This window comes from Lutjanus erythropterus, chromosome 14 (assembly GCF_056507025.1).
Source record: "Lutjanus erythropterus isolate fLutEry1 chromosome 14, fLutEry1.hap2, whole genome shotgun sequence".
In the NCBI taxonomy this organism is placed as follows: domain Eukaryota; kingdom Metazoa; phylum Chordata; class Actinopteri; order Lutjaniformes; family Lutjanidae; genus Lutjanus; species Lutjanus erythropterus.
This window is the reverse complement of record NC_139330.1, coordinates 249,811-321,899: the sequence shown is the minus strand read 5'-3', so window position 1 is coordinate 321,899 and position 72,089 is coordinate 249,811. Positions and strand designations below refer to the sequence as shown.

Sequence of the window (72,089 nt, the reverse complement as noted above, 5' to 3'; positions counted from 1 at the left end):
ACTAAAAGAAAGGCTGCAGATGACTGAGGACACGCCTCCAAATGTCTCCTCACAAAGAGTCGATGTAAATGACTGAAGAAATGATTATTGATTATTGATCAGGAGTAGAGCTTGAAACGGGCTGCACTGTATTTATTTATTTATTTAGATATTTATTTACCAACAGTTTATTGAATGACATGTTGAAGTCACCTTTCATTGGATCACACTGCCTCTGTCTCCATCCAGTGGCTGAACTCAGGTACTTCTGAGTGCAGAGAACGTTTCGGTTCTTTTATCTTCCATTTATCTGCCCGTACAGACTGACACTCTTCAATATTCATCAATATTCACTGTCTTTATTCAAATTTCAATATTTCTTTGTGGGTTCATGTTTTTTAACATGGCTTGATGGAAATAAATAAATCTTTTGCAGTCAGACTCCTAGAAACAGCCAACATGAACAGGACAAAACCTGAGAATGTCTTCATAAACTGCATCATAAATGTGTGTTTTCATCAGATTTACAGTCACAGTTGTTGTCCAGGAGAAGAAATTCAGGTGGAACTTCATTTGACTGTAATGGTGACAGAAATTCATGTTCTTTAGTTTCTTAACTTTCAAAAGTGAGCAGAAGTTTGAATATGACTGACCCCCATCATCACCCGTCGGACCAGTTTTCACATAACTCTGTCTGGTCTTGAATAAAAATGTAATCATGAACTTTTATAATCTGACTTTTGAAGATCTCTGGATTATGTCAGATCAGAAACTTTGATCAGCTGATTGTTCTGATTGTTTTCAGATTACAGATAAACATGTTGGTGTTAAAAGACAAGTAGAACCTGCAGATCCTTCTGATGCCATGTTTGTCAGCTGGACGGATGGTTTGAGGTTCTGAAGAAGGAAGGAAAAGTCTGTCTTTAAAACTCACTCATCATTAATCCCAACCTCTATTTAACAACATGCACAGACACAATATAAAGGCAGTAATAATGATAATAATGATAATAATAATAATAATAATAATAATAATAATAATAATAATAATATGTATACTCTGTTCCATGTATTCCATCTAATTACTAGAATGTTTTATTTTTTGCTGCTGCAAGATCAGAAAAATGATTTGCCATTTCTTAAATGTCATTTACTTTGAAGAGGTTAATAAACTGTTAATAACAGTTTAATAAGTTAATAAGCTGTCAGTGTGAAGCCCAGAGATCCTGACCAGGATTTTATCTGCATGTGGGCGTTCAGTCATATATCATGTGATGAACATCTATTGTCATCTGACTGCAGGTATATATTTATAACATTATATAACATTATATAACATTATATAACATTTATAACATTTATAACATTATATAACTTTGCTCAGGACAAAGTCTAAATGTAAAGCAGTTAATGTTTATCTTTGGAGCAGAGACTCTAAGTGACGTAGTTGGACGTGACTGTCTTCAATATATATGAGTCACTCTTCCTGTTTTGTTTTTTTTTATCGTGCAGCACAGTGTGCAGGCAGGTGGACGCACAGACGCAAGACTTGTCAGTCTTGACTTGGACCACTCAGACAGTAGAATCAAGTCCCAAATTCCCAAGTCAAGTTCCAAGTCAGGACTCACAAGTCCCAAGACTGATAAGTCCCAAGTCAAGTCCATAGTAAAGACTGACAAGTCTCGAGTCAAGTCCCAAGTTAAGACTCTTAAATCCCAACCAAATGATGTTTGGAGCTCAGTAACGTAACGTTGGTTCTTCGTGGTTCTCTGCTGTCGTCTGATTGGTTCTAACAAAGCGGTTCTGCTGAATTCAGTGTCGACTTGCTGAGATGTGAAGAGTGTTAACATCAGCTGATTCAGGAATCAAACTCATTCACGATTCACACTTTAAATAACAGAGTTTTTCATCTTTGGACTTGGGGACGTTATCAAGTATTTTCAAGTCAAAACGCTCAAGTCCAAGTCACGAGTCGAGTGTGTGGACCAACACACATTCAAACACTCTGAGCCTCTGAATGGAACAGAAACAGATCATTTCAACACAAACACAAACGCTTCAGAGGAAATACAACATTTAATTTTATTAGCAAGCACTTGAAGTTAAAAAAAAGAAGAAGAAAAACAACCAATCACAGAGCAGCTCTGTTTGTTTTGCAGCTGGGCAGGAAGTGTGTGTTCTGAATGTTTAGTTTAGTAACCGTCTCCCTCTGTTTCCAGTCTTTGTGCTAAGCTAGGCTAAACACAGACGAACCTGGACAGCAGAGGTCACATTCAGTGGGTGTCCTGGTGTGTGCAGGTGTGTGTTCAGGTGTGTGCAGGTGTGTGTCCAGGTGTGTCCTGGTGTGTGCATGCGTGTGCAGGTGTGTGTTCAGGTGTGTCCTGGTGTGTGCAGGTGTGTGCAGGTGTGTGTTCAGGTGTGTCCTGGTGTATGTTCAGGTGTGTGCAGGTGTGTGCAGGTGTGTGTACAGGTGTGTCCTGGTGTGTGCAGGTGTGTGTTCAGGTGTGTGCAGGTGTGTGTTCAGGTGTGTCCTGGTGTGTGCAGGTGTGTGTTCAGGTGTGTGCAGGTGTGTGTTCAGGTGTGTCCTGGTGTGTGCAGGTGTGTGTTCAGGTGTGTGCAGGTGTGTGTTCAGGTGTGTCCTGGTGTGTGCAGGTGTGTGCAGGTGTGTGCAGGTGTGTGTTCAGGTGTGTGCAGGTGTGTGTTCAGGTGTGTCCTGGTGTGTGCAGGTGTATGTTCAGTGGGTGTCCTGGTGTGTGCAGGTGTATGTTCAGGTGTGTGCAGGTGTGTGCAGGTGTGTGTTCAGGTGTGTCCTGGTGTGTGCATGTGTGTGCAGGTGTGTGTTCAGGTGTACGTTCAGGTGTGTTCAGGTGTGTGTTCAGGTGTACGTTCAGGTGTGTCCTGGTGTGTGCAGGTGTGTGCAGGTGTGTGTTCAGGTGTGTCCTGGTGTGTGCAGGTGTGTGTTCAGGTGTGTGCAGGTGTGTGTTCAGGTGTGTCCTGGTGTATTCAGGTGTGTGCAGGTGTGTGTTCAGGTGTGTCCTGGTGTGTGCAGGTGTGTGCAGGTGTGTGTTCAGGTGTCAATCAGGTGTGTCCTGGTATGTGCAGGTGTGTGCAGGTGTGTGCTCAGGTGTACGTTCAGGTGTGTTCAGGTGTACGTTCAGGTGTGTCCAGGTGTGTGTGCAGAGTGAATCTATACATGTCTGATGATGGTTGCAGCCCTTTAGCCCAGTGTTTATATTTATTTAGATATAAAGCTGCCAAGAATGAGATCCAGACGGAGCTCTCGTTTCCCAAACTGAGTTCAGAGTCTCTCCAGACCGACCAATCACGTTCAAAAACACACAGGGTTTAGTTTTAGCCTCCTCCTCACCAACTCTATAAATTTTAATCTAGATTTCATCAGTAACACTTTAGTCTCATTTTAAGAAATGTGTGTGATCTTTTACAGCCGTCGCCATCTTTGTTCTGTTAATGCTTCTTATTAGAAGTGCAGTGCATTCAAGTCCCGAGTCAAGTCCCGAGTCAAGTCTCGAGTCAAGTCCCAGACCAAGACTGACAAGTCAAGTTGCAAGTTATGACTGTAAAGTCCCAAGTCAAGTCCCAAGTAAAGAAAGACAAATTACAAGTAAAGACAGTCTCAGGTCCAGTCTCTCGTTAAGATTGACAAATCCCAAGTTTAACCCCAACTCAGTCTGTGTCTGTTAGATTACTGTCAGTTGTTTCTGTTAGCTTAGCATCAGTCTGATTTATGTTAGCTTAGCAACAGTCTGTGTCTGGTCATTATCGTCATTCTGGTTCTGTTAGCTTAGCATCAGTCTGGTTCTGTTAGCTCAGCATCAGTCTGGTTCTTTAGTTTAGCATCAATCTGGTTCTGTTAGCTTAGCATCAGTCTGGTTTTGTTAGCTTAGCGTCAGTCTGGTTCTGTTAGTTTAGCGTCAGTCTGGTTCTGTTAGCTTAGCGTCAGTCTGGTTCTGTTAGTTTAGCATCAGTCTGGTTCTGTTAGCTTAGCATCAGTCTGGTTTTGGTAAATGTGAGCTCAGTCAGTGTGAGAGAGACGGAGCATTTAACCTGTCAGAGCTCCGCCCTGTAAACATTAAGCCTCTCTCAGACCCTGATCAAACTGATCAGCTGATCAGTTCAGTTTGATCAGGATCTGATGGTGATTGTGGACAGACATGGTGCTTCAGGAACACCTGCAGAATGTCCTCTGATTGGCTGGCAGCCCTGATGACGAGTCAGACAGCAGGAAGTGATGAAGCTCAGACGTTCTCAGAGAAACAAACTGTCCCAGTAGAACCTGAAAAGTAAACATCTGTGGGAAGGTTCTGGTGACTGTTCTGCAGGTGTTCTCTGAGCCGGTCTGACTGTGACGCATGTTATCAATCAGCTGCGTGTTTGAGATAAAAATCTGCACAGAAACACAGAAACAAATAAAACCACAGAAGAAGAAAAATAATTCAACAGTTTTATCAGAAACGTCTCAACAGTTTGTCAAAAAAAGTTCCATCCAGTCTTTGAGTTCTGTAAGTGGAACCCATCAGTCCAGAACCACAGATCCAGAGTGAGCGCACAGTTTAAAGTTCTCTTCAGTGTGATTTTTCTGGTTCCAGTCTGTGATTTTCTATGGAGGATCATTTCTGCCAGTAAAAGAAATAAATATCGCCATGGTAACTCAGAATTATGACTCTTTTATTTTTTTCTTTTATCGGCAGAAATTTTCCAGCTCTGGTCGTGTCTGCAACGAAAAGTAAAATTTCTTTTTTTTTTTTCAAAAAGCAGAAAAGAAAAGCAACAAATCCTGAGAAGTAAATGAAAATTGATCAATTATTAAAATAACTGATTTTCCTTTGAAGCTCTGAATTGGTTCAGTTCATGGAAAATATTTAAGACAATTTTGTGTGTCGTCTAATGCACACCTGTAGACAGGTGACATCATGTGACAGAAAAGGTCGTAGTTCTACAGCACTAAAGTTTATATTTTGATAAACCAAATAATTCAATTAATTTAATTGAATTTTAATTGAATTTAAGTTACTTAATAAAGAAAAACAGACGATACTGAGGAAAATCACACTGACTGTCCTTTAAAAGAACAAACAGCTGCAGCGTCTTTGTTTCTGCGTCTCATCGTCTTTAAATTTCCTCACAGAGATCCTGCCATCTGATTGGTTAAAAGTCCTTCAACGCTCCAGAATCAGCTGACCAACTGTCGGCCGGTCGAGGTCGATTCAGACGAATCACGTCTTGAACGGACCGTCTTCCTTCAGCTCGTGGTCCGTGGGAGCGACCTGCCGAGGAAACGCTCTCCTGAGACCTGGAACACATTCCCGGTGTCTGATGGGTAATTTCCCTCCCTGACGTCGACGAGGCTACCAGTGGTGGTTCTTGGAGAGGTAGGCGATGAGCGCCACGGCCACGCCAACATAGATACCTGTCCCGATGGTGATGGACAGCACAGCCAGGAAGAGAGCCCGCCTCGAGCTGGAGCTCGCCAGGTGGAAGTCTCCTTTAGACACCGCCTTATTGGTCTAAAATGGAGGGGAGGAGAGGGGGAGGGGGGGAGGGGAGGGAGGAGGAGCAGAAGAATTTAGCCACTTTACTGTTTAATTTATAGAGTTAAAAAAAAAAAAAAAGAGTTGAGGAAACTGAAAAAATTTAGAGCAACCAGCTGCAAAGCAGAGCAACTTTGTTGTGTCAACGCAGACTAATAAGTTGAGTTTTGTCTGAAGTTTGTCTCACTTTATGATTCAGATTTACGTCTCTACTTTAGTTCACTCAAAGTGTTGATTATTTGGTTTCATGGTTCTTCATGTGTGGTTTAGTTTTAGATTTGAAACTGTTCTTCAGTCCAAACGTGTGCAGCTGCAGTCAGTCGACCCTCACTGAGATGTTTTAGAGTGAAATGTTCCTTTCTCTAATGTTTTCTGACAGAATATTGATGTATTAGACGAGAACATGCAGGTCACCGTAAAACTAGAAAAGAGCCAAACAAAACAGACATAAACAACAAAAACAAGAACAAACGGTTACAAGACAGATGAAGTTAGAACATAAAAGACATTAAAATGAGAATTTCTCATTCAAACATGAAACATATTTAAGATTTTTCTCCTCATGTTCAATTATGGTCACTTCTGGCTGAAATAAACCAAGATGGCGGCCAACATGACGCCAAACTCCAAGCTTCAAGACGTTCATCTACAAACCAACAGGTGACGTCATGGTGGGAAAATAGAAACACGCTGTTATTCAATAGAACGTTAACATCGATTAACAAATCAATCATCAAAGTGGCCCTGAAGAACCAGATGATCTGGATGAGAACAAACAGGATGATTTGATCCTGATAAGCGTCTGAACTCCGATGACGACTCGTGTTTGATGGAACAGGAACACAGCGGCAGAAGAAACGAGATTATGAAGCTGCAGAGGAAGAACATCAGTCACTGGACTCTTTAATCAGTTTGTAATGAAGCTGATGTGATCAGGAAACAAAACATCCTGTTTAGTTTGAGACCTCAGGCTGCTGCAGGCAGGAACCGATGCTGCTGATCTGTTCCTCTGTTCTGCTGCTGCTGCTGTACAGAACCCATCACAAACTCTGTGTACAGGACGCGTCACGATAAAGAACGATAACTACATTCATTGAAAGGATTCTGGAGACGGATGATTTGAGTCTCAGGTTGTCAAATACCGACGCCTCCGAGGCAAAAAGACGCAACGATCAACAACGGATTCACGAACTGCATCTTTAAAGTGAACTTTCTGCTTTTTTGAAAAATATTATCCAAGCAAAGCAAATATTTACATGCTGCACAACAGCGAGTTTTTGACAGATCACCAACACAGATCGTCATTTCCACTCCTGTAAAATCATCCTGAATGTCTCACAGACACAACTGAAGGATCTTCTTCTGTTTCTGGTCTTTTTTGACCAGAAACACTTAAGTTTTTTTTTCTCCAAAAGTCAGAATCACGGTTTGAATCAGTGTTCCTCACACTGAGGAAAAGACATTTATGACGCGGACGTAGAATGAGGACCTGATGAAAACTGTGACTTACTGGCTGGAAATAATGTCAAGGCGTTTTCTTAAAAAAAAGGCCTGAAAACCCCTGATTCAGATTAATTATCGAGCTTTTTTTTACTTGTCGAAACCAAACTTTGTGTGTATAATGATGTCAAATTATAAAAAATGCAGTTGTAAAATAGGAATAAATTTAATTGGCATTTGACATGAAAGAAAAATAAATTCTGGATCAACTGGACGGACTGCTGGATGAACATGTTTTCAGCATATTGTCGACGTGGCTGACCCGGAGTCAGTTCTGTAAATGTCTGCAGGATTGTGTCACTGATTGTTGTTAGAGAATCTTCCAGTTTTACGTCTCATCAAACTAAGACCTTGACGTTGTTGGGAGGTCTGAACTAAACTCTGGACAGACACACTGTCTCTCTTCTAGACAGTAGCGTCTGTTCCTTTTGGGGAAAACAAGAGGTTGTCCCTGATAGTGTTGCTATGGCAGCTAAAGTCAGACGTGTTTGTCCTCTGTCTCTGAATGGAGCAGATGTAACTGTAATCAGGGACTGAATATCACTGAGAGCAGAGGAGCTGAGCTCTCAGACCTGGTTCATTCATACCTCCCTTGTTTTGGATTTGCAGACCAACAGACTGATTCTGTCCATGTGTTGGTCTGACTTTATTTGGACACAGATTGTTTATGGTATTATCTATGAATGTTTGAAGGCCGTCCCCAGAGGACAGAAACTCCAGGATTGAAGGGAGCATCAGGACAAAGTGTGTACTGGTTATAATTTTAGTCTCCTTGGCCAAGTTTCATTAAAGCAGTTTTAGCGTCAGACATCTTGGACTCCTGTGGACATTCGTCTTACGATGTTTACAACAACAACTGTACGATCTGACAGCGACTGTTGGATTTATGACACAGACAACAATCACCTCCACTGGACTTCAATAAACTCTGTCGTCCAACGAGCATCACACTCTCGTCAAAGTTCAGCTTGTCTGTGATTGGCTGGTGACTGTGAATAATGCTGTCTGTGACATCACTCTGTGTTGACAGTAAGAGTCTCTTAATGAGCTGAATTAACTGTATAAACATGATTAACGAGCTCTGATCACCACTTCACTTCCAGTAAGATTTAATTACACTCTCAGACCAATCAGATGTCACACCGGTGATGTCAACCAAACAGAGCCAGCGAGGGCAGGGCCTCTTGTGATTGGTCAATGAGGACAATGAGGCACTTCCACACTTCCTACTGAACAAAGAACCATGTCCTGGTAGGTCTGAGCACAGTGTGTGTGTGTGTGTGTGTGTGTGTGTGTGTGTGTGTGTGTGTGTGTGTGTGTGTGTGTGTGTGTGTGTATGTGTGTGTGTGGAGCCAGAGAGTTATGTAAAGAGCTCAGACACAGAGAGAGAGAGAGAGAGAGAGAGAGAGAGAGAGAGAGAGATAGAGAGAGAGTCTGTGTGTGTGTGTGTGTGTGTGTGTGTGTGTGTGTTGGGGCTGCGCCCTAAAACACCCAATCAGATTATCCACACCAGCTTAACAAAAACAGATTGTTTCAGTCTGCCACAGTTTTCTGTTGAGAATAACAGTAAAACATCTTTACAATCAAGTATCATCAAAGTTAAATATCTTTACAGTTCAGTATCATTAAAGTTAAATATCTTTACAGTTCAGTATCATTAAAGTTAAATATCTTTACAGTTCAGTATCATTAAAGTTAAATATCTTTACAGTTCAGTATCTTGACAGTAATCTGTAGCTGTGACACTCAATCTTTATTAGTAAATCTGGTATCAATCTTTTTCTTTTCCCTGTTTATTCGACTACTTTTTCTAATGTTTTTATGTTACTGTTCATCATTTTTATTTTTTTTGTTCATAATAATAATAATTATAATGATAATAATAATAACATTTATTGAACAGAAAAACATTTATCATTTCAGTGTTTGTTGTATTTTTATCCTGCAGCAGAATCAGAATCTTTTTCTCATTTCCTCTGAATGTTTCTCTTTGTTTTCTGAGTAGAAACAGATTCTGATGTGTCTGTTTACAGTAAACTGAGCTGAACTCTGTCATCATCCAATCTGAGCACTGAGCCTTCTTTATCTTTACAGTTTGAACTCGTCATTATCGGCGGCTATTGACCTCTGACCTCCAAGCAGACAGAAAGGGGAGGGATGATAGCCATGTTTACCTGTTTGTGGTGAACTATTCCTTTAACGTGACTCACCTCCTCTCTGGTTTTATCAGCTCTCCCTCCTCCTCCTCCTCCTGCTGCAGAGCTTTCTGTTGTTCTGTGATGGATTTCAGTGTGGGAAGCGTTGCCACTGGCAACCAGCCCTGTTTCTTTTGGAGCTGTAGGTGTGGAGTTGTCATGGTAACAGCATCCACAACACATGCACAGATCGGGTACCACCTCATTACAACCATAGTCTTTACTGAATACTCCTCAGCCTGATTATTTATCAACACTCCAAACTATCAAATTATTCATCACTATCAATACTGCCACTGATTAATTATCTGTTAATTGACCTGATCAGTTAATCGTTTCAAATACACTCACACTGAAAACACAGAGAAATGAATATTAGGATTCTGATGTTTTATTGAAATTTAGAATAAACTGAAGCAGATGCTGACTGACAGACAGACAGACAGACAGACAGAGAGACAGACAGACAGACTGACAGACAGACAGAGAGACAGACAGACAGACAGACAGACTGAGAGACAGAGAGACAGACAGACAGACTGAGAGACAGACAGAGAGACTGACAGACAGACAGAGAGACAGACAGACAGACAGACAGACAGACAGACAGACAGAGAGACTGACAGACAGACAGAGAGACTGACAGACAGACAGAGAGACAGACAGACAGACTGACAGACAGACAGAGAGACAGACAGACAGACAGACAGACTGAGAGACAGAGAGACAGACAGACAGACAGACAGACTGAGAGACAGAGAGACTGACTGACAGACAGACAGACTGACTGACAGACAGACAGAGAGACAGACAGACAGACAGACACACACACACACACACACTCACACACACACACTACATAAGCTAGTACTACTGGTCATCTAATCTAACTACTGTCAGTATTACTGCTGCTGGTTCTGGTTCTGGTTCTGGTTCTGGTTCTATTAATGATATTCAAACTACCTGCAGTATTTGAGGCTGATGACACAGATGCTACAGCCGTAAGGTTCTCCTAACAGCTTTTTCTGTCCATGGAACATGTGGGATTCTTTGACTGCAGAACTCAAACTGGATCCTGATTTAGATCAATTTAAACTCAGACTGAAACAGTTTTTGAAGAGGAGTCACTTCTGTAGACATGAATAATCTGCTGCTGCTTCTTCTGTGGTGTTATGTGTTGTAGTTTGTGTCTTGCATTGTTCTGTCTGTATTTCCTTGTTGTTTGTCTTTTGTTCTGTCTCTTGTGTATTTGTTGCTGAGTCTTAAAGGTCCAGCTGAAGACGGGAACTGCAAATTAGCTTAACCTAGAAATGTTGTTGATTTATGCTCCAAACTTGTCAAATGCCAAATAAACAATAAGTCAAATAAACCAGACGTCAATGATAAATCAATATATGTCAGCCATTAGATCTGCTCTGTGTCCCAGCTCAGGTGTGTCCAGTGGGCGTGTCCTCACCTCATGCGACAGGTAGAAGGCGGCGATGCCAAGCGGCCAGAAGCAGCAGAGCATGGAGAAGACACTGAGGCCCAGGTGATCTCTGGGAGGCATCAACAGGAAGGCGTCCTCGCTCTCTGATTCGCTGGAGTAATCGCTCTGCTCACACACAGGAAGATAAAAGGAAACAATTACCTGAAAGGTAAGGAAAAGTTTCAATAAAATAAAAACATGGAGAGAAATAGTAAATCAAAATTACAAGCAGCATTAGATGAGAATTTTATAAAAGTTCATGTGACGTCCAGAGACAAAAACATCAGCTTCAACACAGACACAGAGACTCTTATTGTGAAAATCTTCAGTGTCACCTGATAAAGAATGATGTTCAGGTAGCTGTGCTGTGATAAACTGTGTGTACAGACTGACTGGTGGTCAGTGTGAGAGCAGGTTTTACCCTCTGTCAGTAACCCCCCACCCCCCCCCACCCCCCCCCCACCCTCCACGGTATTACAGGGACACAGTAGATTAAAACTGGACTTTACTGAGACAAAATCACAGCATTTCAGCTAATCGTCTCTAAAACGATTGGCTGTTAGACGGCCAAGTATGTCATTCAGAGAGCTGCAGCTCGCTAATCTCACAGCTGATGGATGGATGAGAGACAGACAGAGAGACAGACAGAGACAGACAGAGAGACAGATAGACAGAGACAGACAGAGAGACAGATAGACAGAGACAGACAGAGACACAGATAGACAGAGACAGACAGAGACACAGATAGACAGATAGACAGATAGACAGAGACAGACAGATAGACAGATAGACAGAGAGACAGACAGAGAGACAGACAGAGACAGACAGAGAGACAGAGACACAGACAGACTGAGAGACAGACAGACAGAGACATGGACTGATGGATGGATGGATGATGGATGATGGACGATGGATGGATGATGGATGATAGATGGATGGATGGATGGATGGATGGATGGATGGATGATGGATGGATGATGGATGATGGATGGATGATGATGGATGATGGATGGATGATGTATGATGGATAGATGATGGATGGATGATGTATGATGGATGGATGATGGATGGATGGATGGATGATGGATGGATGATGGATGGATGATGGATGGATGATGTATGATGGATAGATGATGGATGGATGGATGTATGATGGATAGATGATGGATGGATGGATGGATGATGGATGGATGATGGATAGATGATGGATGGATGGATGGATGATGGATGGATGATGGATGATGGATGGATGATGGATGATGGATGGATGGATGGATGATGGATGGATGATGGATGGATGATGGATGGATGATGTATGATGGATGGATGATGTATGATGGATGGATGATGGATGGATGATGGATGATGGATGGATGATGTATGATGGATGGATGATGGATGTATGATGGATGGATGATGGATGATGGATGATGGATGGATGATGGATGGATGATGGATGATGGATGGATGATGGATGATGTATGATGGATGGATGATGGATGTATGATGGATGGATGATGGATGATGGATGATGTATGATGGATGGATGATGGATGTATGATGGATGGATGATGGATGATGGATGATGGATGGACGATGGATGGATGATGGATGGATGATGGATGTCAGAGCACTCAGTCAGATTATTGAATATGCTTCCTCTGACAGAGGGTCAAAATAAACCGACCTCACAGACAGACACGCTGTCAGGACGAGTCCACAACATGGACATCAGACGGTTTCTACACTGGAAGAACAAACAAGTTGAGAAAACTTTCGATCAACAGATGTTTTAATTTTGAGGCCAACTCAAATTCTTAGGTTTTGAAAAACTTTAACTTTTCTTCTGTAGATAAACTTAAAGCTTTGAATTTTTTAAACTCAAAACATTTATATATTGAGTAAATTCACTGAAGTGAAAATAAATGTCCCAATTTTAATATTTTCAATTTAAACTATTTACCTTTTCAGACACTAAAAAGAACAAATCAGGTTCACAGCTCACTGTGATCAATCTCTGACATTTGTTTTTAGTTTCTAAAACTCAAAGATTCAAGTTTATCAAAGGGAAAAAAGTAAATTATCTCAACTACAGATTTTAGGACAGCAAAGCTTTTTAAAGAAAACTAGTTTGTGGTCTGTAGAGTTTGAGTTGTGCTCAGAACTCAATAATCTGTTGTGGTGTGTTGTCTTGAAATTCTCAGTCATCTCAAATTTCTTTTTATTTTTTACAGTGTACTACTGCCAAAACACGATCAATCGACCAATTAACAGAGAAAATAAGGAAAATAATCATTAATCCCCGTCCTGTAGAGAATAGTCCAAAATGAGCTCCACTATAACAGTATGTTTATATAATCAATTAAAATCAATCAATCAATTGATCTGCTGATGACACTCTGATCTACATTAAAAAATCAAACATGATAATCTATAAGCTGATGACACTGTGCTGTACAACATTAATCAATAATCTATAAAGTCGTCACCTCAAGCTCCTGGAACTCGTCGTCGTCGTCGATGTCGTACGACAGCGTGTGAATCTTTGCGTCCTCTCCAGAAAAGTCCAGAAACTTCCTGTCAGCAAACAGCAGCGCCTCCTTCGTGGAGGAGGAGGCTGCAGCAGCCGAGGAGGAGGAGGAGGAGGAGGCGTCTGGACCGAGACCCTCGATGAAGGTGGTCTCACAGCAGTCCCCTCCCCCAGCCTCCCCCCACGCCCGCAGGATGCTCTCTGGACACAGCAGGACGCCAGGCGGCGGCCTGAGGCGGGGGTCCGACACTGCCTGGTGGGGGAGGAGAGCGCTGGGGTTCAGGAGCTGAGGAGGACCTCCTCCTCCTCCTGTGGTGGTCCTCTCCTGCTGAGGGGGGGTGTTCACCACCACATGACCCTGATACTGAGGGGCTGAGTACACCAACAGTAGCGCCTCCCGAGGCTCCACCCCCAACCTGTGGGTGTTGATGAGACCATTTTGTCTGCAGGCATCCCCTCCTCCTCCTGCTCCTCCTCCTGCTCCTCCTCCTGCTCCTCCTGCTCCTCCTGCTCCTCCTCCTCCTCCTCTTCCTGCTCCTCCTCCTCCTCCTCCTCCTCCTCCTCCTGCTCCTCCTGCTCCTCCTCCTCCTCCTCCTGCTCCTCCTGCTCCTCCTCCTCCTCCTCCTCCTCCTCCTCCTCCTCTTGGCGAGGCTTTCCCCAGTCTGGAGGAGGTTTCAGCCTCTTCTCCTCGACTCTCTTCCTCTGCTCCCTCCATCTGTCCTCAGCGCTCCGATGGTCGCTGCTCCTCCTCCTCCTCCTCCTCAGAGGCGTCTCTCAGAGAGGTCAGAGGTCAGACATCGCAGGCTGAACTCTCCTGAGGAACAAACACAGTCCAGAACATGTGGATCGCCCCCTGGTGTCTGGCTGCAGTACAGATCCTAAACCCTGTTCCCCAAAGGTGCTTTCTGTCATTTCAGGTCGTTCTCGTCACGCTGATGTTCGGTCAGCGGCTGTTAATTTTTCTTATTGATTTGGTTTTAATTAGTTACTTGATGATATAAAAAGGCAATTTCAGGTAATGACTGAGTGGGCGAGGCGTCTGTGGCTCCACCCCCGATCACCACTGCACAGTCTCCTCTGACTCCAAATGATGTCACCAGAACAAAATGGCGGCGCTTAGAGATATTTTAGACTCATTTTTGTACAGCGGGAGGAAGAGGAGACGCAGCGGCAGCCATCTTTATTTACAGTCTGTGGTAAACATAAATAATCTAAGTATATCAATGAAGTGCTGGTGTCCCACATGGGTCTGTTCATGGTACGTTTTTATTCCCCATATACACTTTTATGCAGATGAGCGTGATATGTGATAATTCACAAGTCATGAAAGTAGCTGGTAATTATCATTTCACATATCTTAACTTTCTAGCCACAAATTTACCCCAAATTTCATGTTAAATATGTGAAAACTAGCAATCACTACCACATATGCATGAACACCACACTTGCAGATTATCACACACTTACCATGAAATTTGTGCTTAAATTGTTGGTAATTTTAAATATGTTCCTGGGTAATTTCCAGCTGTTTACTATGAACTGATGGACTGTTATCAGCATCATACTGCACACTGGAACCTTCTGACCCTGTGTTAGTTGATTTTCGGAGGATAAAATCGGGGTTAACTCTGCTTCAGAACTGGACCAGCAGGTTTTTACCTCGGTGGTGCGTTCAGGGACACTGAACAGAACCTGGAAGTCAACACTTTTATTTATCAGAGGTATCAGATGAGTTTGGTTGGTTGATGCATTCAAAGGCTTCTGTTCAACAGCTGAATCTCAAATCTCAGAGTGTCCTTGAACACACCGATAGGAACACACAAACACACACACACACACACACACTTATAGACAAACACAACATGTGTTTGCAAACATGTGCGAGATAATTTACCTGCTGAGCAGCATCCTGATTCGATCAGACGCTTCAGTGAATGTGTGTGTGTGTGTGTGTGTGTGTGCGTGTGTGTGTGTGTGTGTGCGTGCGTGCGCGTGTGTGTGTGCGTGTGTGTGTGCGTGCGTGCGTGCGTGCGTGTGTGTGTGTGTGTGTGTGTGTGTTCTCAGGTCGTCTCTGCTCCTGTTTTAATTTGTCCATAAAACATAAAACTGTGCGAACTGAAGCAGCAGCTTTTTAATCTGATTATTGTCATTAAATCTAATTTTTCAGATAATTCAGTTATAATCTAAATGATTTAAACTGGATGAAATCATTTTGTGTCAGACAGTGAAATTAAAGCAGTCACACAAATATTCCAGATTTGATTCCTTAGATTAGAGTCTATTTTTAATCCTGTCTCTGTTTGTCTTTTATCTGAGGAAACAGACCTGTTGAAGCTAAAAGAAGATTATCAGACGTTCACCCCTCGTCTGGACCACAAACATCCCGTCAGCATCACGCTCACATGACGACAGCGTTCACGCCACACTCAAACGTCTGTCTGTACAGGCAAACATGTGGACATGTCTCCATATGTCAAGTAACCTGTCCTAAACATTCAGCTAACCTTCTGAAAACGTTCTGGTCATTTAACCAAAACACTTGTTTAGCTCAAGGCAAAGTTATGATTTTAACTTCAAGGGAACATTAAGGGGAAACGTTCACCTAACTTTCCTGGAACATTCTGATAACCTTCTAATAACCTAACGGTAACATTTTACTTCAGAAAAACCTGCTGTTCTACCATCTGTGGAAGGTTAAGAGAAACTCTTCAAGTAACCTTCTTAGAACATTCTGGGAACACAACATTACTTTTACATCAGTAAAACATTCAGGTGGAGTTCCAGTAACCTGTCCTGAACATTCAGCTAACCTCATGACAACGCTCTGGTCATGGGAGTATATTGCTATTATTATTATTATTTTTATTATTATCATTATTATTATTATCATTATTATTATTATTATTTTGGATGTTATTGTGCAGTGGTATATTTACATTATGTTTATATAATAATTATATGATTTATGATATATTTCATTAGTATTAAATGTTTAACTCGACCTTCACTGTATCAAAATAAAATAAAATAAATAAACCCATTCACATGAATAATAAAGCTACTGAGCTTTAAAGCCGCCCCCACACACACGGATGCGCGCGTGCACACACACACACGCACACGCACACACACACACACACACACACACACAGCCCGTACATTTCCAGTCTGTATGTGTTAAATCTCATCATGTGAATACCGACAGTGTCACCGGCTCTGACGTCACCCCGGTGAGGCTGAACATGTCACACGCGCGCGCACACACACACACACACACACACACACACACACTCACCTCCCAAGGTGAGACATGAGACCCTCCGTACATCCATCCGCTCGATAACATCCAGGCTTCACAACGACCCCTCCTCCGTCCCGTAGCCGCCCTCCTCGCGCCCAGAACCGGCTGCAGAGCCGACAGAGTCCCGGTGAAACGGACCGGAGCTCTGAGAGGAGAAGCAGCCGAGAAAGGAGCGAGGCGGGCGGGCAGGCAGGTGTCCGTCTGCTCGGAGGATGGTTCTCCTGCAGAGAGGAGATGAAGAGGAGGAGGAGGAGGAGGAGGAGAGAGGCATGTGCGCTGAATACAGAGGAGGTGTGTGTGTGTGTGTGTGTGTGTGTGTGTGTGTACATGTTGAATAGCAGCAGAGATTTCCTCCCCATGGTCCTAAAGCCCCTTATAGCCTCGTAAATCACCTCCAGCTAACACATAACGTTCCCATAACGTTCCCATAACGTTCCTTACAGGTTTCTAGTCTGTGATCCTCCCATAATGTTCTAGGAACATTTTGTAAATATCTTTGTGCGACCTAACATTCCCAAAACATTCTTATAACTACAAGAAGTAACGTTTTGGGGGATTTGATTTTAACATTTGTAGAATCCAAACATTCTAGAAACGATCCCTGAATGGTCCGTTCCTTAGAACATCGTGGGAACATCACCAGAACAGGAGTTTTGTCAGTTTAAACATTAAACTAACCTTCACAGAATGTTCCAGAGCTTTAACCTCAGATGTGTCCCAGATGTTTGTCCTCTCATCAGCTCATCTGTCTGTCAGCTGCAGGTACGTTCTGCTGTTCTCCACACACTGTGTGTGTGTGTGTGTGTGTGTGTGTGTGTGTGTGTGTGTGTGTGTGTGTGTGTGTGTGTGTTCTGCACGAGCTGTTTACAGAGTTACTATGGAAACAGACGACCATCACTGGATCACTGTGATACTGAAGAACAAAAACAAAACATGATGATGATGATGATGATGAGATGATGATGATGAGATGATGATGATGATGATGATGAGATGATGATGATGAGATGATGATGATGAGATGATGATGATGAGATGATGATGATGATGATGATGATGATGATGAGATGATGATGATGATGAGATGATGATGATGATGATGATGATGAGATGATGATGATGATGATGATGATGATGAGATGATGATGATGATGATGATGATGATGATGAGATGATGATGATGATGATGATGATGATGAGATGATGATGAGATGATGGTGATGATGATGATGATGATGAGATGATGATGATGATGATGATGATGATGAGATGGATGATGATGAGATGATGATGGTGATGATGAGATGATGGTGATGATGATGATGATGATGATGATGATGATGATGATGAGATGATGGTGATGATGATGATGATGATGATGATGATGATGATGAGATGATGGTGATGATGATGATGATGATGATGATGATGATGAGGATGAGGATGATGATGATGATGAGATGGATGATGATGAGATGATGATGATGATGATGGTGATGATGATGAGATGATGATGAGATGATGATGATGATGATGATGATGATGATGATGAGATGATGATGATGATGAGATGATGATGATGATGATGAGATGATGATGATGATGATGATGAGATGATGATGATGATGATGAGATGATGATGATGATGATGATGATGAGATGATGATGATGATGATGATGATGATGATGATGATGATGATGATGATGAGATGATGATGATGATGATGATGATGAGATGATGATGAGATGATGATGAGATGATGATGATGATGATGACATGATGATGATGATGATGATGATGATGATGATGATGATGATGAAGACGATGATGATGATGATGATGATGATGGTGATGATGATGATGATGATGATGATAAATCCTGACTGATATCAGGTTTAATCCTAAAAACTTGATCCAACATCTTTAATCGTTAAAGAACCTGACGACATTTCAAAGAACTTTAGTTTAATTAACGTAGAAATATGTTTCATAATTAATAACCTGTCAATACTGAATCACTTTGATTTGATTTGTGGAAACAACAAATTGATAATGAACCAGAGATGATAACAAATAATCAATGATCGATTAATCAGTTGTTAAGAATTGGATTGATCTTCTGTCACATAAACATGTGAAACATGAAGCTCTTTATATGTTCCACAGGCTACACTCTTAGAAATAAGGGTTCCAAAAGGGTTCCTCCTGAAGGGCTGTGGTTCTACCCAAAACTATTTATTTCTGAGGAACCCTTTTGGAAGGAAGTGTTTGTCAAGGGTTCTTTGTGAGACTAACGGTTCCATTAAGAACCTTTTTCATCCAAAGAACCTTTCTTTAGAAGAAAGATTTCTTTGAGGATTGTTGAAATCCTCGAAGAACTCTTTCAAGGGTTCTCTGTACCATAATATAAAAGGTTCCTAGTAGAACCCCCTGCTTTGATTATTGTTAGCACCCTTAGAAAGTTAGAAAGGATAGAACTCCCAGAGAGGGGTCTAGGTGGAACCATTGCACCATAAAAGGGTTCTCTGTAGAACCTCTCACAGGGGGTTCTAGGTGAAACCTTTCACAGATGGTTCTAGATATAACCCTTTATGTTGGGTTCTAGGTAGAACTGTTTGAAAAGGTTCCAAGTGGTTCTAAGTTCTAACAGGAACCAAAAATGGTTCTATGTGGACAAGCTGAAGAACCGTACATGGTTCTAGTTGCTTTATTTCTAAGGGTGTATGTAATGCTGTTAGAGAACGTGGAACATGTTGCTGTGGAAATAAAACTTTGATTGAGGGATTGTTTGATACATTTTAACATATTCAAGATTGTGTGAGGACAATTAATCAATTAATTGATCGTTAATTGATTGATACCAATACCAATGATTGATTAAGGACAGAGCTGACGGTTCTCAGCCCTGAACTGAACATCAGACTTAATGTCTCCATCAAGATCATAAATCAGCTGATCCCTTTCTGTCCCTCATGATGTTTTCTTGTTCTGTTCCTGTCTGAGTTGAAGCAGAGAACCTCATCTGCTCTGAATGTTCCATCATGTTGTTCTGCAGGTGTTCTGCTGTTTGTAGATGAGACGTCAGCGCCTCCTGCTGCTCAGCAGGGATCATGACAACAAGAATCACATCAAACCAGACACAACCACAGAGAAAAAACTAAAGAAAGATTCAGATGATTTAGGGGAGACCGGGGGTAACTGTAACACAGTCAGTTCATCCAATCAGAATCAAGCTGGAGTGATGACACTGACTCTGCACATGCTCAGTAGGGTTCTGTCTCTGCCTGTGGAACAGCAGCAGGATCATTTCACTTCCACACAAGTTTTTAAGTGATAAAAGATTCTAAAGTCTGAAGTGACATTTTAGGATGTTCAGTATTTTTCTTCTGCAGTTTAAAGTTTAGACGACTGAGACTTTAAATTTATAAAAAGTTTATCTGTTAAAAATGAACATGAACAAACTGCTAATCCAGGTGTTGGAACATTTTTAATGTTGAAACACTTCAATATTTTTCAAATAGTTTTATCTTGGTAGATATGCAGTAGATATAGGAACATTTTTTTTTAACAGATGACCAAAATAATTACATTTTTATTATTTGTCCTCCATTTGGAGACCAAACTTTATATTTTCATATGTTAGAATCAGAATATTTTGATTATTTTTAGATAAAAATACTGAAAAGTCTCCTAAAGGTCCTTGTTAATCTACATGATGTTCTATGCGGTGTACTTTGAATTTAATTTGAAGAAAATGTAAGTTAATTTAATATACATGAATGTAGATTTTTGTAGTAGCTCCTTGTTTTATAGCATTTAAATATGACTTAAACAAATTCTTTTAATCTTAAAAAAAAAAAGTTGAATAGAAGTGCCTTAAGATTGTAATTTTCTTGTGTTATATGATGATTAATCCCCCTGGGGTCTATTTAATTTAATTAATTAAAATATTTCTCTTCTTTTCTTTACATATGTAGGTATTTGATATTTCTGTCATGTTTTGATTTATGCTGTTTGAATTTATTGTCAGGCTTTATTTCAAATGAGACTGATGTTTATTATTTGAAGAAGGGGAATAAAGGTTTTAAAAAGGCTTCAAAAAGTTATTTGGTTTCAATGTCTGAATTACAGAAAATACAAATATTAAAGTCTAAACTGTCTGCAAAGATAAATAAAATAAAATAAAATTAAATTAAATTAAATTAAATTAATCTTCCTCTTGTGTTAGCTTTCTGTTACTATCTCTTATGTTAACGGGTCGGTTTTGACCCGTGTCTTAAATCAGCCATAAAATACCCTAAAAACAAATATTTATCATCCAGTTTGTTTCGTATCTCTTGGTTACCTTGTTAGGCTTCCTTATCCATGAAAAGATTTTTTGTTCCAAAAATAGAACTTAATACAAAATGAAAAGGAGAACTAATGTCCATCTATCCACTTTCTGTAAACGCTTATTCCTGAAGGGTCGTGGGGGGCGGAGTCTATCCCAGCTGACACTGGGCGAGAGGCGGGGTTCACCCTGGACAACACGCCAGTTCATCACAGGACTGACACACAGAGACAGACGACCACTGACACTCACACCTACAGACAATTTAGAGTCACCAGTTAACCTGCATGCATGTCTTTGGGAGACAGCTGGAGAACCCGGAGAGAACCCACGCAGACACGGGGAGAACATCCAAACTCTGCACAGAAAGGCCCTGATCCAACCAGCTGGGGGATCAAACTCAGGACCTTCTTGCTGTTCTTGCTTCTTGCCTGACCTTCAGTTCTAACTACTGACCACCATTCCGCCCCGCAGAACTAGTAGTAATACAAAATGTAGATTTGCAAAGTCAAACAAACAACAACCAATCAAGCAAATCAAACCAACAGAAATCAAGTACTAGTTCCATAAAAACTCTATGTGCAAGAACATGCATGTGTACTTGTGTATTTTAGATGCATGTGTGGCAAAAAGTGACACTAGTGTGTTCTTTGCAGAGATATTTTTTGCAGGTGAAGCACAATGTGTCTGTCTTTCTGTCCTTACAGTAAATCTTCTCACTGTTGCATGCTGTAAACTGGAGAACACATTCATGCATTTAAAATAAAAAACGGGTCGGTGCCAACCCTAACACTAGAGGAAGGTTAAATATATACTGTTACTACCAATACTACTACTCCTACTACTACTACTACTACTACTACTAATAATAATAATAATAATAATAATAATAATAATAATAATAATAATAATAATAATTTGTAAATGTTGTTCCGGTTGTCCCCGGTCTCCCCTACACCACCAGCAGGAGCCGCTGCGCTCAGCGGACGACGCTCCGCGGTCCTCCAATAAACGCAGCGGAGAAGAAGAAGAAGAGCGACTAGTATCCGTCGAAGAAGAAGTGTTCCGATGCTGTCACAGTGCGCAAATGCGCATCCAAGAGTCCGGAGCTTCGCTGGAGAAAACCAACGTCAGCAGGCTGGGAAACGACACGTTAGGACGGAAGAGAAAACAGCGCGTGAGGGGGAAGACAGACACTAGGGGGAAGGTCTGTGACACAGCAGGTAAGAGCCACTCACCTGGGTGTTCACGCCGGGGGGTGGACAGGCAGCCGAGCCGCTCTGCTGTGTGATCCGAGCGGGTCTGTGGGCAGGCCCTGCCCGGTGCTGTCATCCACTCTTACTGTACACACAGATGACACACCAAACTCCACTCAGATAACTGCTAATTAAACACATTTCTACGTATAAACAAGAATATGGAAAATATAAGATATAAATTTAGATATTTTCTAAATAGTCTTGACACACTCTTCAATTCGGCACATAAAATATAACATAACACAACTTGTAACCGACCAGACAACACTTAATTCAACAGAGAATTAACTTTTAAAGCTGTTCTGCTCGTTTTTCATCAATATTGAATCACCGAACAGTGTTGGAACGCAGTAAGGGGACAGTGAGGTGCATCGTGAGTATAGAGGCTTACATTTTATCTACAGTTCAATACAGTGTCAGTATGTACCTGCCGAATTTGACATAAGACTATATAGAATCCTATAATGGTCTTAAAAAATGTCAAAGTTATAATTTATCCTTGCTCTTTATCAACCTTACCTTAAATCTGGAAGTTTTCAAAAGGAATTTGGTATGACGTTCTCAGTACAGTAACAGTACGGTGTGTATACGGCTAGCTGTCTGTAACGTTTAACCAGTTGTCAAGTCGGTTGAGTGAACTAGTTAACTAATTAAAGTTAACAAACGAGATAAACATACACTTATTATGTTAAAGTGCGCGGGAGTTATCTGATCACGTGAAGTTAAAACAGAACAGGAACGGATGCTAGCTAACGTTAGCAACAACTGTGGTTAGCTTGGGTCGTGTCAGAATGGGAACCATATATTTGTGAAACTATCGCGAGATTTGTGCACTTTTGTTCATTTTGATTTAATTAAGTTTGTGTTATAATATAATTGTTTGTGTGATAATGTCTGGCAGGTCTATAGACAGAAATACTTTATTAGAATCAGCGGAAGGATAGTGTTTGATTTAAAATCGCAGAATTATCGCGAGATTATGCGCCGGTTTGAGGTTTCCTTCTAGAATCGACTGTTAGCTTGAGAGTCTGTTGCGCTCAGGTAACGTCAACTAGCATAATGTTACAACATCAGGGGCTGAGACTATTTACTGACACTAACTTCATAACCGGACGGACCACGTTAATAACAGTCATGTGATGTCAGTAACAAATAATTTAGTCATTAATTAATAGAACTGTGTTGATGTCAGTGCTGCTGTGTGTGGTCTGTGGTCAGCAGCACAGACTCAGTGTGACTGTCAGAGTTTGTCCAGGTGTTAGACGGAGCCCTACTGGAGCTAACTAACGCCCAGCAGCACGTGTGATGATCTGATCCAGAGTTCACAAAGAGGAAGCGCGTGTGTGTGTGTGTGTGTGTGTGTGTGTGTGTGTGTGTGTGTTTAAACCGAAAATGAAATGTTAACCTCACACTAACGTGTGTGTAAATCCTGCAGCTCCACATCAGTTTATAAGAAGCTGCATAGTTTCACTTTCGTTAAAGTTAACATTAAATTGTCAGAAGAACTGTTTCCACCTGTGAACACCTGCAGGGAGGAAAGTTTGTGATGCTGCAACATGGTTAAATATGCTTAACAAATTAACAAAATAACAAATTTGCACTGAAAAATTGCAGTTGAAATATGTGAAACAGTCTTTAATATGTAGTTTATTTGTACATACAAAAATAATAAAGTTGTGATTTGAAAAAGTGGATATTTAACAGTTGAAATTAGGACTGAATGATTTTGAAAAACATATCTAATTGCGTTTATTTTTACTGATGTGAAAAATTATTGCCAGATTGATCACTAGTTGGACCTGTTTTTCAACTGAGCAGATTGTGACAGGATTAATTAATTGCTTTTCAATATGGTCTTAAAATAGGTGAAATGAGTTGGTTGTTTTTTTCCTCTTGCTGTTGCAGTTTCTCTGACATCTTAATATGAAGTCGCTCCTCTTTTTGAAACTAACTCCTAATCCATGGAGCAACGTCATTGGCTTGTTGTTAATGATGTCACTCTGTCAATATGTCAGAATCCAAACTCCATTCAAAAAACTGCTAATTCAACACAATTCGACATATAAAGAATAATATGTAAAACATACGATACAATTTGTAGATATTTTATATGTATACTTGATACACTCTTCAACTCGGCATATAATATATAACATAACATAATTTATAGCTGACCAAATGACACAATCCAACAGAGAATTTACTTGTAAAGCTGTTTTGCTTGTTTTTCAACAATACATGTTGGAACGCAGTAAGGTGACAGTGAAATGCATCCCGAGTATGGAGGCTGATGTTTATCTACAGTTAAGTACAATTTAAACATGTATGTGCTGAATTTGACAGAAGACTATAGAATCAAATAATGTTCTTAAATAATGTTCAAGCTTTAATTTATATTCACTTATTATTAGCGTTACCTTAAATCTGGAGATTTTCAAATGGACTTTGGTGTGACGTTCTCTGTACAGCATGTATATGGCTAGCTGTCAATAATGTTCAACCAGTCGGTGAAGTGAAAGTTATACAAGATAACTACCAGATTAAAAATTACAGTCATTATGTTAAAGTGAGTGGGGTTTTCTGATCACATGAACTTTAAAAACAAGGACAAAATATATCATGAAAACAAATTAGTCACTCGGCTGCAGTAATCAGACTGATAAATGATTCTGTTCTTTATTCTCTGCTCTGAATGTGATGACACCTTTTCACTCTGTCTGATCATCCAATCATGTCTTCTCCTTCTCTGTTTCCATAGCGACCATGGTGGGCGAGCGTCGCAACGGGAACCTGCTGGTCCAGCTCGGCCCGCGGCTGCAGGCGTACCCAGAAGAGCTGATCCGCCAGCGCCGCAACCACGATGGACAGACGGAGTACCTGATCCGCTGGTGCCTTGTCACCGTTGATGATGGCTCCGGCTCCGGGGGTGGAGGCAGCGAGGCAGGAGGGACGGGCAGCGGCGGCAGCTCCGGAGTGGGCGTGTCTGGCAGCTCCACGTCAGGAGAGAGCAAACCAGAGAACATCCTGATGTGGATGTCGACAGAGGACGTGTACGCTAACTGCCCCACGCTGCTGGGCAAGAGAAAGACAGACACACAGCGCCCCCTGCAGCCACAGGAGGCGCAGCAGGGGGGCGAGTCGTCAGATGGAGGTCAGAGGAGCGGCGGTGAGTTCCCAGCGGACGTCACCTTCGATGAGGTGGAGCTGTCGGACATGAAGGAGGACGTGAAGAACCTTGTTCGGCGAGCGCGGAAGCAGATGACCAAGAAGAGCGACTTCTCCATCAGCATCACACACACCATCCATGTGCTGAGCGCCTACGCCAGCATCGGCTCGCTTGTTGGCGTCTTCAAGGAGACAGGTGCCCTCAACTTGCTGATGGAGCTGCTGTGCAACAAGGAGACGCAGACGAGACGCAGCGCTGGCAAGATGCTGCGAGCGCTTGCATCACATGACGCAGGTACACACACGCTTCTCTCTGTTTGGCTGACAACAGTCAGGTTACCATAGCAACAGCACTAATGATGCTTCAGGGTCTGTTAGCAGTTAAAGTAACAGTTCAGTGTTTTGGGAAAGACCCTTTTGTATTCACAGTAACTTCCTGAAGTCTCTCCTTGTTGCCTGGCAACAGCATGTTGATGACAAGACTCCAGGAAGTGACCTCATCCTCATAAAATAACATTTACCGGCTGACACACGAGATCTAACGTGTTCATAAGAGCTGAAGGGGGAGCTTTGGACTGAGTCAGGCTAGCTGAGGCTAGCTTTCTAGTCTTTATGCTAAGCTAAGTTTCCCTCTGCTCCTAGTCTTTGTGCTGGATTCAGTGGCCCAAATGTAAACTGATGTAAAGACAGCTTAAGGCAGCTGAACGTAGCTTCAGTAACTGTGACTCATGAAGTGTGATGTGGCGTTTTTGATGAAAAAGGAAGCTGGTGTCACCACAGAACATCATGATGTGTCAGATCAGTTAAACTCTGCAGACCTTCTGTCACTCATGTTGTGTTTGTGGTTCTCCTGTCAGCAGTTTGAGTCGTTCAGCAAACTCAGGCTTCGGTACAGATGTGACACATCTGCAGCAGCTGGAGATGAGTTGTGTTCTCTGTTTTCAGAGGATGTTGAGCTAAAGGAGGGCAGTAAATGCACAGTTCAGGTTTCAGTGAGTCAGTTGATAAGCGCTGCAGAGAAAATTCGTTTCAAACTGCTGAAACGACGTGGCGTGACGTGGGTTAGCCCTGAAGTTAGCTGAGCAGGGAAGGCTAACGTTAAGCTAATGCTAACACTAGCCTTGTACCTTTATAGGTACAACGCAGTCTCTTGTGCAGTCGTGTGTCTTTCATGAGGTTTGTCAGCGTCCTGTTAGAGACGTGACTGAATGTCTTCTTTTTAACATTATATTAATCTACCGTCTCACTTGCCCAATATGGCATCTTACTTGCCCTGGGCAAATAAAACCCTGACTGACTGACATGTTTTGACTTTGTATGGACCAAAGAACTAATCAATTAATTGAGAAAATGATTGACAGATTAATCAACAATGAAAATGTTAGTTGCAGCCTTCGATCACACCTGTGTGCTGCAAAAATAGAGATGGAGCTGCAATAAACAGAAAAGAATGTTTCAGGATACACGCACACACACGCACACACGCACACACACACACAGAGTCTTATCACATCATGAACTACAGTAAGTTTCAAATCACAGGAGGAGCAACAAGTGTTAAACAGCAGTTTAAATTAAATATCATTGTTCTGCAGAAATGTCCTGGACCACACATCACATTACAGACTGGAGATAACGTCTTTGTTTGGTACAAAAATCACACCATAATGATGTGTTTTTAACAACTCTTTTCTCTGAGCATGATGACTTTTTTAACGACTTTTTCTCTTAAAATATAACAAGTAATGTCTTCTAAACAACTATTTTTTTCTTTAAATGTGACAAGTTTTATGTCTTCACCTTTCTGTTAGACAGACTTTTCTAACAGGAAACAACTGTTATATCAGACAAAATCACTCTACAAACCAACCAAACTCCATTCATAAAATCAGTAACTCAAGCTCAGAGAACACAGGAGTTGTTGGTCTACTGCTGCCTCCATCTGTTTGCTCTGTATGACTTGATTCCACATATTTAAATTGAGCGAAGTGGTACGTGTCCTCTGACACACTACGTAAACTCCTCCTGACTCTGTGGGTTTGAACTTCTCTCTTTCTTTTTTCGTCACATCATGTTTGATCACAGTCTGAACACGCAGTCAGATCACATGTTTAAAGCTGAGGTGGGAGGAAATCAATTATAACATTTTTATTAATTGCTAAACAATTTCTAATCACATTGCAGCTTCTGGAGGTTCCAGAGACTCTGTGGCTATGGTTTTAAGACAAAACTTGATTTTAAATTTGAAACAAAACAAACATTGTCTTCTTTCCTTCTCCTTCTACTTCTTCCGTCTCTCCTCTCTTTTCCTCTCAGCCTGACAGTTTTTTGTTTTTTTCGGTCACATGTGGAGAAACTCCTGGGCGAGGAGCAGCTGAGAGTTTTTCCCATGAGTCATCAGGGCCGTGAGCAGGAAACAAACACACACACACAGTTCAGTCTGATAAGGTTTAAAGCAGAGGATAGCTCTCACTGGGACTCTGTTTCTACACACCAAACTTCATTTAAAAAAATCCAGTGTTCTGAGCAGAATGTGAACGTTAGGGCGGCAGGACACACACAGATCATTTAAACAAATTTAAACCACTAGGACATCAGCTGGACAGAGATGGGCAGTGTGATTGGATGGGAGGGGGCGGAGCCTCCTGCTGCAGAGATCCTCTGTCTGACGGGACAGACTGTTAACGGACAGACTGTCTCCTCTTTACCAGGAAATGATGTCATCATCCTCACCAACCAAGGAAGGCTTTGTTTTCCTCCTGGGTTGCTTAGCAACCAGGAGATGAGGAGCTGACTCGTTGACGATCAGCTGAACCCTGTTTCACCATCAGGCTGTCTATGCCACACCCTGCAGCCTGCAGTTTGGCTCAGGGAAAAGTGAAACCAAGAGGCAGAACTGAAGAGGCTTTTATTGTGAAATGAAACCACGACTGTGTTTTCATCAGAAACAGTCACACTGAGGTCGAGTTTCACTCCAAAACTCACCGTGTGAATCACTGAGCTCCAACAGATAAATTCACTTGATCCTGTCTCAAACTTGTCACATACGTCCATTTTAACATGTTTGGGCCTATTTTTCAACTAGTGATCAATCCAGCGATTATGTTTTCATTACTTCTACTTATTTTGCTTCTTTGTCTTATTTTTGTGACATTAAACAGACATTAAAGTGTTCAGAAACTGTGTCAGAGTGAGACGTCGCTGTTTTTTAATCTGGTCTTGCAGAAGGAAGTTGGTTGTTGCTTCACTGTGGTTTGAACTGTCTCCGTCTCCTGTCTCTGTGTCCAGTCTGAACTCTGACCTGCAGGGGGCGCTCTGCGCAGACACCATGTCAGCTGATCAACATGATTTGTGGTTGTTATATGTTTCTGATCAATGGTATTGATCTCAGACAGACAACAGACTGGAGGAGTGGTCACATGTTCATGATGTTTGTCCTCCTGTGTCTCCTCCTGTCTGTCCTTGCAGGCAGTCGTGCGTACGTCCTCCTGTCCCTCAGTCAGCAGGACGGTATTGAGCAGCACATGGACTTTGATAATCGTTACACTCTGCTGGAGCTGTTTGCAGAGACCACGTCCTCTGAGGAGCATGGCATCTCCTTTGAAGGGATTCACCTGCCCCAGGTAAACACAGACACACACAGACACACACAGACACACACACACACACACATACACACACACACACACACACACACCTACCTGTTGTCCTTGTCCAGGTCTCCTCTATAAGCTGAGTTGTACCTGTCAGGCAGCATTCAGGGCACACCGTTCGACCACTTATATAAAACCAGCCATGTGTTTATTATTATTATTATTATTATTATTATTGTTATTATTATTTTTTTTATTATTACTATTATTATTATTATTATTATTATTAATTGTTATTATTGTTATTAGCAGAAGTAGCATTTTTTGACATCTGTTGTGTATCTAATGTCTCATGTCTCTGTCTCGTGTCTCTCTGTCTCGTGTCTCTCATGTGTATCATGTCTCTGTCTCATGTCTCGTGTCTCTCTGTCTTGTGTCTCTCATGTATCTCATGTCTCTGTCTCATGTCTCGTGTCTCTCTGTCTCATGTCTCTCTGTGTCTTCTGTCTCAGATCCCTGGGAAGTTGCTCTTTTCTCTGGTCAAACGTTACCTGTGTGTCACGTCTCTGATGGACAAACTGAACACAGCGGGGGCGGAGTCTTCTTCTGAGCGACAGGATGCCAGCCCCTCCCCTGCCTCCTCGTCCTCCTGTAGCACCGCCCACCAGACGGAGCACTTGCGGGTGCAGCGGGAGTTTGACTTCACCATGGCGATGGCCAACCTCATCTCGGAGCTTGTCCGTGTCATGGGCTGGGACCGCAATCGCCAGCCTCCCGACGGCTCCGCCCACCGGCTAGGAGTGGCCGGAGCCTGTGGGGAGGAACAGGGGGAGGAGTCGGCCCGCCCTCTCCTCAGGTCCATCTTCCAGCCTCGTTTCTGCGCCTCCCCCGTCGTCCTTGCCGCCTCCTCTGCCGTTGCCGCTCCCGCCGTCACACCGCCAAAGAAGAAGACGGGAAATGGATTTAAAACCCGCTCAGACTTCGCCAGCCGCTCAGCCTACGTGGAATACGTCCAGGACAATCTGAAGAGCGGCATGATGGTCCGCATGCTGGAGGACTATGAGGAGGTGAGCGCCGGAGATGAGGGAGAGTTTCGCTACAGTAACGATGGCTCGCCACCTGTTCAGGTGAGGAAATGGTCACATGACCTGCATCACCACACGGACTGGACATCAGACATGTTCATATAGAGGACACGTTGATTATGACATTATAATCAGAGCTAATTAATCTGATCAGCTGCTATCAGTAATCAATACACACATTCATCAAACCAATAACTAACAGCATCGTTATCTTACAAAATGTAAAAAACAAAAAACAGAAGAATTGATTCAAATGTATGAAAAAAATAGATTAAAAAAATACCAAAAAATGGATGAATAAATATACAAAAAATAAATAAATAAATAAATAAAACATTTAAAAATATATACAGAAAAAATATCTTTTAAAAATGAGACGTTAGCTGGTGTTTCTGTCGTGGACAAAACGATTCCTGAACCAAACTCCATTAAAGAAGTGTGACATTTTAATAATTTATTACATATCAGTTTAAATACAAAACTGTAGAAACACAAGATGAAATACGTCACCTGTCGACAGTCAGCTCATCAATTCTGCATCAATATAATCAATAAAGATGAACTGTATTTATGTACAAATGTGTGTTGTGTTCAGGTGTAAACAGAAGATCATGTGTCCGTGTTGTGTTCAGGTGTACTGGAACTCCCTGTCCAGGACTTACTGGGTCCACTGGCACATGGTGGAGATCCTGGGCAGCGGTGGGGGCAGTCAGGCTGAGAAGGAGACACAGGAGAAGGCGTCCTCCCTCACAGAGACACTCAAACTCACCGCAGGTAAGACCTCATCCCCTCAGCTGTCCTCCTGACTGTTCTGTCTGTCTGTCCCTCAGTGAATCAGATGTTTGTCTCTCTCCTGTCTGTCTCCTGTCTGTCCCTCAGTGAGTCAGACGTTCTTCTCGAAGCCCCCCGGTGGTCTCTACTCCCTGCCGTACCTGTCTGAGGGTCTCCAGAGGGAGCCGGTGTCTCTGAGTCGGGCTGAGTGGTGGGAGATTCTTTTCTTCATCAAGAAACTGGAGCCCAAACAGCAGCAGGAGGTCAACAGCATCCTGCTGCAGAGCCTCGACGACCAGGTGAGACAGAGAGCATGATGGGAAACTGAGGCGGCAGCCTGCACTGTACAGAGTCAGAAGAGTGATGGGGAAGAGAAATAAGTAGAAATAATAACTTTTTCCCACATTTATTTCTACATTAATTTCTGTGTATACTATTTGTTTTTTAAAATGTATTTATAGCATATAATTACTTAATGTTTATAAATAATTTATTTGCTTTTGTCCCTTTATTTTTCCGTATATTTTCCCTGTTGCTTTTGTTTGAGTGATGTCATGAATCCTGCAGGAAGTGACAACTCAGACAGGAAGTCCTTCAAAAATCCAGCTGATTGACAGCTTGACCCTTCAACAAATATCAAAAGTAACAGGGAGAAGAATTAATGAAAATAAAGGCTTTAAAAAAGGACATTATATTAAAGAATAAAGACAAAAAAATACTGAAAAATTGATATTAATACATTTTAAAAATATACAGAAATATAGACTTTTAAATTGATATAATAGAGAGAAATAGATTTTAAAAATACAAAAATATAGATTTTGAAAATATATAATGAAAATGGTGATTTATATGTTTTTTTCTAAATACAAAGTAAATGAATCAGTAAATATGAAAATGCATGTATTTTTTATTCTTGTGTCCTGCTGAAGGTGCAGATGAGCATCAAAAATCTTCAAACACTTTGAACTCGTCAAATTTTTTAAAAATGCAGAAACTCTGTCACGTTACCATGACAACATGTTTCTCCAGGAGACATCAGCGTCCTCTGGTCCCTGAACGTCACACAGAGACACGCTATGAGACATCAGGTGAAACACTAATTATTCTGTCTGTCTGTGTCCCTGTCTGTCTGTGGTCCAGGAGGCGGAGCTGGATGACTCGTCTCTGATTGGCCTGTCTGTCCCTGGGGACGTGGCGAAGAAGCTGCTTCACTACCTGAAGCAGAATCTGCCGTCGTCGTGTCTCAGCGACCTGCTCTGCTCTCACGCCTTCTGCAAACACTACCTGAGGAGAGGAGGGGGGAGTCTGGAGGACGAAGAGCTGCTGGGTGAGGAAGACGAGTAGGACAACACAGGGGGACAGGTCTGTCTGTGTGTTAGACGTCAGTGTCTCACTCTGCTTTGTCTTCCAGCTGAGAGCTCTCTGACTTCATCCGGCCTGGGAGGAGGAGGAGGAGCAGCAGGAGGAGGAGGAGGAGGAGAACAGAGCTCCTGCTCTTCATCGTCAGCCTCGGCCTCCTCTTCCTCTGCGATGGGCTCCGTCTCCAAGAAGGCGAAGAAGGAACTTCCTGCTGACTCGGGGACAGAGACAGAGAGCGAGCTGCCCTCAGAGGACGACAGCAGATACCCCGAAGATCTGGAGGACAAGATGAAAGGTGAACAGACAGAGAGAGAGAGACAGATGGACAGACGGATGGATGAACAGACAGACAGAGAGAGAGAGACAGATGGACAGACGGATGGATGAACAGACAGACAGAGAGAGAGAGACAGATGGACAGACGGATGGATGAACAGACAGACAGAGAGAGAGAGACAGATGGACAGACGGATGGATAAACAGACAGACAGACAGAGAGAGACAGACGGACAGACGGATGGATAAACAGACAGACAGACAGAGAGAGACAGACGGACAGACGGATGGATAAACAGACAGACAGAGAGAGAGAGACAGATGGACAGACAGAAAAGTGTCCAATAATAAAAAATAATAGACACAGGAACAACTTGAAAAGAAATACACAGAAAAATAGATTTCTAAAAATAAAAAATATATTCTGGAGCACATGGATGTACGTCCTTGTCCTCCAGAATGTTTGTGACAGGACAAATTAATTGATTAGTCAAGAAAGTGATCAACAGATTAATCAACAGTGAAAATAATCAGGTGTGACTGGTTTTCAGGAAATAGTCTGTGTCAAAGGATGGTGACGTCCTGTCTCATCCTGTCTCGTCCTCTCTGCAGTGTTCAACAACCCACGGGTCCAGGGGAAGAAGACGGTGTTGGAGAAGCTGGGGGAGGTGGTGGACATCCTGAAGAAGGGCGGGTCCAGCTCAGACCACGCCCAGCAGCTGGCCGCCGTCCTCTTCATCAGCCGCCTGCTGGAGGAGAAAGGCAGTCAGGAGAAGAACTCCATGAGGAGCGACTCGGCCCAGACCATCAGGTCAGAGGGTTAAAACTGTTACTCCTCTGTGACGAAGACATGGATCAGGACGTGTCTCACTCTGTCTCTCTGTGTCCTCTGACAGGGACAAGGTGCTGAAACTGCTGGTGGAGCTGTTGTCCTCGTCCTCTAAAGACCTGGTCATCAGCACGCTGAGACTCACTCACCTCCTCATGCTCAAGTACGAGTGGAGGGTCTCCTTCGCCACCGAGGGCGGAGTCAAAGCCATCCTGTCCTGTATGCAGGAGTTCTCCACCGTCACCCACGTCCAGCAGCTGGCGCTCGCGGTGAGGACAATTACACGGACACACGTTCAGTCAGTCCCTCCAGGATGTTGTGATGTTTGTTGCAGAGAGAATGAATCCAAACTTTGAGGCTCAAGGTGACAAACACGTCTTTTTAGAAGATATATGCTGGACAGAGTCAGAAACAGGTTGTGATGATGAACAGGACAAAACAGAGATGTGAAAATTTGTCAGAAATCAAGAGAAGAAGAGAAGGCAGTGAAAAACAGGAGGCTCAGCACAGAAAACTGCACGTCCAGTAAACTTTATGGAGAATAAAGAGGAGCCTTATGTTTGAACTGGATATTTTCTCATGTAGTTAAAAACACAGAAACCATCTGTCTCATGTTTGAAACAGAAGAGAAAAACTAAAGCAGCCATTCAGCAGAACACAGTAAAAACTCTCTGAGCTGAATGAAACCAGTTAGATAACTAATAAATATTCAGTTTCTTTCTCTGCTGCAGCGGCTGGAGAAACAATAAAAATATGTAAAATATATCTATTTCAAAACTGAAGAGAGCTGTACGATGTTTGAAAGGAAGAATGGCCACATCTGGTTTATATTTCTCTTTAAGAAAGTATCAGAAAACATTTTGATTTGGTGAAACCTCAGACTTTATTCACTGAAGGATCAGACAGAAAAACAGCTGGAAATAGTTAGTTTGGTCTCGTGTCTCATGTTTTGTGCTCGGGTAACATCTCTGTGTGACCTTGTTTTTCTCGCCATCAGACTCTGAAGGTCATCACAGGAGCCAGTAAACACGACCTGCGCAGCGTCGGCAGCAGCCTCCCGCTCTCAGAGTCCGGCACGCAAATGATGTTGGAGATCTTTGCCAGCATTGGCTCGGCCACGCCCGAAGGCTCCAAAGGCCTGCTGGGAGCCATCCCTGCCGCCGTCGACCTCATGCTCAACACCAAAGGGTGAGTGACCGCCACTGGTTTTCAGGTTTTAACTCTCTGTGACAGCCTGAGTCTGATTATTGATCATCTGTGCAGCTGCACACTGTCGGTGCGTAATGGCCTGCTCGTCGTCATCATGCTCATCTCCAACCACAAGAGCCTCGCCGAGCAGCTGGTGGCGTCCGACGTCACCACCGTGCTCAAGAAGTGTCTGTCTCTGTCCGGAGCCGAGACCATGCTCGCCATCATCGCCCTCAACCACATCTCCATGGTGCACAAGCTGGAGAGCAAAGGTACGTCACGTGACCACAGGAAACCCCGTCAGCAGCTGACAGCATGTTTACGTTATCAGGTCTGATGTGTAAATAATCAGAATTCTGAAAGTTTTGATCGTAGATGAAACATTTGTTTATTATCTTCACCAGGAAAACAGAGAAGAGCAACATTTATGTCATAATCATAAATAGACTTATTTAATATTTCTGTTTTGAAACCACCAACATTTGTGTGTTGTGTGTGTCATAAAGCTCGCTGTGTGTGTGTGTGTGTGTTCAGATTGTCATGAGCAGCTGGACTTTAAGGACACGGAGCTGCAGATGTTGGTGGTCAGTCTGAAGGAGCTGACGGCCACCAAAGAGGTGATACAGACCCTGGAGCAGCTGCTGTGTGACGACACGTCACAGCTGGAGGAGGAACGCAGCCAGGTACACACACACACACACACACACACACACACACACACACACACACACAGAGACACACACACACACACACACACTCACACACACACACTCACACACACACACACACACACACACACACACACACACTCACACACACACACTCACACACACACACTCACACACACACACACACACACTCACACACTCACACACACACACACACACACACACACACACACACACACACACTCACACACACACACACTCACACACACACACACACACACACACACACACTCACACACACACACACACACACACACACACACACACACTCACACACACACACACACACACACACACACACTCACACACTCACACACACACACACACACACACACACACACACACACACACACACACACATTCACACACACACACACTCACACACACACACACACACACACACACACTCACACACACACACACACACACACACACACACTCACACACACACACACACTCACACACACACACACACACACACACACACACACACACACTCACACACACACACACACTCACACACACACACACACACACACACACACACTCACACACACACACACTGTTACTTTCATAGATGCTGCAGAAAATTATTGGAAAACTGCTGAAAAATGTTGGAAAATGTATCTGAGAAAACTGAAAAATGCTGAAATGTTGAGCTGATAAGAGCTGAAAAATATATTATACAGAGTTATTGGATGGAGCCCAGAAACCAGCAGCCCTGCAGATCATATATTGATTAGACTGCCTCTGTGTTGATCATTAAATATTGATTATTGCTGTTTGATCAGGTGACTCACAGTCGGGACACATATCAGGATCTGGTTCGTCTGATGGAGCAGCACCGAGCCGACCGGGCCGTCCTGCTCTCCATCCTCAGGTACACACCACCTGTGACCTTTGACCCCACTGATGATGATGATGATGATGATGATGATGATGATGATGATGATGATGATGATGTGGAGCTTGTATGATTGGCTGTTTACTTCTGCAGGATTCTGAACAAGTTTCTGGACAACTACGAGGAGGACATGCTGCCGTGGCACGAGAGCATCGAGCCCTGCCTGTCCTCTATGACGGCCTTCATCAACGACAGAGAGGTCAGTACACACCAGCTGGGAAACACACACACACACACACACGCACACCGTATGATGCTCATTAACCTGCTGTGATTGGTCGTTCAGGTGGTGCAGCTGTTTATCCGCTTCCTGTACCGGCTGGCGTCTCTGAACAAAGACTACGCGGTGGTGATGTGTCGTCTGGGGACGAAGGAGGCGTTGGTCAAAGCTCTGGACAAACACAGCACCAACCTGCTGCTGGTCACCGAGCTGAGGGACCTCATCACCGACTGTGAGAAATACGCCAGCCTCTACAAGAAGATGACCACCAGCGTGCTCGCAGGGTGTATCCAGGTAACCACCAGCTCCAGCTCACGTGTTTAACCCAGGATCAGTGTTTGTGGCTCCAGTATCGATTAAATTTAAATGAATTCTTAACTTTATTCATTCATAAAAACACACATCCTCATATTTTTTAAATTGCTTAGGCAAATGTGGACTTGAAATTGAACAAAACATTTCTGCATTAAAATGTCTAAAAAGGCTAAATTTACTGTATGATATGTTTTGTGATGAGTTGTGAACTGATATTATCCAAAAACCAGAGAAATTTATTTAAGCTAACGGTTCATTTCCTGATAGATGCTCTAATTTCTGTGAAAACAAGATTCATCCAAATGAGGAAGGAAGTCCGTGAACGTGACTAAACATAACATGAAGACAGCTTCAACACTGTCACAGATTTACATCACCTGTGGTCTCCCATGATCCCACGCTTCTTCACGACATCATCAAACTACATTTTTTGTTGTTGTAGTAATGTGAGAGACCCTGCTGGTAGAGCTTACATATTGTGTGTTACTTTTATAAAGTTGCATTAACTTTTAGTTTTTATTTTAAATGATCAAGTTGAAAAATGAATTGAAAAATACTGAAAAAACATCAGAAACGCAGCCGAAGAGCTTCACTGAAAAACAGCTGAATAATGTGGCCTAAAACACCGAGCTGAAAAGCAAACAAGTTCGAGTAAAAATTCTCAGTTAATGTATAATTTCTGCAGTGGAAGTCGACGTAGCGGACAGAGGGCGGAGCAGCCATCAGGTCAGACACAAAGCTGCTGCTCACATGTCAGATTGGTGTTTGTGTTTTTAGCTAAAACAGTTTCTGTTCCTGCTGGCTTAGATAATGAGGTAAGCCTCCTTCCTGTCTCACCTGGTCTACTTCCTGTTTCTTGTCAGATGGTGTTGGGTCAGATTGAAGAGCATCGTCGCAGCCATCAACCAATCAACATCCCCTTCTTTGACGTGTTCCTCAGGAACCTCTGCCAAGGTCTGTTCGCATCAGACCGTCAAATCTGATAAATACAGCAGACCGCTGAAGGTAATGTTTCGTTACTGGTGTAACTGGTTTAACTGGTGTAACTGGTGCTGTGTTCAGGGTCCAGCGTAGAGCTGAAGGAGGATAAGTGCTGGGAGAAGGTAGAGGTTTCGTCCAATCACCATCGAGCAAACAAACTGACTGACAAGAACCCCAAAACTTACTGGGAGTCAAACGGCTGCACCGGCTCGCACTTCATCAACATCTACATGCACAAAGGAGTCATCATCAGGTACAACACTACAAATACTACAAATACTGCAGCATACTGCAGCATACTACAACACACTACAGAATACTACAACATACTACAAATACTGCAACATACTGCAGCATACTACAACACACTACAACATACTGCAACATACTACAACACACTACAGAATACTACAACATACTGCAACATACTGCAACACACTACAACATACTGCAGCATACTACAACACACTACAACACACTACAACACACTACAACATACTACAACACACTACAACATACTACAAATACTGCAACATACTGCAGCATACTACAACATACTGCAACACACTACAACATACTGCAACATACTACAACATACTACAAATACTGCAACATACTGCAACATACTACAACACACTACAACATACTGCAACACACTACAGAATACTACAGTATACTGCAACATACTGCAGCTTACTACAGCATACTACAACATACTGCAACATACTACAACATACTACAACACACTACAGAATACTACAACATACTGCAACATACTGCAACACACTACAACATACTACAGAATACTGCTGATACTGGTCACACACAATACTATGGGACATATTGAACTTGAAGTATTCACATACCTACATCAGTAGTTCAGGCTCTTACTGATGAATCACACTTAAACAGGACATAAATATAAAAATACAAATATTGTTGTGTGCGTAGACAACTGGCCATCCTGGTGGCCAGTGAGGACTCCAGCTACATGCCGGCTCGTATTCTGGTTTTGGGAGGAGACGAGCCCACCAACATCAACACTGAACTCAACACGGTCAGTCTCCTCCTCCTCCTCTTCATCCTCCTCCTCCTGAAAGCTTATTTAGAATATTTTCACCTCTTTGCCTTTCTGTCAGACAGACTTTCCTGACAGAAAACCACCGTTAAATAACATTTTAATTCTGGTTCAACTAAATAAAACATTTACTAACTTTGTTTAGAAAAGTGATGTGTCAATAAAGTTTATCATTTTATTTTTTTTTTTTTATCAGAGACGAGTAGTTTCATGAGCTCATGTGATGACTGTGTGTTTGTGTAGGTGAATGTGACTCCGTCGGCCAGTCGAGTGGTTCTCCTGGAGAACATGACCAGGTTCTGGCCCATCATCCAGATCAGGGTCAAGAGATGTCAGCAGGTCAGACTCCGAGCTCCGCCTACACATAAATGATCCCACACCTAAGCTAGCTGTTACCTACTGTTTCCAGTCTTAATGCTAAGCTAAAATAAGATGTCTCCGCCCCTTTCTCACTGACTCCGCCCCCCTCTGTCCTCTCCTTGTGACAGGGCGGTATCGACACTCGTGTCCATGGTTTCGAGGTTCTGGGTCCGAAGCCAACGTTCTGGCCGGTGTTTAAGGAGCAGCTGTGCTGTCGGACCTACCTGTTCTACAGCACCAAGGCCCACACCTGGTGTCAGGAGGTGATGGAGGACAAGACACAGCTGCTGCAGCTCTTCAACAAGTACGGACTACTGTCAATACTGCAGTACTACTGCCATCAATACTGCAGTGATACTGCTGTCAATACTGCTGTCAACACTGCAGCAATACTACTGTCAATACTGCAGTACTACTGCTGTCAATACTGCAGCGATACTGCAGCGATACTGCTGTCAATACTGCTGTCAATACTGCAGCGATACTGCTGTCAATACTGCAGTACTACTGCCGTCAATACTGCTGTCAATACTGCTGTCAATACTGCTGTCAATACTGCAGTAATACTGCAGCGATACTGCAGCGATACTGCTGTCAATACTGCTGTCAATACTGCAGTAATACTGCAGCGATACTACTGTCAATACTACTGTCAATACTGCTGTCAATACTGCTGTCAATACTGCAGCGATACTGCTGTCAATACTGCTGTCAATACTGCTGTCAATACTGCAGCAATACTGCAGTAATACTGCTGTCAATACTACTGTAATACTGCTGTCAATACTGCTGTCAATACTGCAGTAATACTGCTGTCAATACTGCAGTAATACTGCTGTCAATACTGCTGTCAATACTGCTGTCAATACTGCAGCAATACTACTGTCAATACTGCAGTAATACTACTGTTAATACTGCTGCTGTACTGCAGCTCTTAAACAAGGGCTACTGTTAGTACAACTGATTATCAACAAGTATGAACACTCAGTGAAAACACTGCAGTAATAATGTTAATAACTGTGTGTGTCTGTGTGTGTGTCTGTGTGTGTGTGTGTGTGTGTGTCTCTGTGTGTGCGTGTGTGTGTGCGTGTGTGTGTGTGTGTGTGTGCGTGTGTGTGTGCGTGTGTGTGTGTGCGTGTGTGTGTGTGCGCGTGTGTGTGTGTGTGTGTGTGTGTGCGTGTGCAGACTGAACAGTGCCCTGAGACACGAGCAGATGTTTGCAGATCGTTTCCTGCCGGACGCCGAAGCTGCTGAAGCTCTGGGTCGAACCTGCTGGGAGGCTCTGATCACACCCATCGTACACAGCATCACACACACAGGTACACACACACACACACACACAGACAGACAGACACACACACACACATAGACACACACACAGGTACACACACACACACACACACACACACGCACACACACACACACACACGCACACACAGACACACAGACACACACACACACACACACACACACACACACACACACACACAGACAGACAGACAGACACACACACACACACAGACACACAGGTACACACACACACACAGACAGACAGACAGACAGACACAGACAGACAGACGACACTCGGAGCTCTCATACACTGGGCGTTTCTCAATACCAAGTACGCCAAGTTCGGACTTAGCAAGTTCGATCTGGGAGTCCAGTCTCTCGAGGACGGGAGGACACAGGACGGTCATTCTGCTATTGGGACAGTAGCGTACTTGATGATGTCACCATCTCAGCTCGTCTTGGCTTACCCACTTCCAGTTATTTTCACCATTAATGTATATTTGAAATAAAACGAAATATGATAAAAACACAACCCTGTATCTTTTGGTTTAAATGTGCGGAAAACAAATTATATCTTGTTTTACTTCAGAGACGTCAGAGCCAGCGGCAGATTTCAAAACGTCACGCCGGGATAAGGCTGTTTTAGCGGGTTAACATAAATGCTAACAGCCCGGTCATCTTGCCAGCTGGCGAGGTATGCTGGCCGTCCCGTTAGCAGGACGACACATCTCCGAAAACGTCGGAGCAAATTTTAAACTACGCGCTATCGTGATGAATCGATGACAGATTTGAAGTTTTAATGTGTACATTCTCGCATAAAATAATCTTAAAATTTCATTCCATGGTACTAAAACAGTAATATTTCAACACTTGTAACTTAAAGTTGTGGGTCCTCTCCTCTGCCATTGTTGCTACGAAATGCATTCTGGGATACGTGGCTGCCCCAAGTCCGCACAAGTCACCACCCCATGCATCCTCGATAAAACGGGCGGGGCAAGAACACATCCGGGTATTTGACTGTACTTGGCGAGATGCGGACTTTTGAATTGGAACAGTACTTGGACTGAGACTGATGACGTTTCTCAAGAACACAAGAACACAAGAACAGAGAAGAACGCATGTTGAGAAACGGCTACTATAAATTCTCTGTGTGTTTACCCAGAATCCTCGGTGTCCAGCCCTCTGTCCTGGCTGCTCAGTGAGTACCTGGATAACGCCGAGTCAGCTCGCCGCTGTAAGAGCCGGGCGGCCATCTTTAACTCCAGAGTGAGGCGACTCACACACCTGCTGGTCCACGTGGACACGAGCCGGCTGGACAGCGAGGAGCTCAAACCGCCTGTCAAATCCAGTGAGTCTCTACTTCCTGCTTATACACACACACCAAACATGGCGCTCACACTGTGACATCATGGTGACATCCTCAGTCTGATGGATCGAGAAACAAAAGATACAAAAAAATTAAGTATAGATCAACTTATTTAAGTTGTGTGAAGAATCGGCTGCAGACGTATTGATCACACCCTGAGTGCGACTCTACAGGACGATTATCTGAGTCATTTAGAGAAGGAAGGAAGAACAAACATCTGAGTCACACAGCAACTAAAATACTGTTTAAAACATAAAAAAATACAAAAAACCATCCTCTGATGTTCAGTATAGACTGTGTCCTTTGTGGCTTTTGGACTAAAGATACATTAATTAATTAGTTTGACTTGATTCGTTGTTTTCATACAATGTGTTACATGTCAACAATATTTTAAATGCACATAAAATGTGGCTGACTAAAACAGACTCGGTCTCTATGATAAGCTAAGCTCTGTTTTCCTTTTTCCAGTCTTCATGCTAAGCTAAGCTAAGTCTGTAGCTGACATGAGTTGATTCAGTTCGTAGAAGGTAAATGAACACGTTGCTGACTGAAGCAGAATCTGAGCACAGTTCTGTTTGTTCTGTCTGGAAAGAGGCTGAGAGATGATCAAGGTAGAACTGAGTCATTCTCTGCATATACAACGTTCTGACTCATCATCAGACGGACGTCTCTAAAGACAGTGAAGTAGACACGGCGTGCCGTCGTGCGTCGTCTCTTTAAGACAGCCTGATGTTTTGTGACATGTAGAACCAGAGGAGTGTTGAGTTCTGAGTGTTTAAAGAGTTCTTTTTGTTTCCAGAAGGTCTCAACAGAAGCAAAGAGCTGAAGAGTAAGTAACAGCTGACTTCAGAGGCCATTTTGTTTGTTTACACTCTGCTCTGTGACATCTCATGTGTCCACATGAGGACAGGAAGTCATCACTCCGCCCCCTGCTGGGTGACCTCGGATAACCTGCTGACGTTAGAGAGAGCGTTCGGTGTTGCTCTGTATTTTTGTTTGTCCTGTCTGTGTCTCAGCTCTGATTGGTTCCTGCTGAAGACCTAAATCTCCTCTCAGATGTACAGATTAATGTTAAAGAAGGTTTGATCAGAGCTCGTCCAGCAGGGGGCGTCAGCTGACACGTTCTCCTCCTCGTCTGAACTGACTGAAACATTCACTCCATCTTTTTCTTTCAGTTTTGGACTGCTCTTATTTTGACTGGCCACACGGATGTGTTTTCTTTTCAGATGGAAAAGAAGGACAGAGCAGCGGCACGGCTTTCTTTCTCTTTGAGTTTTCTGTTTGTGGCTGCAGCAGTTTGATCATTTCTCTCATTTCTCTGATTCTGTTCAGCAGCAGCAGCAGCTTCTCTCAGAAAGTCTCACTGTTTATAATCTGTCTTCCAGACGGCAAAGAGGGTAAAAACAAAGACTCCACCGCCGCCTCTTCGTCCTCCTCATCCTCCTCGGCCAAACCGAAAGTGAAGAGCAGCAGCAGCATCGCAGGCATCGCCCTCTGTTGGCAGGGAGTGGTACAGCGACAGGTACCTTTTATTTAGTTTACACCAAGCAAGTTCTACTTTAAACCAGGCTTAACTCTGGTCTAAACTAGTCCTATTTCTGTCTTAAAACACACTTATTTTTCTTTTAAACTAGGCTTAACTTATTAGCAGGCTTAAATCTGAACTTAAACCTGACTCCTCCCCCTCAGGTGAAGAAGTTTCTGGAGTCGAGCTGCAGTCTTCCGGACTTTGTGGAACGTTACCGCAGTCTGTACCTGCGGCTGAAGAACGCCATGGAGGAGCTGTTTGGACAGCAGACCGCCTTCGTCCTCGCCCTGCGACACGGTTTCTCCGCTGCGCTCCTGCAGCTCTCCATCCTCAGAGCCATGCATGTGAGTTCAGTCAGGTTTAAGTATCTGCTGCCTGCTGCTGTGTGTTGCTCAGGTTAATCTCAGGTGACCTGTGCTGTGTGTGATGTCGTCATGTCGTGCAGGTGAGCGAACGTTTCGCTCAGTACATCGATCAGATGATTCAGGCCAGCGGCGCAGCGTGCGGCAGCGTGGAGACTCTGGAGCGGCTACAGCAGTTTCTGGAGCCGATGCTCTTCCTGTCGGGGCTGGAACTTGCCAACACCTTCGAACACTTCTACAGGTGTGAACATCATAACACCAGCCTGAGGAGCGTGTGAACGCACCAGCAGGAGGTTCTGAGTTCTGACACCGAGACGTTCTCTGTCTCTGCAGGTACTACCTGGGTGACCGGCTGCTGGCTCAGGGGAACGTGTGGTTGGAGACGGCAGTCATCGATCAGATTGGCAGCTGCTTCCCGAGTCGCTTCCCTCAGCAGATGTTGAAGAACCTGAGCGAGTCGGCCGAGCTGCAGCAGGAGTTTCACCTGTACCGCCTGCAGCAGCTGGACCGCTGCCTGCAAGAACAAGACCAGGTCAGAAAAAACCCACCAAGTCTCCTCAGAGTTACCTCAGTTTAGAGGTGGAGTTTAATTCTTCAATGCAGTGTGTCCTCTCGTTGTTGCCATAGATGATGGAGGAGGAGTGGGCGGAGTCAGACGAGGAGGCCGAAGTCCAAGTTCTGGTTCTGTCTCCACGCTGCTGGGCTGTCTCCTCGCTCTGTTTCCTGGATGAACCCACCAAACATTTTCCAGCTGAACTCTGCTCCTACCTGAACCAGTTCACCCAGTTCTACACGCACAGTAAGTAACCAGGCTCAACTCTGGTTTAAACCAGGCTTATTTCTGTTGTAATATGTGTGTGTCTGTAATGTGTGTGTGTGTGTGTGTCATCAGGTCAGTACATGTACGGTCTGAGTCACTCAAAGCCTCGCCGGCTGCAGTGGACGTGGCTCGGTCACGCTGAGCTGCAGTTTGGCTGCTGGACGCTTCACGTCTCCACGCTGCAGATGTTCATCCTGCTGCAGTTCAACAGCCAGGAGGTAACACACACACACACACACACACACACACACACACACACACACACACACACACACACAGTATTTAGCCTTTAATGTTTGGATTCTAAATTAATTAATTTGTTCCTCTGTGGTGCGTTCACTGACAGTCGTCTCTCTGTGTGTCTCTGCAGGAGGTTGGGGTGGATGCTCTGCTGCAGGAGACCGGCCTGTCTACAGCTGTCTTGCTCCACGCTCTGCTGCCACTTATCAGTGACGGAGGACCGCTCACCTGCAGCACGCCCAGCGAGCCCACTCAGGGTCAGACACACACACACACACACACACACACACACACACACACAAACACAACCTGTCATCATCATCCTCCTCCTCCTGTCTCACTCACCCCTCCTCCTCTTCTGTCTGCTCTCAGGTGTGCTACAGCTGAACCAGCAGGTGGTGTCTCACAGTCTGGAAGGTGTCCCTGCGTCGGTCCAGCTTCTGCCCAGACAGACGTACTTGAACGTGGACGAGGACGCTGCAGGGACACTGGAGAGGAAGAGGAACTATATCTACTGTCTGATTGTCCACATCATGAAGCAGGAGAAGGAGATGCACATCGACAACCTGGTCTTCAAGGTCAGAGGTCACACAGAGAACACGCCCACACACCCATACCTGCTCAGACCACACCCACATCGCTGAGGCCACACCCACACTCATTTAGACGTGACTGAGATGGATTTTATGAACATCCGTAAAATCATGTACAGTGTACCAACAGGCTCAGAATAATCCAGTGATAGCAGCTGCTGTTGGCGGTGTAACCATGGAAACGGACAACTGACAGTTTATCAGGAAACTGAATAAACTACAGTTGACTTTACAGCTCCAGAGCATCATGGGATCTGTAGTTCCAAAATCTAAATACATTTTTATTGATATCCTCTAGTGCCCCCCTCAGGACAAACATGACACGTGTATCTCTAAGAACCGCTCTGTTGTCCGTCCCCCGCAGGTCCTGGACTCGTGTCAGAAACAGGAAGCGTCTCGCTCTCCGGGTGCCGGCCGTTTCAGCTGCAGCACCAGCGACGTCCTCTCCTGCATCATGCACGTCATCAGCAAAGGCTGCGTCCGCCGCAACGAGGAGAACCCGCACATTGTGGAGTTCCTGCCGGAGGACCCGTCCACGCCGCAGAAAGGCCAGGCCCAGTTCTCCTTCAGCCGCGCCGAGATCAGGAAGGACGCCGCCGCCGCTGACAGCGTGGCCGACATCAGGTGTGAGCGTGACCTCTGACCTTACACACAGGGTTAACTCATCATGTTGTTTAAGTGAATGTAGGGAGGAGCAGCAGCCTTCATCACAATCATCATCCTCATCATCACCCTCAGCCTGTCCTCTGTTCTCAGTGTGGTTTTAAAGGACTGTTCCACTGTTTTCCTCTTTCAACCTGGAATATTCATCCGTTTTCATGTTGTGGGTTTTTTATTATTAAAGCAGTCGAGATCAGAGTCTGTGTCAACGTTCAAACATGGCCGACGCCCCAATCAGACGCAGTGAGCTCTCAGATTTAAACACATTTGTTCTGCAACAGCTGCAACAGTCAGTCGATCAATTGATTAGTTGTCAACTACAAAATTAATCTCCAAATTTTTGCCAGATTGATTACTAGTTGAAATTTAAGTCCAAACATGTGAAAACAATTTTCACGTTTGGACCTAATTTTCAAATGACAAGGTTGTTTTGAGTCATTTTTAAAAGGAAAAAGTCCAAATTCCTCTGATATCAGCTTCTTAAACGTGAATATTTTCAGTTGAACAATGGGGGGCGAAAACGCAAATAATATCAGGAGCTTTTCTGCTCTGAGTTGAATAATTCTTCAGTGCGAGGCGTTCAGAGCGTTCCTGCACATCCGTCTTGAGTCTAAAGCACGAGGCGTTTAGGGTACATTAACAGGATGAGAAACGTTTCCTGCCTGTAGAAAACTACTTGAAAAAGATGCCTCTCTCTTTAAAAAACTGCTCTGTCTGGTCGGGGTCATACATTTTGTCTCACAGCTCGGTCATTTCCTGGTTATTTCCCAGAAAGTTTCCTGGAAAACAAAACTATGATTTGGCACTAACTGCATGTAAAATAGAAATTTCCTTGAAAGAAAAGAGTTCTTTCAGTCTTAATTAATAAGATGAGTCATCGTTACTTATATTGGACCTACAGACCTGCCGCTAAAAGAACCCGTGTAACCATATTAGTTAATTGGAATTCATAAAAGTGAACTTCTAATGAATATAATTCTCATGTTATTATTCTCTCCAGGAAACTTGAAGGCAATAACTGTGAAATCAGACTGAGCTGTAAAAATAACCTAAACGTGATCATTTCAGCTTCTGTTCTCTCAGATAAAAACAGATCTGAGTTCAGGTTTTGTTGTATTTAATTTGTTTTATTTCTCAGTTCACTTTCAAACAAAAACCAACAGTTCATGAATCCACTTCGACTCTCTGACGTTCTGTTTTTCCTCCAGAACAGCCAAAGTGTATAAGAATGTTTAATTTTCTATTAAAAGAAAATAAAGAAGAGTTTAAACTTTGAATCCTGCTTGCTTTGACTCATTTTATAATAATTAACATTATGATTAATTGATTGTTTTGAGTGTAATTTATCTTTAAATTTAAATTTCAAACAAATAAACTTTAAAGTTGATCAACCTGAGCTGTAGTTAATTTTCTGTTAATCACTTTGTACACAAACAGACGTTTGAGATGTTTTATTTGAATAAAATACAAACTTCATTTTAATAAGAGAGACAAACTGACGAAGTGTTTTAGACGTCTTTAATTGTGTGAAACTTAAACTCAAGTCAAACAGCAGTGTATAAAACTGTCATTATCAATATTATCATTCAGTGTTTTTATTGATTTTACAAATATTGTGCAATCAGTTTTCAATAAGATGGACATAGAAACATAAAAACATGAATTATAAAAAGATTAAACTGTAAATGAAGACTTTAATACAGAAAAATAATCATTTAATGACTAAATAAATCAAATAAAAACAGAACCATTATCAGTGTTTGAGAACCAAACAACAAACTGTTTCCTGATGTTGGTGAGAAGTTTTAAAAGTTTAAGAGTTTTTAGGCCAAAGACATAAAAATCCTCAGAGACTCATCTGTTTTGTTTTTCTCACCTGTCCTCCGTCTGTCTGTTGTTCTTGGTGTCTCGTTTTTCTCTGCATGAAGACGAGACAGACAGACAGAATTCACCACCAGCATGTTTTCTTTTTCCTCTCGTGGTTCTGACGTCACGGTTCTGTGTGTGTTACAGTCTGATGTCGGCGCCACGGCAGTTCGAGGACGGCGTTCTGGACGCAGTTCTGTTCTCGATGGGTCGGACAATGACTCAGGAGGAAGTCCGTCAGCTGATGCAGAGGACTGTCCAGCAGGTCAGACTGTCAATAAAGTTTGTTTGACACGGACACAAAACAACCACAGACCAACAAAACACAGACTCGTGGTTTGTGTCTCTTGATGTTTTGCCACCACAGTCTTTAAACTGTCATGTGTCTTCATCAGTCTCAGGTGTGTCCAGGTGTCACCCAGGTGTTTTTAGGTGTGTTCAGGTGTCAGATAGGTGATCTCATCCCTCTCTGTCCCCTCAGGTGTCGGGGACTCTGAGTCTGGACCTGGACCGAGCGGAGCACCTGCTGGTTCACTGTAAATGGAACGTAGACCTGTTGGTGCAGCGGTACACGGACGACCCCGACGCCCTCATCATGGCCGCCGGCCTCAAGTTTAGAAACCCTCAGCCGCCCCCGAGCCCCGCCTCCACCTGCCCCGTGTGCCTGGGGCCCCGCACCCCCGCCACCGAGCCGGTCCCCTCACTGAGCTGCATGCACTACTGCTGCCGGGTCAGAACTCACACTCACACACACACACACACACACACACTCTCAGGTGTAGTTCAGGTGTAGTTCAGGTGTGGTTCAGGTGTGGTTCAGGTGTAGTTCAGGTGTGGTTCAGGTGTAGTTCAGGTGTGGTTCAGGTGTGGTTCAGGTGTAGTTCAGGTGTAGTTCAGGTGTGGTTCAGGTGTAGTTCAGGTGTGGTTCAGGTGTAGTTCAGGTGTGGTTCAGGTGTAGTTCAGGTGTGGTTCAGGTGTGGTTCAGGTGTAGTTCAGGTGTAGTTCAGGTGTGGTTCAGGTGTAGTTCAGGTGTAGTTCAGGTGTGGTTCAGGTGTAGTTCAGGTGTAGTTCAGGTGTGGTTCAGGTGTGGTTCAGGTGTAGTTCAGGTGTGGTTCAGATGTGGTTCAGGTGTGGTTCTGACGTCTGTGTGTCTGTCCTGCAGTCATGTTGGCAGGAGTACCTGACGGCGAGGATTGAACAGAACCTGGTGATGAACTGTAACTGTCCAATCACAGACTGCCAGGCTCAGCCCACATCACTCTTCTTCCTCAACATCCTCACAGACAAGGACACCATCTCCAAGGTAACACCATCCTCCTCTGTTACCATGACAACCCGACCTCATGCAGTTTGTTTTCTCAGTGTTTTATTGTCACGTTTGTCATGTATTCTGTAATTTAATCACTGAGAACACACTGCTCTAAGGTTACGTGTATGTTTTTAACATGTTCTGTGTGTTCTGTCAGTATGAGAACGCTCTGCTGCGTGGTTACGTGGAGTGCTGCTCCAACCTGACGTGGTGCACCAACCCTCAGGGCTGTGATCAGATCCTCTGTAAGGAGAACATGGGCAGCATGGGAACCTGTTCCAAGTGCTGCTGGTCGTCCTGCTTCAGCTGCAACTTCCCCGAGGTCAGAGAGCGCGCACACACACACACACACACACACACACACACACACACACACACACACACACACACACAGCTGTAGATGCTCAATGAGACACTCAACTTTGATATCATATCTGCATTTTTACTCTTTCAAGACAAATTTCCAGAAGTTTTAAGTCTTAAAGTGATTTTGGTGATTGAAGAATGATTTTTTTTGTTCCTCCACAGTCTGTGATCAGAACTGTGTCCACAGCAGCAGTCTGTTATACAGAAATAGCAGACCTTAGAAGGCTGTAGCTGACCAATCAGAACTGAGTATTTAACAACGCCGTGTAATAAAAATGTACCAATGTTTACTAAAATCAGGTATCACGTTCCTCCGTTCCTGGAAGACAGTCCTTAAGTTGTAGCAGTTTTCTGTAAAGAGACGAGCTGCCAGCTGTATGTGGATGTATCTGAGCGTTTTCTTGTTAACACAGCGAGCGTTTGTCGCCCCCTGCAGGCGCACTACCCTGCCAGCTGCAGCCACATGTCTCAGTGGATGGACGACGGAGGATATTATGAAGGGATGAGTATGGAGGCTCAGAGCAAACACCTCGCCAAGCTCATCTCCAAACGCTGCCCCAGCTGCCAGGCTCAGATCGAGAAGAACGAGGGCTGTCTGCAGTACGTACGCTACGCCACGCCTGCTGCTCGCCGTCATGTCATACTAACACCTGTAGATGATGATGTCATAACGCTGTGTCACTCTGTCCTCAGTATGACCTGTGCCAAGTGTAACCACGGTTTCTGCTGGCGCTGTCTGAAACCCTGGAAACCGACACACAAAGATTACTACAACTGCTCCGCCATGGTTGGTTCACAGACTGTCACATGACCACAGTCAGCACATGAAACTGTCCAATCAGAGACCAGGAACACGGTTAATGTGTCCTGTTGTTGTTGTTGTTCCAGGTGAGTAAAGCAGCGCGACAGGAGAAGAAGTTCCAGGATTATAACGAGAGATGCACCTTCCACCATCAGGCCAAGGTACAACATTCTGATCAATCTGATTGATTGATTATTGATATTATGATAAGAATTACCACAAAACAGCAGGTTGAAGGAACAGCTGTGTGGACACTGAAGGTTCTAAAGGTTCTGTCTCTGGTTACTTTAACCTCCTGTAAAAGAAAACATGGACATGTGGATAAAAAGGTACAAAGGGAGAATTTAGACTTTTACTGTGAAGGAGCAGGGTGAGTTTTATTGTGAAGGAGCAGGATGTGATGTTAAACTTCCTGTTTGTTTCAGGACTTTGCGATCAACCTGGAGAACAAGGTGTCGTCCATTAATGAAGCTCTGCAGATGAAGTCTCTGACCTTCGTCATCGACGCCTGTAAAGTCCTCGCTCAGGCTCGGAAGGTAACATCATCCTCATCATCTTCATCATCTTCATCATCCTCATCATCCTCATCATCCTCATCCTCCTCGCTCTCTGTGCTTCCTGTGTTCACTGTGCCCTGCTCTGTGTCTGCAGGTGTTGGCCTACTCCTGTGTCTACAGTTACTACAACCAGGAGACGGAGAAGATGGACGTGATGGAGCAGCAGACGGAGGCTCTGGACCTGCACACCAACGCCCTGCAGATCCTGCTGGGTGAGAACCACGTTCTCCATGTTCCAAACAGACCGTCTGCAGCTAGAACTGATGTGTTTACTGGTCTGACTGGTGTGTGTCCTGGTGTTTGTCCTCAGAGGAGACGCTGCTACAGTGCACTGATCTGGCCTCGTGTGTCCGCCTGCTGAAACCAGAACACCTCAACACCGGACTGGAACTGATCCGACGCATCCAGGAGCGCCTCCTGGCCATCCTGCAGCACTCCACACAGGTAACACCAGTCTGAAACCGGTCTGAAACCAGTCCAGTCTGACTAAAAGCCAGTCCAACACCAGTTCACATCTTATTTAGAGAACTATGTAAAACTGGTTTGTTGTAAATATTGTCTGAAGCCAGAGACTTAAATAATCCAAAACCAGTTTTAAACTAATTCAAACTCTTCTAAATGAGTTAACGCTCACTTTCAAAGCAACTGGATTATAACCAGTCTGGAACCAGTTTGGGCTCATTCTAAACCATATTAACAGTTTCTACAGTCAGTTTGATTAAAAAACTGTTCACATCTAATTTAAAAAGCAGTCTTCAATCTGAAACTGGTTTATAGCAAATATAAACCAATTAAAACAGACCCAAAATGGTCTAAAATCAGTTTTGAAACCAGTTTGAGACCAGTCTGAACCAGTTAAAACTGAGTCTTCAAATTAGTTTACTGTCAGTCTGATTTAGAACCTTAAACTGGATTATAACCAGTCTGGAACCAGTTTAAACTCACTCTAAATGTAGTGTCAGTTTGAGCCCCCTGCTGGTTTTAAAGTGAACTGAAAATCTAAACTTTAATGTTGTAGTTGAACCTGTCAGACACTGACTTGAATATTCCAGTTCAGTCGTCTCAGTTTCAGTTTTGTGTTTTTGTGGATTCAGGATTTCAGGGTCGGTTATCAGTCCAAGAGCAGCCAGGAACCAGAATCCACTCAGGCCTCCAACCTGTCCAACCACACCGACACCAACAAAGTGTGAGTACCATCACCAATAAGCACACAGCATCCAGGTCACATGACTGATTCACAGGACTGCAGGAAGTGAACGTGGACGATCATGTGTTTTCTCAACGTTTCTCAACTTGTGTGTGTGTGTGTGTGTGTGTGTGTGTGTGTGTGTGTATGAATGTGTGTGTGTATGAATGTGTGTCTGTGTGTGTGTGTGTGTGTGTGTGTGTATGAATGTGTGTCTGTGTGAATGTGTGTGTCTGTGTCTGTGTGTGTGTGTGTGTATGAATGTGTGTCTGTGTGTGTGTGTGTGTGTGTATGAATGTGTGTGTGTATGAATGTGTGTCTGTGTGTGTGTGTGTGTGTGTGTGTGTGTGTGTGTGTGTGTGTGTATGAATGTGTGTCTGTGTGAATGTGTGTGTCTGTGTCTGTGTGTGTGTGTGTGTATGAATGTGTGTCTGTGTGTGTGTGTGTGTGTGTGTGTGTGTATGAATGTGTGTCTGTGTGTGTGTATGAATGTGTGTGTGTGTGTGTGTGTGTATGAATGTGTGTGTGTGTGTGTGTGTATGAATGTGTGTCTGTGTGTGTGTGTATGAATGTGTGTGTGTCTGTGTGTGTGTCTGTGTCTGTGTGTGTGTGTGTGTGTATGAATGTGTGTGTATGAATGTGTGTGTGTGTGTGTGTGTGTCTGTGTGTGTGTATGAATGTGTGTGTGTATGAATGTGTGTGTGTCTGTGTGTATGAATGTGTGTGTGTATGAATGTGTGTGTGTGTGTGTGTGTGTGTGTGTGTGTATGAATGTGTGTGTGTGTGTGTGTCTGTGTGTGTGTATGAATGTGTGTGTGTATGAATGTGTGTGTGTATGAATGTGTGTGTGTGTGTGTGTGTATGAATGTGTGTGTGTGTGTGTGTGTGTGTGTATGAATGTGTGTCTGTGTGTGTGTGTGTGTGTATGAATGTGTGTGTGTGTGTGTGTGTGTGTATGAATGTGTGTGTGTATGAATGTGTGTCTGTGTGTGTGTATGAATGTGTGTGTGTGTGTGTGTGTGTGTATGAATGTGTGTGTGTATGAGTGTGTGTGTGTGTATGAATGTGTGTGTGTATGAATGTGTGTGTGTGTGTGTGTGTATGAATGTGTGTGTGTGTGTGTGTGTGTGAGTGTGTATGAATGTGTGTGTGTGTGTGTGTGTGTGTGTGTGTGTGTGTGTGTGTGTGTGTGTGTGTGTGGTGATCATTTGACCCTGAAGCTGAAAAGTTGAAGTCTGATCTTTGAAATTCTTCAACTCTCTTGTGAAAATCAGATATTTGTAAACGTTTGGATCAATAATTTAAAAGATATCTGAGCTGATTGATGACTGAATGATTGATGTATTGTTCATTGAATCACATGGTGTTTAATTTTCCCAAAAATGGTTAAAAACAAGTTTGTGGTCTTGTGTTATTTTTTTATTTTTTTTTTATTTCTGAGATTTGGAAAAGAAAAATAAAATAAATGAAAACTGAAAGAAACAAAAACTAAAAATGTTTTTCTAATTTGAGTTCAGGACTAAATTTGTTTTCTTTGTTGTCAGGTCGAAGTCAGAGCGCACGTCAGACTCCGGAGATTCAGACAACAACAACAACACAGGCGAGGACGGTGGCGAGGAGGCGGAGGACGAGGATGACGAGTACGATGAAGAGTACGTCCCCGAGTGGCACGAGGACTACGACGAAGACGACATCGATGAGGACGACTTCTTCTCCGACGACGACGAGTCCGAGAACCTGGAGAGGGACTTCAGCCCCTTCGACTGAACCGGATGAAGAAAAAAACAAAAAGCTCTGAGAGTTGAGGACGAGAGAGGACGAGTCGGGCCCCGCCAACCCTGCCACGGCCCCGCCCCCTCCTCATGACCATCCAACGCCACCTGAGAACATCAGGACAGACAGGAGACGATCAGAGGGACGTCCTCCTTCACCTGAACCCCCCGAACACCGCTGCACTCGCTTTCACTTCCTGTATTTACCTTCTGTGAATTCATCCAATCAGAGCATGGCCGGAGACAACGGTCATGTGACGCCAAAGAAAAAAAAAAAACGGTTCTGAGATTAAAACTTTAAATTCTGAGAGACTAAAAGAGAAAGAAAATCTTAGTTTAGACTTAAAATGAGAAAAAAAGATTCTAAGTTTGACATAAAAGTCAAGATATGTGTTTTTGTTTTTACTCACTGGTCTGAAACCAGTTTAAACCCAGTTTAAACCCAGTTTAAACTAGTCTCAACTCAGTAAAACTGTTTAAGTCCAGTAGCAGTCTAAAACTAATTTGAGCTGGTCTGAAATCAGTTTAAAACCATTAAAAAGAAAAGTTTCAAATCTACAAATACTGTGAGTGTAAACTCAGTCTAAAACCAGTTTGAAACCAGTCTTAAAGCACTTTAAACGCTGTTTGAAACCAGTCCAAACTCAGTTTAAACAAAGTCTGAAACTGAGTCAAACAGTCTGAAGCAAGGTTAAAACCATTCAAACCCAGTTTGAATCAAGTTAAATCCCAATGTGAAACCAGTTTAAACCCATTAAAAAACATTTTAAACTTTAAATTACTGTACACTTAAAACCAATCTGAAACCAGTTTAAAAAAAAGTCTGAAACCAGTGTGAAACCAATCTTAATGCACTTAAAATATAGTTTGAAACCACTTTAAAACTATTATAGACCCAGTAAAACTGAGACCAGTATAATATGATGATTCCAGTTACCAGTCTAAATGAAGGTTGAAACACTCTGAAACCAGTTCAAACCAAGTCTGATACCTGAATTAAATTCAGTGAAAACAAGGTTAAACTAGTGTGAAACCCATTAAAAAGGATAGTTTTAAATCTTATAATCTGGCAGATTTAACACCAATCTAAACAAAACTTGAAATAGGATTAAAACAAACCTGAAACCAGTGTAAACCCAGTCCAAAAACCAGTTCGATTCTGGATTCAAACTCCAGTGAAATGGTTTTAAATCAAATATTTTTACTTAAGTTTCGAACTGTTCTCAGATTTTTTTGCTTCGTGTGAAGAATCAGACGTTGAAAATGTAAATGTTTTAGTTTTTCTGATTTTAATCTCAGAACTGGTTTTGTTTTGGTTTTTTTGTCTCTGTGGCGACTCGGCGGCGTCTCAGCATCTCTCCTGTTCGAACAGCCAGGCTCTGTCCCGCTGTGGACGTCGGTGGTACTGGTGACCGACAGCGGTGATGAAGGATCTTTGTTCTGCAGGAGAACGTCTGCCTGTTTGAGTTAAAAAGGGATTCTTATTAATCTGCAGACTGTTAGTCCATCTCATCCTTTAATCTGTTTGTTCTGTCACGTTCTGCCTTGAGTTTTTACTGATGGAGGAGTTCTGTTGATGATGATGATGATGATCATGATGATGATGATGATGATGATGATGGTGGAGGGTCTCTGCCTTCGTTACAGTAGAATCACTTCCTGTTTAGATTTACTCACAGTTTTTTTTTTTTACGTTTGTAGTTCTGGATGTTTCTATGCATCTGAAGAGAGATTCTGCGGGTTCACTGAACCCTGCGCAGACGTCTGCAGGAGCCTCTGAAGTATCGCTGCAATAACTGATCGATGGATTGATTATCGGCTCGTCGACTGAGCGGAGACTCTGTGTTCTGTCTGTTAGATGAACGTTTGAGGTTCTGAGAACTCCCTGTTCTGTTTTGCTGTAATTTTGAGAGAACCTATATTCATATTGTTGATGTTCTATAATGTTCTTTCTTCGCTGTTGTCAAGCGACTTCAGCTGCAAACTAAATCAATAAAAGCTTTTTCTGCTACTGCAGCTGCATGACGACTCTTTCACACTTCAATAAAACAATTTATTTTAGACCTCAACTGTCCTCAGAACAGTTCTTGGTTCTTCATGGTTTCATTGTATGAAAACAGACGATTGGCTGCAGACTGAACTGCAGACTGAACTGCAGACTGAACTGTAGACTGAACTGCAGACTGAACTGCAGACTGAACTGTACACTGAACTGCAGACTGAACTGCAGACTGAACTGCAGACTGAACTGTACACTGAACTGCAGACTGAACTGCAGACTGAACTGTACACTGAACTGTAGACTGAACTGCAGACTGAACTGCAGACTGAACTGCAGACTGAACACATCGTAAACAACAACAAATCACATACTACAAAAAAGAAAACAAAAATGCAACAATAGGAAAGAATACTTGAGTAAATGTTCTTAGTTACATTCCACCACGGCTCAATAAATCAACAAAGCTTTGATCTAAATATCTCAACGTTCTTCGAGATGAGAACATTTTCATGGTCGTCAGTTCCTTTTAGTTTAAGAGGTTTATTTTACATTTATGTTTTTTATATCTTTCTAGAACATTCTCGATCATTTAAATATTTCTAAATCTGTTTTTGTTTTTTTAAGGTTAATAATTTCTGTCACACTGGTATGAAGTGATTTTGTGTTTTAAGCCTTCAGTGACTGACAGGTTCCATCCAGTTCTTTCATATATTCACTGTTTTTTTCTGTAGGATGTGATTCAAACAGTTAAATGTATTTTATAAGATTATAAATGTTATTTTAACATTAATTTTTAAAAAATTTCACAAAAAATAATCAAAGCTGTGAAAAATGTGAAAAGGCTGGAAACGAGTACAAAAATAAAACCAAAGAAAGTGGTGAGACAACAAGTGATACAACTGTCCCTGTTCTCCCCTACTTTATCTTTAATTAATTATTTGTATTTTAATGTCGGAAAATTGAAAACAAGATCACTTGTGAAGTTTTATTGACAGAGACGATGATAGTTGCTAAGCAACCAATATGCATCTCCAACTGTGCAAAAAGTAAATATAAACTGTGGTGATTTCTGTGGGGTCAGTTGGACCGTCTGTGACTGAAACAGGAAACATTTGACTTTTGTATCATTCATGTATTTATTTATGTTAATTCAGTACCTCCAGGATTTCGACCTGAAATGTCTGACAACTCTGATTACACTATTACTCTGATTACACTATTACTCTGATTACACTATTACTCTGATTACAATGCTCAAACGAGCTGAAGTGAAAACAGCTCAAAAGGACAAAATAACAGAGTATTGACGACTCTTAATGACGATGATAAAATATCTGTTCAGTGCAAATCAGTACAATCAAATAGAAATGCAAAGAAACTCGTGAATAATAAAAATGTCTGATGTTTGCGTGGGGGGGGAGTTTGGACAAAAAATAATTCACAGGAACTGGTTAAATTTTTCATTAATTATTACGATCACAACTTCCTGTTTAATGAAAATACAGAGATGTTTAGGAAAAGTCAGGTACCAACAGCTTTGTGTTTTTTAATTCAACAAACTTATTGAAAACAGTGAAAATGACCCCTGGTTGTTATATAATATATATACATATATATATATAATATATATATATATATATACAGTACAGGCCAAAAGTTTGGACACACCTTCTCATTCGATGCGTTTTCTTTATTTTCATGACTATTTACATTGTAGATTCTCACTGAAGGCATCAAAACTATGAATGAACACATGTGGAGTTATGTACTTAACAAAAAAAGGTGAAATAACTGAAAACATGTTTTATATTCTAGTTTCTTCAAAATAGCCACCCTTTGCTCTGATTACTGCTTTGCACACTCTTGGCATTCTCTCGATGAGCTTCAAGAGGTAGTCACCTGAAATGGTTTTCACTTCACAGGTGTGCCTTATCTGGGTTAATTAGTGGAATTTCTTGCTTTATCAATGGGGTTGGGACCATCAGTTGTGTTGTGCAGAAGTCAGGTTAATACACAGCCGACAGCCCTATTGGACAACTGTTAAAATTCATATTATGGCAAGAACCAATCAGCTAACTAAAGAAAAACAAGTGGCCATCATTACTTTAAGAAATGAAGGTCAGTCAGTCCGGAAAATTGCAAAAACCCCAAGTGGAGTTGCAAAAACCATCAAGCGCTACAACAAAACTGGCACACATGAGGACCGACCCAGGAAAGGAAGACCAAGAGTCACCTCTGCTTCTGAGGATAAGTTCATCCGAGTCACCAGCCTCAGAAATCGCAAGTTAACAGCAGCTCAGATCAGAGACCAGATGAATGCCACACAGAGTTCTAGCAGCAGACCCATCTCTAGAACAACTGTTAAGAGGAGACTGCGCGAATCAGGCTTTCATGGTCAAATAGCTGCTAGGAAACCACTGCTAAGGAGAGGTAACAAGCAGAAGAGATTTGTTTGGGCCAAGAAACACAAGGAATGGACATTAGACCAGTGGAAATCGGTGCTTTGGTCTGATGAGTACAAATTTGAGATCTTTGGTTCCAACCGCCATGTCTTTGTGAGATGCAGAAAAGGTGAACGGATGGATTCCACATGCCTGGTTCCCACTGTGAAGCATGGAGGAGGAGGTGTGATGGTGTGGGGGTGTTTTGCTGGTGACACTGTTGGGGATTTATTCAAAATTGAAGACACACTGAACCAGCATGGCTACCACAGCATCCTGCAGTGACATGCCATCCCATCCGGTTTGCGTTTAGTTGGACGATCATTTATTTTTCAACAGGACAGTGACCCCAAACACACCTCCAGACTGTGTAAGGGCTATTTGACCAAGAAGGAGAGTGATGGAGTGCTGCGGCAGATGACCTGGCCTCCACAGTCACCGGACCTGAACCCAATCGAGATGGTTTGGGGTGAGCTGGACCGCAGAGTGAAGGCAAAGGGGCCAACAAGTGCTAAACACCTCTGGGAACTCCTTCAAGACTGTTGGAAAACCATTTCAGGTGACTACCTCTTGAAGCTCATCGAGAGAATGCCAAGAGTGTGCAAAGCAGTAATCAGAGCAAAGGGTGGCTATTTTGAAGAAACTAGAATATAAAACATGTTTTCAGTTATTTCACAATTTTTTTGTTAAGTACATAACTCCACATGTGTTCATTCATAGTTTTGATGCCTTCAGTGAGAATCTACAATGTAAATAGTCATGAAAATAAAGAAAACGCATTGAATGAGAAGGTGTGTCCAAACTTTTGGCCTGTACTGTATATATATATATATATATATAATATATATTGTTCATTTCACAGATCATCTGCACTCTGATGTTCAAACTGTATTATTTTATCTGTTATTAATTAATATGATGAAGAATTTCATTTAATCTGCTGGATAAAACACTTTACTCTTCATGTTCTCGACTCATTCTCCATTTTCATATCATCATGTTTTCTGTCACATTATGAAACAGGGTCGAGTATCAATTCAGATTTCCCAAACTCATTTGATTCAAGATATTTCAGTTACAACTTTTCTTGGATATGAAAGAGATTCTCAGAGAATTAATGCTGTAATTTGTACAAGGACTAACCTCTAAGCATTATTAAAAATATTGTCATGTACATTAAACCAGTTACATAAATGATGTACTTTTTATTAAACATGACCTGACAACACACTAAAATTACCACAGTCTGCTCACGTGAGACCAACAGGGTTAAAACTGCAGGCTGAACCACATGAAGAAGAGAACAGACAGATATTAAAAGATAGATCTGGGGATTTTCTGCATCCATGTCTGACCACACGAAGGAAAATCAATTTTAATCAATAAATCTTTTTTTTTTTAACCCAGTCTGAAAATAAAAATATGAAACAGAACTAGAGGGAGGCCAAACGCCAGGGCTAAACATTTTGAAAAAATATCTAATTGCAATTATTTCGATCAATATGGCGATTACATATTGTGATATGATTTGATATGATATTAGGCAGAATTGTTGAATTGTTGTGATTTGGTGAGGATGAGCACAGGATGTCTCCAAACATTTGACTGAAGACGGGTTAGATCATGTTGTTTCAGTCACCAAATGTCCCATCGTGGTTTCTGAGTAGAAGAAAAACACACGGAGCAGCTGGTTCCTCACTAACTTTTATTAAAACACTACTTACAGCAACAAATTTTACAAGACGAGCAGTTTGTTTCTATTCACACACAGTGAGACTGACACAGATCAGTGCTTCAGACACAAGGCAGGGAGGAAACCTGACACTCTTTTATAGGAATCAGCTCTGGATGTGCAGTTAACAAACTAACGCAGCTGATTTTGGTCCACGCCCTAAGTTTGATTTCACCAGCTGAACCGTGAAAAACACCTTGTCATCGTTCAAAGAGGAAAAATAAAGCGAACTTCAACAGAAAATAAGGCAAAAACCAAAAGGTGAATGAAACTTTACCAAACAGAAGAGAGAACAAACAAGTAGAGATCTGATCTGTGAACATGTGACACACACACCTGAAGAAGTTTGACATTTCAGAAACTCTTCTTCTGTCTTCTGCAGAATCACATGAAAGATGGATATGAAACCCCAATGAATTTATGCTAATGACGAGAATCGTCTGTGGACCGTGACCTTCGCCACATTAGACTTGAAGTTTGTGGACAGCAGAGCACTGGGATGGTTGAACAAGTGGTTTCCAAAATTTTCAAAACTTTTTAGCTTGTGACTCCTTAAAGTGTGTCAATGCTTCTGTGGGTTACAAGCAAAAACTGATTATTTTAGTCATTTCAGAGCCGTTATGCAGGACTACATACGTCCTGGACCCGACTCTGTACGAGACGCACTGGAGTCAAACTAATATCCACCTGAAACATCAAGACTGTGGAGAAGACAAAGAATAAGATGGTTTCACGAAACGTCAAACTGGTCCTTTCACCAGAGGAAAGTCCGTTTTTTAAAAGCTTTAAGTCCGTGAGTGTGAGCGTCTTTCTCACCTCTTCCAGCTGCCTTCAAGTTCACTGAATTATTGATGACAAACTGGTGATCTTCTGAACACACCGGATATATAAGAAACCCCCTTCCCCGAGAGTCTAGTCACACAGTCCAGCTTCTATTCAAAGTTAAAACCAGACTCAAAGTCTAAAGAGGTCATGTCGGAGGGGAGGCCCAGAGTTTCAGGGGTTATCGTCATCTGTGGGTCCCCCTCGCTGGAGGCCCCCTCCTCTGAATGCGACTCAGAGCCAGGATCTGACATGTCCAACCCCTTTGGGTCTGATGCTGCCAAGTCAGAATCTCCTGAAGCCGGCTCAAGCTCTGGCTCGGACTGGTTCTGCTGCTGCTGCCGGGTCTGGTATCTGGTTTGGGATCTAGTTTGACGAACAGGGCGTGGGGCAGGAAGGGTTCTCTTTGTCGGAGTCATCTTGCCTCTAGTTTTGGGGCCGTGTTTGGGCTCAGGTTCATGAGCTGCATCAGGATGGGTCTCTGGATGGAAAGGGGGCTGGATGTCCTTATCTGGTTGGGGTTCAGACTGTGGCTGTGTTTGGATTTCAGGAGTCAGTCTAGACTGGGACTGAGTTTGAGGTGTTAGTTCCAGATTGGGCTGTGGGGCAATCTGGGACTCAGATTTAAGAGTTGAGGTCAGGTTCTGGGGTACACTCTGAGCCTCAGACTGGGCCGGTGGATGGGACAGGGACTGGGTGTCTCGGTCTGGTTGGATTTGTGAAGTCGGTTTGGGCTGGGACTGGCTTTGGGGTGTTTGTCCCAGCTCAGTTTGTGGGGTGATTTGGGACTCAGTTTTAGGAGTTGAAGACTTGTTGTGGGCTACACTCTGAGCCTGAGACTTGGCTGGTGGATTGAGTTTTGGTTGGGTTGTTTGTGAAGTTGTTTCAGGTGTTGGAGCTGGGGTTGATTGCAAAGACCAAACGGATGTGATCTGAATGCCTGGTTCTGGCTGTGTTTTAGAACTTAGGGACTTGTTTGAATCTGTGTGCCGAAATGAACAGAGAGCAGCTGAAGGTTGGGACTGGATAACAGGCCGAGACTGTGGCTTTTGAACCTGCGGGGAAGGAAGTTGGCTTCTACTGGTGCTATTCCCATCAGCTCTGGAGTCTGTTGCTGGTTTGGTGATGGAGGAGGGGCCTGATTGGCCAATGCTGCTGTAGAAGATGTCAAATAAGTCCTGGGCTTTGGCTGCAGCCAGGTTACTCTTTAGTTTCTCAGACTTCTGCGCTCCGTCGCCCTTGGGCATGAAAGGTGGAGGCTTGACAAACACTGTATGAGTCTGCTCACTTTCTGGGACACCAGGAGCTGCTACGTCAGACACCAACTTTACCATTGTTGGTTGTGAAGGTTTAGCCACGGTTGGAGCAGGGGTAGCCTCTGATGGCACAGGTTTGGAAACTGGTGGCGCAGATTTAACCTCAAATGATAGAGGTTTAGAAACTTGCAGTGCAGGTTTAACCTCAAATGGTAGAGGTCCTGACACTATTGGTGGAGGTTTAGCCTCAGTTGATTCTGGTCTAGCAACCACTGGTGCAGGCTTAACTTCAAATGGCCCAGGTTTACCAAGTCGTGGCTCAGGTTTAGCTTCAAGCAGTGCATTTTGGGCATTTAGAGCCTTTGTGAGAGGAGCAGAGAAAATAGGTCCATCGTTTCGAGGAGGCCCCAGTACACTGGTGTTTTGAGGTTTGATGGAGCTGAAGGTATTCATCTGTGCAGGATCAGGGAATCTGAGTGCTTCTCTTGGAGGAGGCCCAATTAAACTAGTGTGTTGGGGTCTCATAGAGAGGAAGGTATTCAGAGGTGCAGGTTTACCCATCATGGCTGTTTTCCGCATGACTGCAGCAGGTGCAGGGAGGTTGGGCCGAATCCTACCACGGTTGGCACCGTTGGATACCCAGGGAGGAGGTGTGTGCTGCTGGCCCACCAGCTTTTGAGAGATTTCCTTAGCAAAGGCCATAGACTTTGCAAAAGAGTCTTCGACTGTGGCTGGTTGCTGCTTCACAGCTGCTTCGTCATCCTTAATGAACTCGGCAGCCACTTTCTCTGCCTCCTTTGCCAGAACGTTCTCTCTCTTCTTCCATGTGAACTTTCCAAACGAAGCAGCCGTCGGTGCTGGTTTGCCAGCTTCAAGGCTCTGCTTGCGGAGCTTTGCCCTCATCGCTGGACTGGGTCCACAGAGGATTTTGGGTGGATCATAGGGCTTTGGCGGAGGTTCAGTCTTGCTGATCTCTAGCTTCCCTGCTGGTTTACCTGGCTCCGCCTTTTTGAAGGCTTCCTTCTCGGCTTTAGGTTTCTCGTCATCTCGCTCTCTGTCATATTTGGGTCTGGAATCTGAATATTTACCATATTTATACTTGTCCTCGTCTTCTCTAGGCCCGTATTTGGGACGATCGTCATATCTATCATTGTCATCCCTGCGATACCGGTACCGATATTCCTCCTCTTTACTATATTTGTGTCTGTCGTCCTCGTCTCTTCTGCTGTATTTATCTCTGTCCTCTTCCTCTCTGGTGTTCCTATATTTATCGTCTTTCTTGCTGTATTTGTACTTTTCATCCTCATCTTTTTTACTGTAACAAGGCCTCTCCTCGTCCAGGCTCTTGGCATCTTTAATATCCTCTTTCTTGCTTGGCTTCTCCTCCTCCTTTTTAATTTTAGATTTTTCTTCCTTCTGATCAGCATCATCCTCTTCCTTCTTTTTCTCCTTGTCCTTTTTCTCCTTTTTATGTTTGGACTTTTCCTCCTTGTCTTTGTTTCCTTTCTCATCGTCCTCATGTTTGCGTTTCTTTCCGCTCGTTTCTGAGGACAGTCCTGCCTGGCGGTCCAGATTCCTCCTCTGTTCATACAGGGGATTCTCGTACATTTGTTTCTGGTGAAGGAGGCATTGAAACAGAAAGACAAGAGTGAGGAAAATTCATCAAGAGCTTCTGCCTGACATACAAACACAGACAGAGGTAGAATCAGTTGAAACACAGCGATGCCCCGACCATTGAGCCACACCGGCCAATACCATTTTTTGTCTTATTACATCAGTGTTTTTGGTCATTTTGATATTAAGCCAAATATCAGACTGATAATACCAAATTCTACCACTAGGTGTCGCAAATGACAAGTCAAAGATACTAAGAGCCCAGGATTGAGACTGGAGCTGCAGGTCAGAGAGTTTTCCACAACACACTCCTACAAATGTTTCAGCATAAAAGCCTTGTTGTTTATGTCCACAGAGGGCTTTTAATTTGAAATGGATACATACATGTTAGTTTGTATGAACAACATAATACTGTAACTTTAACAGGACAAGCAGGAACGGATCAAAACAAGGCCTCTTACTAACGCTACACACAGACCTCGCTAAGACAGCAAACAGATCAACGAGTGATTTGAAAGTTATCAGGCACAGAAACTGAGTTAAATATTGATAAGAGAAATGATGGGTGATTAACTTTCCAGTGACACAGACTAGTGAACTCCTTACCAAGAAGAAACTACTTGACTTCTCCACCGCACCACACACATACACGAGTATTTACCCACAGGTCTATAGCACGAGTTCAGTAATCGATGAGCAAATCACAGGCATAGGGTTCCTTCAGGTTACATGAGAACCGGCTGAAGTTTAGTGCGCCATCGATCAGTTTTTGCAATCAGTGACCAATCGCATATTACTACCAAATATTGGCCGATAACGATCAGCTGCAATCAATCTGGGCATCCCGACTGAGACGTGTACTGCATGTGGTAACATTCATACGTACAAAATACTCGTAGTTCATCTGGATGATGTTGTTTTTGTGCCATGTGGGAGTTCACAGTTTATGTCTCAAAGTGATTCTTACATTACAAATAATTCTGCCATATTTGTGGTGACTGGATATCCAGCAAGTTCTCTTGAACTTAACACCTGAACTGGTCCAAGAACAGGTGAAGCTGATGATGAAGGTTACAGAAACTTGGAAAGTTCAATAAGACTGCAGAGGCTGTGACTTTTCCAAGTTTTCCAAAATGTTTTCCAGCTGTTCTTCGAATGCGGCCTGCTCCGATTCCACTGTCGATTTATGGTCGAGATGAATTATGGAATCATACATGAGCCTGAGAATCTGTTCTTACCAGGAGTTTGACTCTAAAAACTGTTTTCTGAATCACACAGGATCTTGAAGTTGGAAACATGCAAACAGTGGTTCAAACATTGTTCTGCTTCATGACTGGATTTCATATCATTTCATTTAGTCTGTGTGTTAAACTCACATGGTAGAGACTCTCAGCAGAGGTTTTTATTAATTATACTATTCTGATGCAAACAGTGTGGCAGAGAGCCTTCAGAGTTTTACTTGAGTTTTTCTTTAATCTCCAACCCTGCAGCTCCTCTAATTGGAATTTACAGACCAGCAATCAAATTACTACGAATATCAGCCAAAAACAATCGGTGGTCAATCATAGCACCTTGTAGCACCCAATAATGTAATAATTTACTGAAAATGTAATAAAATTTGCACTTAACTCAATCGAAAATGTAATAAAACCCAATAATGTAATAACTTGACCAAAAATGTAATAAAATATTCTGACTGATATTGTAATAACATTTTTACCGATAATGTAATACCTTATTACATTATTGGAGATTTATTACATTTTCAGGTGGGTCTTTTTTTAAAAAAAATGATAATGTAAAACTTGACAGATAATGTAATATAGAGGTCTACATTTTGTGTTTTGAGAATCTAAGACTGTTAAATACACTGACTTTGAAACAAGAGAACATAAACATACTTCGCTCTCCACAGTTTTCCAACAAATCACTATCTCGTGAAAACAACCACAAACCAAGAAAACAAATTTAAGTAACACTTCATTTGACGAGGGTATGCATAAGTATTCATAACACCAACACATATATTTGACATAAATATATCCTCTCATAAATGGTTATTATATCACTTTGAATGACGGGGCGGTATGGCTCAGTGGGTAGAGTGGCCGTCTTGTAACCGTTGCTGGTTCGATCCTGGCCTGCAGAGGTCATGTTGAGGTGTCCCTGAGCAAGACACCGAACCCCTAACCGCTCCTGATGGGTCGTGGTTAACGTCTTGCATGGCAGCTCTTCCGCCATCAGTGTGTGACTGGGTGAATGTGATGTATAATGTAAAGCGTTTTGGGTATAGTTTCAGGTAAAGTAAAGCACTATATAAATACGGACCATTTACCATCTTCCTCTAGCCTATGTCAAGTGATAGTGGTCAGCTGACATACTGTGAGATTTACCTCTATAAGTACAGGTTTAATAAAAATGTCATAAAAATGAAAAAACATAATGACAACTGACTTGGTTATTTTTTAACTTTTGGGGTTATATATATATTTTTGGGGTTTTGGGTTTTGATGTATTAATTCATCTTGGACGCTGGCATCCTGGCCACTAGAGGGCCTGCAAGGGAGAACACGATCAGGGTCTCTTTCAGGTGGTGGCTAGCCAAGAGAGACATTTCTCCCTTTATGTGACCGCTTGGTAAGTGAGTATGCAATGTCAGCATCAATACCTTCAGATTTCTGTGATAACGTTTGATAATATTTGGGTAATGGTAGGCTTTAGACATTTTTTCAATTTTCAATTAAAATAAAATTGAAAAATTATACATTTTATTGACCATGTGACTGCATATTAGCCTAGTTCTTGATGCTAACTTCTTGACACTTTAGCCAAGGCTTGGCTACTTCTATAAATAGCTTAAGACAGGGGTTCCCAACCTTTTTGTCACTGTGGTCTGTTCACAGGTGGTTCGCAGGTGCACAGACCACAAGTTTTATTAATTCATTTATTTTTTCAATCATTATTAATTTTCGAACTTTATAGGCCTAATGGTTTAGGTTAGTTAGCCTATTGTTTCCCACAGGTTTTTTAGGCATCTGTGGCAGTGGGTATTGTCCGACCGGAGATAGACAAGATAATTTAATCTTTATTTAAAGCCTACAGGTTAATCTCATAATATACTTTATGACTGACCACTTTGTCACTTGACATCTTACTGATTAAAAGTGAGACCATTCATGAGACCATTAATGAGTGAGGCCTATATTTATGTCAGGTGTCACGTAATGTGTATGTGGGTGTTAGGAATGCTTATGTTATATCTTTACAAATGAAGTGTCACTGACTTGTTTTCATGAGGTAATGATATGTTGGAAAACTGTGAAGTGAAGAGGTACGTTTAGGGGAGTTACCTGGGGTCTCCAGTGCTGCTCAAAAACTATAAAAGAATTCCAGCTCAGATATATCTGAGATATATATATATATATATATATATATCTCAGATATATCTGAGCTGGAATTCTGGTCACCAAAGGAGGTAAGTCCATCACACACTCAGCAGGACCAGGATGTCCCTGAGTATCTGCATGTGCATATAGCTGTATGGTATATGTCTGCAATTCAGTCATTCTGTTGTTTCAAATCCAGTGTAGGCTATATAACAGTCTTAGATTCTCAAAACACAAAATGTAGAACTATATATTACATTATCTGTCAAGTATTACATTATCATTTTTTTTTTTAAAAAGACCCACCTGAAAATGTAATAAATCTCCAATAATGTAATAAGGTATTACATTATCAGTAAAAATGTTATTACAATATCAGTCAGAATATTTTATTACATTATTGGTCAAGTTATTACATTATTGGGTTTTATTACATTTTTGATTGAGTTAAGTGCAAATTTTATTACATTTTCAGGCGTTATTACATTTTCAGTAAATTATTACATTATTGGGTGCTACACACCTTTAATCTCACCCATCCATTCATTACATGATGGCAACATAATCCACAGACCTTTATTTGTCCACTTTCTACCAAAAAAATATATATCTTCATTCTATGAAATGTGTCTTCACATTGAATCTCCTCGTGAGTCGAGTAGAGAAGCAGCAGAAGTCAGGAACACCACCTTCTTTAAGTGTCACCTGAAAACAACCAACCAGCCATTATGGTTTGTGTTTGGTTGTCTTAGGTATATTTGCAATATATTTTCTAAATGTTGAATTTGCTATCAAGTAAATAAAGATGTTTTCTTAATTATCTTGTGTTTTATGACGATTTGCATGTTTTCTTCAGTTACAGTGTAATTTTAAATGACTATTACGAACTTAAACAAGCTCCACCTGTGGATGAATCTACGATTTTGTGTGTGGATGTTGACAAAAATTAAATATGACATCGCTGTCTTACTGTAGCTGCTGGTTGACAAAGTGCTTCAGTGCTTTCACTTCCACTCTGTGTGGAGACGTTGTAATGCTGTGATAAGACATTTCCTGTTTTTGGAGCTTAAAGGTTTGAACGCTGCAGTTTGTTCTTCCAGGTGAATCTCGAACAGTTGAGGTGTGTCAACACACATTATGCAAATCTATGTATTTCCATAACCACCAGCTGTATTCAAAACATTTCCCAAAGATTCTGTTGTTTCCAAGTCATTCCCGGCCTAGAAAGCCTTTCATCTTTTTCATTTCTAACTTTTTCAGGAATTTCAGTGGGAACCCTGAGAATCACCTGTACAAACACGAGCGGGACCAGAAACAACAGATACACAATAAATTCTACACACAGTAAGTTCCTGCAGTGGAAAACTGAACCAGAACCGTATCCTGAGGTCATGAGGCAGCTTCTGTCTGCCACAGATAAATACCTTGTATTTTTCATTGTGAGCGTGTGTGGTGACATGCTCTTCTGCACAGACTCCATCTCCATAAAACTCTTTACACAGCAAGCAGAAGAATCCTCTGACAGGAACCAAGAACTCCGAACCTGCAGCAAAACACACGTGACGCATTTTAAACCCACAGGTGGCAATAAAATAAACTGTCAATCATGTTTACCTGCTGGATGTGTCCGTGTGCAGAACCTGTCAGGGCAGGAGAGGGTCAGAAAAGGAACACGTCACAATAAAATGTTGAAAAAATAGATGGTGTGTAGATCAGAGGTCTTATTTCAGAGCAGTAACTGATGTAAAAGTGCAAACTGCTCAGTGACAGAACAGACAAAGGTAAAGCACTTTTCCACAGGTTACCGCAGTACGTTACATTTACTGCAGGACGACACATGAGAAACACATGAATTGACATCAGAGGTGTGGACAGGTGTGTCCTCTGTGGTTCCGTGAGTCTTTGTCACTTTGTTAGCACTGTTTTCATTAAGAGACAGAGAGACAGCAGCAGAGATCCACACTGAGCTCCACCTGGAAGCAGAAGACGGCTAACAGCGTTCAGGCACTCAGACACCAGGATCATGGGGAAAAAAGCAGCGTGGCGGCCACTTTTCAGAGAACTGACGAATGTGCGTTACAAGTACCTTTGGCGGGTTTTGTGAGCTTCTCTTCCGACGGTGTGTTCTTGGCAGTTCTGCTGGGAGTGGACGCCCAGGGCCGGTCGTACGGGTCCAGAGTCTGTGGAGAGAAAAGGACGATGAAATGTAAAGGAACAAACACATGAAGGACTGTACAGGTGTAAATATCAAACCCACTGAAAAAACATGTGGTCTTGTTTAGCTGACAAATACGACAAACATGATTTTAAAAGTTGGAGTAAAATATAAAAAGTGTCACAAACCTTTCGGTGTGTTTTGCTGTGCAAGTGCGTGAAAAAATCAAACATAGAACCAGAGGTGATGTTACAGTTTTTACACCAGTGGTTTCCAGCATCATAGTATTCAAATGGGTCCGGAGGCGGGGTCGGAGGCGGAGCCGGGGCGCTGACCGATGGCTTGTCCGGCGTTGCTCTTGATGACGACGATGGTGCCCCTCCTGATGTCTGCTGAGAAACAAAGATGGAGGAGAGTCAACATGGCAGGTGGAAGTCAGGATTCAACTCAGACAAAAACATTCGAGTTCTCTTTAAAACTCGGCTGCACAAAATCTGAAAGTTGAAAAGTTTCTTACCTTCAGTGAACTCCAGCCTCCAAGACGTTAATCAAACGAATCTGCCAGAATCCAGCGGTCGCTTTTATACCGACAGTAACTTCTAATTCACTTTAAAGTTTCGGTTCGATCCCGAAAAAAAAAAAAAATCTAACTTAAACCACAGAACTGTGATGAAATGATTCATATTGAAAAGTGGAAATTCATCAGTTTAAGAACAAAGTTCCTCTTTGTTACTGAAGCTCTGAAGAACAAAGAGACAACCTGGAACATCTAATGACTGAGACCTGAGAATCTGGTCCCTCTGTGAGCTGAACACAACCTTAACGTCCTCTGAAAATAAAAGCACCTGTTGCAAAGAATCAGGTGGTCATGGTTCAAATCAACACGAGGAAGTTTTACTTTGAAAAGTTCAGCAGAAAGAAGAAAAACCTCGACAGCCTGATGCAGCGCCTCAAATACAGGCCGGGTCTACTTTGACTGTTTTATTTTCACTGTTAAGCTGCTATCTATAAAACTCAACACTTCCTGCAAAGATGTTTCAAATTAAAAGCCTTTCAGCGGCTCAAAGGACGCGATCCTTCTCTTTCCTGACAGGCTTTTAATGTGACCAAACTAACATCTGATGAAAACATGACACAGTGCACAGGTCATCACATAAGCCCCGCCTCCTTCTGAATGTCAGCGTTTGAGAATTTACGATAGTTTTTGGGAATCGGAGCGACTGACGTGAAGTTTGAGCCTCAAACACGCTGAACGACTTCAACGTTTGAAATTCTGTCCGACTGTCTGAAGCAAACATTAAAGCACACAGTGACTTCCTGTCACACAGGAACAGCTGAGTCACGCATGGATCAAAGGTCACACTGCGACCTGTTTCTGACGATGGCTGTACATAAAGATGGCCGACATGACAAGTGAAGCCAGAGCATCAGGATGGCCCCCTGGCGGCTGGCTGCAATATAGGTCATAAGCCCCGCCCCCTCCATGTTAGCAGATGGGACATCAAAGTAATGTCAAATAAATGTTTATGTCATGTTCGTTCTTATCAAGCTCAAACTTTAGAAGTCCATCTTTATTTCTGTGGTCTCAGCTGATCCTGATCTGACAAAAACTACAAACCAAAACAAAGTTAAATAAAAGTAGTTCAGATTCATCACAAAGCAGCTGACAGGTGTGACGACAATAATCAGCTTACAGGTGAGCAACAGATGTTGATATTGATATCTGCTCTGTTTCCATCATGAATCTGATAACTGACCTTCATCTGACAGCTGTGATCAACAAAGTTATTGATCTTTCAGTTCAATAAAAAGTCACAGTAATGAGCCCTAGCTATGATTGTGAACTGGTTTACCTGCTGAGCAGGTGTTTGTACCTTCATCGTTGCGCTGCTGGCTGCCTGCCGGCCCTCAGGACTCCCCTCCGCCTCACGTTTCTTCTTCTCTGGTGGCACCAGCGGCAGAGCTTCGTCCTCCTGGTCCTCAGCTGGTTTGCTGGTCCTGCGTGGTCGGTCGGATGGGCTCAGACCGAGGATGAGCGCCACCTTGTCGATCTCGTTGCGTTTCTTCTCGGCGGCCTCATGCTCTTTGCGCAGGTTGGAGATCTGAGTCATGACCTCTTCCTGCAGATGGCTGATCTCCTGCAGCAGAGGGTCTTTGTGACCACCCTTTTCCCGCCGCTTCTTCCTCAAGAGCTCACCTGGAGACATGACAAACATCAGGTGAGACAGGTGAGGACAGGTAAAGAAAGGTTAAAGCAGGTGAAGACAGGTAAACACAGGTGAGAAAAGATGGTGAACATTACATCATCCTCACCTTGTTGTTTTCGTAATCTCTCCAGCTCCTTCATCAGATATTCTTTCTTTTTCATCCTGATGTCTCTCTCCTGCTTCAGCTTCTCTCTCTCTTCCAGAACCTGGACACACAAAAACCATCAGGTTTGGCTCACCTGAGAACACCTGTACTCATCATCGGTCAGGCGTTTGGTGATGGACGAAGGTCAAACCTTTTGTTTCTGGCTCTCGTTGTTCTGCTCCTCAGACTGCCTCCTTTCATGGCTGCTGGCTTTTATTTTGTCACTGTCCTGAACGACTGAACTCTTCAGCACACCTAAGGACACAACAGCCAAACAGCAATCACTGATCCACCTGCACGAACACGAACCTCTCTGAATACTAATGATCATCGTCATCTCATCTCACTCAACTCTTCCTCTAGTCTTTCAAAATAAAAGCTTAAGAGGTGGAATATTCCTTTACAGATCACACTGACCTTTGGCCCCTGGCTCTGGGGCCTCTTTGCTGTAGGCCTGTTTGTAGGGTAGAGTGGGGGGGAACCCGTCAGTGCTGGTCTGGGAGGGCAGGCTCATGTTGGGGGGCGGGTACATGGGTGGCCACTGCTGGTGCATGTAGGGAAGATAGTTTCCGTACTGGCTGTAAGCTGGTGGGGGGAAGTTCGGGTGCATCATGCCGTGGACCTGTGAGGGGGGGTAGGTGGGTA

At 42.9% G+C, this 72,089-nt stretch overlaps 3 protein-coding genes across 3 annotated transcripts in view; 1 reads left to right on the top strand and 2 right to left on the bottom strand.

Annotated features, from left to right (window-relative positions):
* Positions 1–5,226: 5,226 nt before the first annotated feature.
* On the bottom strand, positions 5,227–14,010 carry syndig1 (synapse differentiation inducing 1). Its single transcript, XM_084735298.1, has 4 exons — positions 13,845–14,010; positions 13,181–13,688; positions 10,680–10,817; positions 5,227–5,504 (listed from the first exon to the last, which is right to left on the bottom strand). The coding sequence occupies exons 1-4, from the start codon at positions 13,934–13,936 to the stop codon at positions 5,346–5,348; spliced, it is 897 nt and encodes a 298-aa protein (XP_084591424.1). The 5' UTR covers positions 13,937–14,010; the 3' UTR covers positions 5,227–5,345.
* Positions 14,011–21,903: 7,893 nt separating this feature from the next.
* cul9 (cullin 9) lies at positions 21,904–54,248 on the top strand. Its single transcript, XM_084735288.1, has 45 exons — positions 21,904–22,076; positions 24,871–25,572; positions 28,746–28,900; positions 29,383–29,997; positions 30,588–30,729; positions 30,835–31,025; positions 31,870–32,056; positions 32,141–32,383; positions 32,977–33,175; positions 33,261–33,462; positions 34,191–34,381; positions 34,457–34,653; positions 34,916–35,064; positions 35,901–35,989; positions 36,107–36,212; positions 36,300–36,527; positions 37,412–37,502; positions 37,611–37,782; positions 38,481–38,586; positions 38,851–38,946; positions 39,096–39,271; positions 40,153–40,286; positions 41,420–41,605; positions 42,423–42,452; positions 43,009–43,145; positions 43,313–43,495; positions 43,597–43,754; positions 43,847–44,045; positions 44,141–44,312; positions 44,406–44,551; positions 44,704–44,830; positions 44,946–45,151; positions 45,531–45,790; positions 47,840–47,957; positions 48,174–48,422; positions 48,855–48,995; positions 49,159–49,323; positions 49,804–49,967; positions 50,061–50,154; positions 50,256–50,330; positions 50,595–50,705; positions 50,821–50,938; positions 51,037–51,170; positions 51,821–51,912; positions 53,457–54,248. Exons 1-45 carry the CDS (start codon positions 21,941–21,943, stop codon positions 53,677–53,679), a joined length of 7,995 nt encoding a protein of 2,664 aa, XP_084591414.1. The 5' UTR covers positions 21,904–21,940; the 3' UTR covers positions 53,680–54,248.
* A 6,239-nt stretch (positions 54,249–60,487) lies between these two features.
* znf318 (zinc finger protein 318) overlaps positions 60,488–72,089 on the bottom strand; it is a 16,468-nt gene continuing 4,866 nt past the window's right edge. Inside the window, exons 4-11 of the mRNA XM_084735290.1 lie at positions 71,862–72,089; positions 71,596–71,699; positions 71,406–71,505; positions 70,967–71,289; positions 69,281–69,484; positions 69,024–69,117; positions 68,362–68,480; positions 60,488–63,551 (exon numbers count right to left, since the gene is read on the bottom strand). The exon at positions 71,862–72,089 is cut by the window's right edge and continues 985 nt beyond it. Of these exons, the coding sequence (XP_084591416.1) occupies positions 60,792–63,551; positions 68,362–68,480; positions 69,024–69,117; positions 69,281–69,484; positions 70,967–71,289; positions 71,406–71,505; positions 71,596–71,699; positions 71,862–72,089 (3,932 nt within the window). The 3' untranslated portion in view covers positions 60,488–60,791. The remainder of the gene's footprint in view (positions 63,552–68,361; positions 68,481–69,023; positions 69,118–69,280; positions 69,485–70,966; positions 71,290–71,405; positions 71,506–71,595; positions 71,700–71,861) is intronic.

Bases quoted from the DNA above. Each gene is read 5' to 3' on its own strand.
- syndig1 (XM_084735298.1), bottom strand. From the start codon at position 13,936: ATGGAGGGAGCAGAGGAAGAGAGTCGAGGAGAAGAGGCTGAAACCTCC. The intron at 10,818-13,180 runs GTGACGACTTTA...GTGTGTGAGCAG, and splicing joins ACGAGTTCCAGGAGCTTGAG to AGCGATTACTCCAGCGAATC. The intron at 5,505-10,679 runs GTGAGGACACGC...CCTCCATTTTAG, and splicing joins CCTTCTACCTGTCGCATGAG to ACCAATAAGGCGGTGTCTAA.
- cul9 (XM_084735288.1), top strand. From the start codon at position 21,941: ATGCGCATCCAAGAGTCCGGAGCTTCGCTGGAGAAAACCAACGTCAGC. The intron at 45,152-45,530 runs GTCAGAGGTCAC...CGTCCCCCGCAG, and splicing joins TCGACAACCTGGTCTTCAAG to GTCCTGGACTCGTGTCAGAA. The intron at 47,958-48,173 runs GTCAGACTGTCA...CTGTCCCCTCAG, and splicing joins TGCAGAGGACTGTCCAGCAG to GTGTCGGGGACTCTGAGTCT.